Source organism: Ictidomys tridecemlineatus, unplaced genomic scaffold (genome assembly GCF_052094955.1).
Source record: "Ictidomys tridecemlineatus isolate mIctTri1 unplaced genomic scaffold, mIctTri1.hap1 Scaffold_4685, whole genome shotgun sequence".
Lineage (NCBI taxonomy): Eukaryota > Metazoa > Chordata > Mammalia > Rodentia > Sciuridae > Ictidomys > Ictidomys tridecemlineatus.
In genome coordinates, this window is record NW_027523042.1 from 1 (window position 1) to 63,386 (window position 63,386).

The following is a 63,386-nucleotide window of genomic DNA, read 5'->3' on the forward strand; positions in this document are numbered from 1 at the left end:
GTGTGTGATAACACCTTTACGGAATTGGCTGGCGTTTTCATTGTGGTCTAGGGCATGGTAAATTTTGGTGGCTGTAGCCTGTGTGTTTGAACATGATATGTAGTTTTGTGTGCATGGTACAACTTCTTGGTATAGCTACTCAGGCTTCTTAAGTGCATTACACAGCTCTTCTCTATCCCCTCCCTGCTTGTTGGTGGTTCCTTGTTTGGGTTCTGAGAGAGGGATGTTCAGTTTATGCCTTTTATTCTGCAGGGTTTCCCATGTTTTTACTCTATATACCCCACGGTGTGGTACCCCAGATAACTATCTTATTGTTGTCCTGTGCTCTGTGATCCCTGGTATGTAATACTGAAAGCATGAAGCAGCCTGTTACCTCTCAGCTTCTGCAAGTGAACTGTTTTCTTGCACGTTGTATATTTGCTTTTGTCTTTTCAACTTGATCTACTCTTTCATAATCTATTTTTGTGTTCATTTTTTGAAATTCTCATTCTTATTTTGGATCACTCAGCATTTTCAAATGTCCTCTTCTAATTTCTATGAAGATTTGGTGGTAGAAGGAGAAAGAGAGGTGAAACATGCTCATTTTCAGCCTTTAAGATTGAACTTCAAATCTTAGTGTAGTTTTGATTTTCACTTCTCTAAGTGCTAGTGATGATGAGCATATTTGCATCTATTTGTTGATTAATTTTATATCATCTTGGGAGAAGTGTCTGTTCAGGTCCGTGGCCCATTTATTGAATGGGTCATTTTATTTATTTATTTATTTGTATTTATGTATGTATGTATGTGTGTGTGTGTGTGTGTGTGTGTGTGTGTGTGTGTGTGTGTGTATTTAGGTTTGTGAGTTCTTTCTATACCCTAGAGATTAGTGCTCTATCTGATGTGTGATGGGGCAAAACTTTTCTCCCAAGATGTAGGATCTCTATTCACCTCCCAGATTGTTTGTTTTGTGGAGAAGAAACTTTTTTAGTTTGCATCTATCTCATTTATTGATACTGGATTTTAATTCTTGTGCTATAGGAGTCTTATTAAGGAATTTTGGGACTAATCCCATATGATTGGAATTAGGGCCTACTTTTTCTTCTGTTACATGCAAGGTCTCTGGTTTTATTCCTAGGTCCTTGAATCATTTGAGTGGAGTTTTGTGCATGGTGAGAGATAGGGGTTTAATTGCACCTCCCTCCAGTTAGAATGTCAGCGATTTTTGAAAATGGCAGCTATTATGAAGACAACAACAATAAGTGTTGGTGAGGATTTCAGGAAACATGTACACCCCTACACTGTCGGTGGGACTGTAGATTGGTGCAGCCAATATGGAAAGCAGTTTGGAGATTCCCTGGAAATTTGGGAGTAGAACCACCATTTGACCTAGCTATCCCTCTTTTTGGTCTATACCCAAAGGACTTAACAACTGCAAACTACAGGGACACAGCCACATCAATGTTTATAGCAGCAAAATTCACATTAGCTAAATTGTGGAAACAACTTAGTAGATGAATGCATAAAAAATGTGGCATTTATACACAATTAATATTACTCAGATACTTACCCTCTCGCTCAGTCCAGGAGACGCTAGCGACCTTCACTACCTCTGTCAGAGCCTGGTTGGGACAGCTGGTGCCTCGGAGAGGACAGGCTGATCCTGCCTGCCTCCCATGTACCCTTTGTCACAGGGAGCGACATTAATGTGAGACCAAATAAAATCCAGTCATAGACATTAATAGAATATCTCAAAAAAGTATTTAATAAAAAGGCTAGCAAATACAGGGTCTTTAATGAAACTTTAATAAAATTTATGAGACAAGGAAACTGAAAGCACAATATTTTCTTAGGAACTTTTCTGTTTGGTGTTATTCTTTACAATATAGAAGCTTTTCCTAAGAATGCAGGGAGTATGAAATTTCTAAGGCTATCTTGCTGTTTTCTCCATTAAACCCCTTGTCTTTAAAAAAAAAAAAAAAATCTTGAATCTATATTAATCTTTGTGATTTTCTGAGTACCTGTATAACATATTTTTCTCAAGAATGCAGTGAGGTCGCCGTTTCCAAGAGCTCTTAAATTCAGAAATATAAGAAGTGTGTTTCCAGGCATTGAAACCCAAAGGCTCACCTAGACACAATGGAGTGAGCAGAATATATAAAAATCTCTCATGACAAATCTGAACTCTGCTTTTCCCAACCATGTGAAGTCTACTGGAATCAGATTCCAAGTAATTTGGCAAGTGGAAGCCAAATATATAGTTTGATATTCTTCTCGGGAGTAAGCCGTGTGATGTTACAGGAAGGCAGATTTTAGTGCTGCATTTCTGATTGTATCCCCCCAAAAGTTGTTCCATGCATATCATGCAAGAATGTAACCTCCAAAAAATGAATAAATAAAAAAGAGGAAATTTGACGTAAGAAGGCTGGATAATATTTGCATGTTCGTGTGTTTTTACCACACATCATACCTTCTTATTTCTTCCTTGCTCTGATTTGAAGCATATGCTTTCATTTTTCATTTTGGCTTACTATGTTATCACTTAATAATAATTCAGTAAATTTACTTAGAACAAGAAAGTCACGTAATGACTCATGTCTTAGAGATGCTTTCAAATAAAAGTAATTGTGCATTTTGTACCATAGAGTATTCCCAGTGTTTCCTAGAATTGTTGCAACTGACGCTGGAAGCTTTGAAATAGAGCAGGAGGCATAAGGGCTGTGGCTTGTGACCCTTCCCAAAGTATGTAAGATTGATAGACATTGAATGCAGATAAAGAACTATGCATCATTGAATTTTTTCCTGTCACTAAAATGCTAGTAGAGCTCAAGGAATTGTGAGTCTCTTTGTCTACAGTACAGGAAAAATAAGAAATTTAAAGACTTGAGTTCCATACAATTTCTGATAACATACCTTAGGTTCTCAGCTTAAAAACACAAAAAGAGAAATGTCATCATTTTCCATAGCATTTGGAAACTTTACTATCAGAGCTCATCAGTTCTCAGACATTTATATGTTTTGAATACTTGGCCAATGTGACTTTGGGATGCGTCCTCCAGTTGTTGTTTCAGTGATTTTGTTCATGCCTAACAACTGGTGGCATCTTAATTTTGGTCAAATAATGTAAATGTTAAGGTCAAATTTAGAAATAAGAAAGGAAAAGCTGATATGTGTGTAGCTACTAGGTGTTTTTCTTCCTTTTTTTTTTTTTTTTTTTTTTTATTTTTGTAAAGTAAAACAAAAGATAAACCAAAAGGTTCTAGCTTAAGTTAGGTAAAATCAAAGAGGAGAAAAAAGAAGATAATGTTGCTAATACTTCACTGCCACCTGTAATTTCCAAAACAACTAAGAGCATTTTTATTAAAATTAACTTTATTGACGTTTATATTAAGTTATATAGTCGATATTAAATAATTCAATCTATATTATGTTAAATTTACTTTGTTAAATTGTATTAATTTAAATAAAATTTAATGAATTTTTAAATATAAATCATACTATAATTTAATATAAATGGAATTTATATTAAATTATCAATAAATTTAATATTTATTGATAATTTAATATAAACAAAATCAATTAATAAAATAAATTTAGATCAAACCATAGTATTAATAAAAGAAATTTAAATAATACTACTAATAAGATTAATTTAAATTAGATTAATTTATATTAAATGATAGTGTAATTTGTATTTCAAAATATATTAAATTTTGTTTAAATTAATTTTAATAAAAAGGTTCTGAATGGTTTTAGAAACTACAGGTGTCGGAGAAGTATGTGCTATGCAATCTGCTTTTTCTCTTCTCTGATTTCACCTACTTAAGCTAGAAACTTTTGATTCATCTTTTACCTTAATTTATCAAAAGGTTGTAACTACTCCTATTTTAAAGCTTTTCATCTTTCAAAAACTGTTGTTAGCTTATTTCTCTCCCCAACTTGTTTTGATCCAATGTTTTATAGAATGTGTTTATAAGAATTATTGTAGAGCCCCCAATAGTATGTAGATAAGCAGTCCAGATATTTAATGATACATTCCTACTAATTAACTTTTCCATTGGCAATGGATCACGTGATCCCACTTTGGGGTTGACTCATAGAAATACTCTTCCTTCTGGACATGTTTATCATCTGGAAAACTGAATTAATGTGGAGTGACTTTCGTAGAGAAATGGAAATCGGCAAAATGGATAGGGGTCATAGAATTTGGATTCAAGGCATCTTAGAATTTATCCACTAAGCTTCCTGTTTAGGTCCTCCCTATTGGAATTTTCGCTTGGTAGTTGTACAATGTTATCTTGGATAAACTAAATATTCTCAACGTTTTGCAACACTATATTTGGTTTTCATGTACTCTAAATCGGAGACATCCTTCTTCTGGGTTGGGTTTTTCTTGTTTCCTGTAATTACATGTATCGTTTTTATCTTAATGCCATTAAGTGAGGTTGGAACTAGTGGTTCAAGAAGGCTGCTCTGTACAGTTGCTCGCTAAAGTACATCAGAATTGATAACTGGTGATGATTATCTGCTACATTGGAACAAAATTCTATAAACAAAAAGTGCTACAAAAAACAAAACAAATTTTTTTTTTTAAAAGTACTATAGCAAAAAATCACAACAACAACAACAACTAAAGAAATAAAATAAAATACCCAGTAGCTATCCACTTACATATACCAGCTGTTTTGCTTTCTCTTTTTGTCTACAAACACATGAGTACTTTTTCAAAAGGCCATGCTGTAAAACATAAAAAAAAAAAAAGGGGTTATGGCTTCTTTAGAATAATGCTAAATATTTAGAAGATCCTGGAGTACAGCTCTGGCCCTATTGTCCGGGGACACTGGCAACGGTGTAAAGGTGGGTTTAAAAAGAGGATGCCCTGGTCCACCAAGTCCAACTCCAGCTAGGTTACTAAGAGGCACAGCTGCAGAACGTGGAACCAAGAGTGGATTCCCGTTGGTGCTTCTGCCAGCTCTTAATTTGGCTCCATCTTTAACATTTCCTGGTAAAGAGTTCTGGGAAAGAACTCTGAAGCACAGGTTGTTGATTTGGTTTCAGAGGTATGTCGGGGACACTTTTTGAAGCCCCTCCAAGCCAACTCCTCATCCACTTACCGACACCACCATAAGAATCTTTATTCAGCAAGTGCTGCATTTGGTCCTTTGGAATGTCCAGGATGCTCCCCATCAACTGCAATGCTTCAGGACGTTTGCCTTTTGGTGTCTGGAGATGAGCGATAAAAAGGTTTTGCATGAGGACTTTGTCCACTTTTCCTTCTGCGCTGTTGCCCAAAGTGGACGATTTCTGTTGTGCGTGGTCCAACATTTCTTTTCGGGGCTCCTTTTGTTTTTTCAGTTCTTCCATCTGTTCTTCCTCGAGATCTAAGTCTTCTCTCGGTCTGGAAGCAGAATCCAACAGAGCATTCGCTTGATCCAAACGTTCCCGCAGTGATGCTACTTCTCCTTCTAGCTTTTCGGCCTTGTTCTTCCATTCAGCTATTGACTGTTTTTCTTTGGCTAATTCGGCAGAATGCAGAGCTTTCTCTTCTTCTTGGAAGTGCTCTAGAACCCTTTTCAGGTTACTTGATGACAGGGCACACTGTACTTCTTGGTCCCGTAAGTGTTGAACCTCGTTTTCTCTTAGGATTTTTACTTTGGTCTCTTGAAAAATATCAGAATTCAATGTTTGAGCATCTCCTCTCTCTCCAGGCAACTGGGCTTTTAGTTCTTCAATAGTTTTCTGCAAGTTCTTAATTTCCTCCTCTAAAATTAACTGGCTATACGCAGCATTCATCTGCTCATATTGGTACTTAAATTCATCCATTTCCTCCTCCTGCTCCTGTAAAGACTGAAGTAGTTGCATTTTACGCTGGTTTTGATTTTCAGTTATATTCAGATGGTCTTGAATTTCATCTTCCAGATGATTTTTGACTATATTCAGTTGAGATACCTCCAATTCTAGTTCTGTGATAGCATCAAGAGCTTCAGGCTCAGCCACTGGTACAGCTTGATTGTGCTGTTCCCGAAGTATTTCCAGTTCTACTCGCAGATAGTTGTTTTCTGCTTTCACGTAGGTAAGACTTCTGTCCTTTCTTTCAACGGATTGCCTTAAAGTTTCATTTTCTCTTAAGGCCTGAGAACACTTATCTAAATCCTTTTGTAGTTGTGAACTTTTTTCTTCGAGTTTTTCAATAAAAACTTCTTTCTCATTTATGACTTGTGTCAATCGCTCCTCTTCTTCTATGTAAGATGCCAAAATTTCCTCAGTTTCTTTTTCATCAGCAGTCATTTGCTCAATATTCTTTTTGAGTCCTGCTATTTCAAAGTCCTTCTCTTGATTGAGTTGAAGTGCACATTCGTGTTTCAGCTTTAAGTAAGAGGTCTTCAAATTGTGTGCATTGGAGAGTTCCTCAATAGTCTGCCTGTGATTATTTGCTTCTTCCAACAGTCTTTTTTCTGCCTGGTGCAGTTTGGCTTCAGTCTCTTCTTTGTCTCTTTGGAGAGTCTCCGTGATAGTGTCTCTTTCTTGAGAGATCTGATTGTAAGCAGCAATAGATTCTTCCAACTTACGCCTTACATCGTCACGTGCTAAAATCAACATTTCATTTTCCGTCTTGAGTTCAACAGCAACTTTCGTTAAGTCTTCATTGAGCTGTTCCTCTTCAGAAAGATTTTGCCTTAGGTTGCTCACTTCAGCTTCTCGTTCTTTAAGCATGTCATCCTTCCAGTGACTGTTCGAGTCTTCGTTCAGAGAAGTTGGATACTTACTCTTAAATCCAGACAGCTCCTCTTCAAGTTGTCTAATGTGATCCTTAAGCCCCAGGTTTTCCTGCTGGAGGTTTAAACTATTTTTTTGTGACTGATTTAGCTGATCTACTAAATCTTCTACTTTACCTTCAAGCTTCTGCTTAGTTAAATGCAAATCACTGAGGCTCTGCGCATTCTCAGTTAACTTCTCCTTCTGCACATGCAACTCTTGGGATATGTTCATTTGCTCATCCTCAAGTTGACGAACTCTCTTTTTTCCGTCATCTCGATCTTGTTCCAACTTCTTGATGACAAGGTCTCCTTCATTTTGTTGTTTGGATAGCTCATCTTGTATCAAAATCATGTGCTTTGTAGCTTCCTGATTCTGATGATCCAGTTCTTCTAACTCAGCTATCAGCATTTTCTTCTCATTGATAGTCTGATTCAGTTCTTCCTCCTTTGCCTTCAAGTGAAGTTTTAAGTCTAGTAATTGTACATTCAAATTCACGTCTGTTGAAGCTCTGCTTTTCATGACTTGATAGTCACAGCTCAATTTTGACAGTGACATCTGAAGTTCCTCTTTTTCTTGACTCAATGATGACTTCTCTTTTTCTAAAGCTTCAACATGCATTTTAAGTTTCAGATTGTCTTCAGCAAGGCGGTTATCCTGGTTTAAACCACTTAGTCTCACGATTTCCTTCTCCGCATCAGCCAGGGCTCGTTGAAGCCTGAGCACTTCTTCCACTGCTGAATGCTGAGGAAGGGTTCTTCCCTTTTCTGCCACAGTAGAACTCTGCTCCCAAACTGAAATTTCATGCTGATGATCATCTATGTCTGGACTGTGGTTTGGTTGAAGAGTCTTGATAGTATTTAGTACTTTGCAGATTTCACTCGAGTCAGAATGGTGTGTTCCCTGAGCCTCAGCAATCTGCCTCGAGTGGCCAACTTCAGATTCCTGTTTTGCAACTTCAGTTGATAATCTGTTTGTTTCTTGTTGTGATACAATTATGTCACTAAAGTCCGTGTCATCATCACGAAAGGCTGAAGAATGACTACCGATCAGGGAACCGAACGGAGCCGGTGCGGTTGTTGTTGGCACACCACAAGCTCCCGAGCGTACTGATTGAGCAGCTGCCCGTAGTTGGAACATTTGATCTTGCAGTACAGTCTGTCCTGCTTTAAGATGGCTGACCTCTACCTCTTTCTGTTGCAGTTGATCTTGGCAACTTACAGACTGATGGTTTCTTTGTAGCTCTGGCGCTTCATGCTTTTCTTCCAGGTCAGTACAATACTTTTTCGGTCTTTCATTCTCACATCTTAGTGTGGAATCAGTAGTTTCCATTTCCTTTCTCCGACAATGATGTAAAGCTGCTTCTGGGTCTCCTAAGTCATCCAGAAGCATGTCCCTGGTGAGGGTGGAGCTATGGCCGGTGAGGAAAGCCAAGCTGCTCCCCACCTGAGCCAAGAAGTGGCCCAAGCCTGAGCCCAGGCCTCCAAACCAGGCCGACATCGTGGCCACTTCAGCGAGCCATCGGACCAGCTCTGAGAAGCGCGTCCATCACCATCCACTTCTCTGCCCCGAACGTCCTCCGGCGTTGCCGGGGTCAATTATGACCCAAGCGCTCAGAATTCCTCAGAGCGCGGGGTTCCTGGGGCTCCACCAACCACCAATCATCCCTCCCTGCCTGTAAACTCAGAAGCCTGTCCTGCGCTTTGACCAGGGACCTGCAGCCAGTAGCACACTCACCCCCTGCAGGGCCTCTGCTTCTTCCCTGCACTTGCCTGTCAGCTATTGGCTCACGGGATTGGGCAGGGTTGGCTGGGAGGAGCTAGAGATCCAGGAAAGTGTCCTAGTTTGAGTCCCAAGGCAGTGTGCTGTGGAGCCAGGAAGAATCAATGTTGTAGATGAAATCCAAAGGTAGTTCACTGGACAGTTCCCTCTTGTCTGGGAGAGGTGGGCTTTTTGTCCCATTCAGTTGCATTCAGTTGACGAGGTGAGGTCTCGCTCCACATTAGAGAATGGAATCTATGTAACTAAAAGTCCCCGATTCAAAAGTAAATGTCACCCCATAACACCAGCACAGACACACCCAGAATAAAAGTTGGCCAAGTATCTGGGCATCGTAGCCCAGGCGAGTTAACATATAAAATTAACCATCACAAAGTCTTAATCAGTCTCAGAATTCAAAGTATAATATGGATTAGATTTCACTAAAGAACCATCTTTACCCTTTCCAAAAGTAAAGTTTTGCTGTTAATCTATACATTTTCGAGTTCATTTGAACATTATTTGGTCCTTGTTAATTCTGATTGAAGTTTATTTAGGTGCTCAAAAATTCCGCTTAAATTTCACTTAAGAAAATTTGTTTTAGAGCCAATGGGTTGATGTCCACTTAACCTATTGTTGTTTATCAGTGCCAGATATAATCCAGGTTTCAAGAGTACAGAGTGAAATAAAAAGTTGAGAAATTTTCTACTATGGAGTAACAATCCTAAATGTAATTCCCATACCTCTGAGGATCAGAAGGAGTTAAGATAAGGCCCTGCTTTCCAAGGTGTTTAAATTCCAACAAGTTAATGAGGAGGCAGTTTTGTAGAGTTGGGGACAAAGCAAAGAGATGAAGCACGTGGGCTGTAACAGACATACCCATTGGGACCAGAGCAATTTTGGAGCTAAACTGACAGAACGCATTTATAAGACCTCTCTCACAAGCATGAGTTGAACAGTAAATGACAACATAGTGTGTAGTTCTCACCTGATGGCTGGTGCAGAGAAAGTGGCCAACAAACAGAGCCTGCTGCCACTTTGTTCCTATTTGCTTTTTGTTTTGTTTAGGATCATTTTCCTTATTACCCTTTAGAAGGGGTTTGGGTTTGCTCCCATTACTCTCTTCCCAGAGCCCATTTTCAGGAGACTCTTTTCCTTGAGCTGTTCTTTCTCTATGTCTGTTCAGGAAACAAAACCTCAAGGTGGCAGAAATAAAATTTAAAAAAAGGAAGAATTTTTGGAAAGTTAATGGTTAAGTAGATCCTAAGGATTATATGAATCACCTCATAATGTCTCTTGCCTTCGAGATAGCGGAGCAAGTAGACATAATGACTCCGATTGCTATCAGAAACTAGTGACTGCATTTGTGTCCTGGGCTAGAAAAGGAAATCTTCTTGGTCCTTCTTATTCATCTCCAAATCTGAGAGAGAAGTCAGGCCTGTGTTAGTCAGTCTCTCCTCATAAAAGACTAATATAAAAATTTAAGCCCCTCTTAGCATCTGCTGAAGTGAGAATCCACGCTGTACCCCAGCTGTGTCTACTGTTGAAGAAGGCGTCAACAATACCAAGTGTCCTTTTCTCCCTTTAGACCATTCCTCCTGTGTGTGTGTGTGTTTGTGTGTGTGAGAAGACTTTTTCATCACTTTGACAACATACCTGAGAAAATTAAATGAGTAAATATTTATTTTGGTTCAATTTCAGGCTCCATTGCTGTGGCCTGAAGTGAGGCAGATTACCATGGCAGAGAGCCTGGCTTCAAAACAGAGCTTCTCAACTCATGGAGATCAGGGAAATGGTGAGGGGAAGAGAGGACTGAGGAATATGATGTACCCGTCCAGGGAATCAACTCCAATGGCCTACCCTCCAACTAGGCCCTACCGCCCCCACAGTTTTGACCAACTCCCAATAGTCCTGTCCAATCATGAACCCATCAGTGGATTGATCCACAGATGAGGTTAGAGCTCAGGATTCGATTCACCTTTCTGTAGAGTCCGTTCTGAATGCTGGTAGATTGGGGTCCAAGCTTTCAACACATGACCTTTGGGCAACATTCCAGATCCAAATTATAGCAGGGTGCCTCCTTCTCTTTAGGTGTTCTGTGTTTGTTTATTGTTTTCAATCACAAATAATGATCCTTTTTCAGTGTAAGACCTATCACATTTGGCTTGAATCTGGTTCCAGTGGTGGTTGCTCCTCCTGCTGAAAGGCATTTCTGATCACTCAAGATTCAGTCTTCTGGCATGGTTCGCTCTGACCACAGCTGTTTGTCATTTTATATTTCTATTATGAGAGAGAAACCTACCTACTGTATTCGAAACTGACCATCCAAATGAAAGCATTTCTCTTCTTCCAAAGAGAATGTTTGGAATGTTCCTGGAAGCTATGGGGGATATGGAGGGAAAACCCCGGCTCATTCGCGAGCACATGTGACAAAAAGCATCCAATAATCATAAGGGTATCCTTATACATATATTCAGTGCCCAAAAAGCACAAGGTATTGTGATAGATACTGTGAACAACATAAAGCTGTGTTATATACATTTCCTGCTGTGAAGTGCAATTGAATACAGTCAATCAGTGGAGAAGATGTTCCATAGAGTGATCCTTGAATTATAGTACGAGGTCAGCCATTGACGACTGTGGTGGTGAGGATCTCATATGGGGCAAAAGACTGAGTAAGAAAGAATAAGCCAGAAGTAGAGAGCCCTTAATAATGTGGCTTTGTTAAAACACCGTTGAAGGTTAAAATAATGAAAGCTTTTTGAGTCTATAAACATAGGGTGATAAATTCTATGCAAGACATTAAGTTTGTACTTCTTTTAATACCTCATAATTCATTCAAACATTTTCTTATAGATTTCAGTAGAATTTTTAAATCTCTTCAATGTGGGCCTCGTCTCTTCTTGTCTCTTTTTTTAAATTTTTATTGGTTGCTCAAAACATTACAATGATCTTGACATATCATATTTCATACATTCGATTCAAGTGGGGTATGAATTCTTACTTTTACCACGTGTACAGTTTGCAGGATCACATTGGTTATACGTCCAAGTTGATACATACTGCCATACTAGTGTCTGTTATATTCTGCTGCCTTTTCTATTTATTCCCTCCCTATCCCCCCTTCTGTCCCCTCCCCTCCCATAATCTCTCTCTACCCCAGCTACTGTAATTCATTTCTCTCCTTTTTTCCCCTTTCCCCTCACATCGTCTTATATGTAATTTTGTATAACAATGAGGGTATCCTTCCATTTCCATGAAATTCCCCTTCTCTCTCCCATTCCCTCCCACCTCTTGTCCCTTCCAATTGGTAATCTTCTTTTCATGCTCTTCCAGCCTGCTCTGTTTTGAGTCCCCCTCCTTATATGAAAGAAGACATTCAGCATTTCTTTTCTAGGGATTGGCTAACTTCACTTAGCATAATCTCCTCTAATGCCATCCATTTCCCTGCAAATGCCGTGGTTTTGTTATTTTTTAGTGCTGAGTAATATTCCACCGTGTACAAATGCCACATTTTTTTAATCCATTCATCTGTTGACTGGCATCTAGGTTGGTTCCACATTCTAGCTATTGTGCATTGTGCTGCTATGAGCCTTGATGTAGCTGTATCCCTATAGTATGCTCTTTTTAGGTCTTTGGGAATAGTCCGAGAAGGGGAATAGCTGGGTCGAATGGTGGTTCCATTCCCAGCTTTCCCAGGAATCTCCATAATGCTTTCCAAATTGGCTGCACCAATTTGCAGTCGCACCAGCAATGTACAAGTGTACCTTTTCCCCCACATCCTTGCCAGCACTTGTTGTTGTTTGACTTCCTAATGGCTGCCATTCTTACTGGACTGATTTGGTGTCTTAGAGTGGTTTGAATTTGCATTTCTCTGATTGCTAGAGAGGGTGGGCATTTTTTCCGTGTATTTTTTGATTAATTGTATATCCTTCTCTGAGAAGTGTCTGTTCAGGTCCTTGGCCCATTTGTTGATTGGGTTGTTTGTTTTCTTAATGTTTAATTTTTGAGTTGTTTGTATACTCTGGATATTAGGGCTCGGCACATTTGTATTTTTAAGAATTGGCATAATCAATGAAATGTTCCGCACACGTTTGTAGGAAGATTAACATAACACTCCAGTGACAATACAGTAGTAGAAGGATTGATTTGGACTGACAAGTTGTTCAGTGAATGATATATTACCCATAAATTTGAATTCTCATTATCATAAGGAAGCAAGGTGAAAATAAGAATTTAAGAGAGTGTTGGGGATGTGGCTCAAGTAGTAGCTCCTTCACCTAGCATGCGTGAGGCATGGGGTTTGATCCTCAGCACTACCTAAAAAAATAAATAAAATAAAGATGTTGTGTCCACTAAAGGCTAAATAATCAATATTTTTAAAATAGAATGTAAAATAGTCCATAAATGTTATATACAAACTGTGAAAGTAGATTCTTCAACAGATTAATTGTCTACCTCGAACTAGAATCAGTTGCCTACTGATTTGCCTGGATGATGTTCTCAATTCTGGTTTTTTTTTTTTTTTTTTTTTTTTTTTTTTTTTTTTTTCATTCCACTGGGCAAACATCTGCAGGGCTTTCTTGATGGCAACATAGTGATTACTGAGCTCTACCCTATTAGAAATACAACTAGTTTTCAACTCATGAAAGTCTATAAAAGCCACTTTTTTAGAAGTCTCTAAACTTTGGAACTATTCAATGATACTCTATTTTTGCCAGCAATACACAATATATATATATATTTTAATGTAAAGGGCAAGGTATTGAACAGACACTTCACAGAAGAAGCAATACAATCAATCAATAAATACATGAAAAAAATGTTCAACTTCACTAGTAATGAGAGAAATGCAAATCAAAACTACTCTAAGATTTCATCTCACTTCAATCAGAATGGCAATCATCAAGAATATCAGCAACAATAAGTGTTGGCGAGGATGAGGGGGGAAAAGGTACACGTATACATTGCTGGTGGCACTGCAAATTGATGCAGCCAGTCTGAAAAGCAGTATGAAAACTCCTCGGAAAACTGGGATCGGAAGCACCCTTTGACCCAGCTATCCCACTCATTGGTTTATAACTAGAGGACTTAAAATCAGTATACTAAAAATTCATTAAATTTCATTTAAATTAATACAATTTAACAAAGTGAATTTAAATAACATTTAATATAGATTAAGTCATTGAATATTAACGATATAATAAAAATATTAATAAAATTAATTTTAATAAAAATCCTCTTAGTGGTTTTAGAAACTACAGGTATCAGAGAAATATTAGCTATATATTCTACTTTTGTCTGCTGTCTCATTTTGCCTAACGTAAGCTAGAAACTTTTGTTTATCTTTTATCTTAATTTACCAAGATGAAAATGGGAAGACAAAACACCCAGTAGCTACACACATCAGCTTTTCCTTTGTTTTTTCTAAATTTTGCCTTAACATTGACATTATTTTATCCAGTATCCAGGTATTATGTTTTTATGTTAAAAGCATATGCCGTTTGATTTCAATCTCTTTTCAAATACATATATCTAAATCCCTGTTGCTTCTGTCATACTCACCAGATGACTATTATAGTCTTTTAATTTAATCCCATCTTGATTTTTGCTTTAATCTAACAATTATTTGGAATTGTTTCTATGGCCCTAATTTCATTGTATATGGAATTTTTTTTTTTTTTTTGAGGATTCAAAATTCTTCTAATTTTAGATGCACAAGGAATTGCAGCGTGTGTGATAACACCTTTACGGAATTGGCTGGCGTTTTCATTGTGGTCTAGGGCATGGTAAATTTTGGTGGCTGTAGCCTGTGTGTTTGAACATGATATGTAGTTTTGTGTGCATGGTACAACTTCTTGGTATAGCTACTCAGGCTTCTTAAGTGCATTACACAGCTCTTCTCTATCCCCTCCCTGCTTGTTGGTGGTTCCTTGTTTGGGTTCTGAGAGAGGGATGTTCAGTTTATGCCTTTTATTCTGCAGGGTTTCCCATGTTTTTACTCTATATACCCCACGGTGTGGTACCCCAGATAACTATCTTATTGTTGTCCTGTGCTCTGTGATCCCTGGTATGTAATACTGAAAGCATGAAGCAGCCTGTTACCTCTCAGCTTCTGCAAGTGAACTGTTTTCTTGCACGTTGTATATTTGCTTTTGTCTTTTCAACTTGATCTACTCTTTCATAATCTATTTTTGTGTTCATTTTTTGAAATTCTCATTCTTATTTTGGATCACTCAGCATTTTCAAATGTCCTCTTCTAATTTCTATGAAGATTTGGTGGTAGAAGGAGAAAGAGAGGTGAAACATGCTCATTTTCAGCCTTTAAGATTGAACTTCAAATCTTAGTGTAGTTTTGATTTTCACTTCTCTAAGTGCTAGTGATGATGAGCATATTTGCATCTATTTGTTGATTAATTTTATATCATCTTGGGAGAAGTGTCTGTTCAGGTCCGTGGCCCATTTATTGAATGGGTCATTTTATTTATTTATTTATTTGTATTTATGTATGTATGTATGTGTGTGTGTGTGTGTGTGTGTGTGTGTGTGTGTGTGTGTGTGTATTTAGGTTTGTGAGTTCTTTCTATACCCTAGAGATTAGTGCTCTATCTGATGTGTGATGGGGCAAAACTTTTCTCCCAAGATGTAGGATCTCTATTCACCTCCCAGATTGTTTGTTTTGTGGAGAAGAAACTTTTTTAGTTTGCATCTATCTCATTTATTGATACTGGATTTTAATTCTTGTGCTATAGGAGTCTTATTAAGGAATTTTGGGACTAATCCCATATGATTGGAATTAGGGCCTACTTTTTCTTCTGTTACATGCAAGGTCTCTGGTTTTATTCCTAGGTCCTTGAATCATTTGAGTGGAGTTTTGTGCATGGTGAGAGATAGGGGTTTAATTGCACCTCCCTCCAGTTAGAATGTCAGCGATTTTTGAAAATGGCAGCTATTATGAAGACAACAACAATAAGTGTTGGTGAGGATTTCAGGAAACATGTACACCCCTACACTGTCGGTGGGACTGTAGATTGGTGCAGCCAATATGGAAAGCAGTTTGGAGATTCCCTGGAAATTTGGGAGTAGAACCACCATTTGACCTAGCTATCCCTCTTTTTGGTCTATACCCAAAGGACTTAACAACTGCAAACTACAGGGACACAGCCACATCAATGTTTATAGCAGCAAAATTCACATTAGCTAAATTGTGGAAACAACTTAGTAGATGAATGCATAAAAAATGTGGCATTTATACACAATTAATATTACTCAGATACTTACCCTCTCGCTCAGTCCAGGAGACGCTAGCGACCTTCACTACCTCTGTCAGAGCCTGGTTGGGACAGCTGGTGCCTCGGAGAGGACAGGCTGATCCTGCCTGCCTCCCATGTACCCTTTGTCACAGGGAGCGACATTAATGTGAGACCAAATAAAATCCAGTCATAGACATTAATAGAATATCTCAAAAAAGTATTTAATAAAAAGGCTAGCAAATACAGGGTCTTTAATGAAACTTTAATAAAATTTATGAGACAAGGAAACTGAAAGCACAATATTTTCTTAGGAACTTTTCTGTTTGGTGTTATTCTTTACAATATAGAAGCTTTTCCTAAGAATGCAGGGAGTATGAAATTTCTAAGGCTATCTTGCTGTTTTCTCCATTAAACCCCTTGTCTTTAAAAAAAAAAAAAAAATCTTGAATCTATATTAATCTTTGTGATTTTCTGAGTACCTGTATAACATATTTTTCTCAAGAATGCAGTGAGGTCGCCGTTTCCAAGAGCTCTTAAATTCAGAAATATAAGAAGTGTGTTTCCAGGCATTGAAACCCAAAGGCTCACCTAGACACAATGGAGTGAGCAGAATATATAAAAATCTCTCATGACAAATCTGAACTCTGCTTTTCCCAACCATGTGAAGTCTACTGGAATCAGATTCCAAGTAATTTGGCAAGTGGAAGCCAAATATATAGTTTGATATTCTTCTCGGGAGTAAGCCGTGTGATGTTACAGGAAGGCAGATTTTAGTGCTGCATTTCTGATTGTATCCCCCCAAAAGTTGTTCCATGCATATCATGCAAGAATGTAACCTCCAAAAAATGAATAAATAAAAAAGAGGAAATTTGACGTAAGAAGGCTGGATAATATTTGCATGTTCGTGTGTTTTTACCACACATCATACCTTCTTATTTCTTCCTTGCTCTGATTTGAAGCATATGCTTTCATTTTTCATTTTGGCTTACTATGTTATCACTTAATAATAATTCAGTAAATTTACTTAGAACAAGAAAGTCACGTAATGACTCATGTCTTAGAGATGCTTTCAAATAAAAGTAATTGTGCATTTTGTACCATAGAGTATTCCCAGTGTTTCCTAGAATTGTTGCAACTGACGCTGGAAGCTTTGAAATAGAGCAGGAGGCATAAGGGCTGTGGCTTGTGACCCTTCCCAAAGTATGTAAGATTGATAGACATTGAATGCAGATAAAGAACTATGCATCATTGAATTTTTTCCTGTCACTAAAATGCTAGTAGAGCTCAAGGAATTGTGAGTCTCTTTGTCTACAGTACAGGAAAAATAAGAAATTTAAAGACTTGAGTTCCATACAATTTCTGATAACATACCTTAGGTTCTCAGCTTAAAAACACAAAAAGAGAAATGTCATCATTTTCCATAGCATTTGGAAACTTTACTATCAGAGCTCATCAGTTCTCAGACATTTATATGTTTTGAATACTTGGCCAATGTGACTTTGGGATGCGTCCTCCAGTTGTTGTTTCAGTGATTTTGTTCATGCCTAACAACTGGTGGCATCTTAATTTTGGTCAAATAATGTAAATGTTAAGGTCAAATTTAGAAATAAGAAAGGAAAAGCTGATATGTGTGTAGCTACTAGGTGTTTTTCTTCCTTTTTTTTTTTTTTTTTTTTTTTATTTTTGTAAAGTAAAACAAAAGATAAACCAAAAGGTTCTAGCTTAAGTTAGGTAAAATCAAAGAGGAGAAAAAAGAAGATAATGTTGCTAATACTTCACTGCCACCTGTAATTTCCAAAACAACTAAGAGCATTTTTATTAAAATTAACTTTATTGACGTTTATATTAAGTTATATAGTCGATATTAAATAATTCAATCTATATTATGTTAAATTTACTTTGTTAAATTGTATTAATTTAAATAAAATTTAATGAATTTTTAAATATAAATCATACTATAATTTAATATAAATGGAATTTATATTAAATTATCAATAAATTTAATATTTATTGATAATTTAATATAAACAAAATCAATTAATAAAATAAATTTAGATCAAACCATAGTATTAATAAAAGAAATTTAAATAATACTACTAATAAGATTAATTTAAATTAGATTAATTTATATTAAATGATAGTGTAATTTGTATTTCAAAATATATTAAATTTTGTTTAAATTAATTTTAATAAAAAGGTTCTGAATGGTTTTAGAAACTACAGGTGTCGGAGAAGTATGTGCTATGCAATCTGCTTTTTCTCTTCTCTGATTTCACCTACTTAAGCTAGAAACTTTTGATTCATCTTTTACCTTAATTTATCAAAAGGTTGTAACTACTCCTATTTTAAAGCTTTTCATCTTTCAAAAACTGTTGTTAGCTTATTTCTCTCCCCAACTTGTTTTGATCCAATGTTTTATAGAATGTGTTTATAAGAATTATTGTAGAGCCCCCAATAGTATGTAGATAAGCAGTCCAGATATTTAATGATACATTCCTACTAATTAACTTTTCCATTGGCAATGGATCACGTGATCCCACTTTGGGGTTGACTCATAGAAATACTCTTCCTTCTGGACATGTTTATCATCTGGAAAACTGAATTAATGTGGAGTGACTTTCGTAGAGAAATGGAAATCGGCAAAATGGATAGGGGTCATAGAATTTGGATTCAAGGCATCTTAGAATTTATCCACTAAGCTTCCTGTTTAGGTCCTCCCTATTGGAATTTTCGCTTGGTAGTTGTACAATGTTATCTTGGATAAACTAAATATTCTCAACGTTTTGCAACACTATATTTGGTTTTCATGTACTCTAAATCGGAGACATCCTTCTTCTGGGTTGGGTTTTTCTTGTTTCCTGTAATTACATGTATCGTTTTTATCTTAATGCCATTAAGTGAGGTTGGAACTAGTGGTTCAAGAAGGCTGCTCTGTACAGTTGCTCGCTAAAGTACATCAGAATTGATAACTGGTGATGATTATCTGCTACATTGGAACAAAATTCTATAAACAAAAAGTGCTACAAAAAACAAAACAAATTTTTTTTTTTAAAAGTACTATAGCAAAAAATCACAACAACAACAACAACTAAAGAAATAAAATAAAATACCCAGTAGCTATCCACTTACATATACCAGCTGTTTTGCTTTCTCTTTTTGTCTACAAACACATGAGTACTTTTTCAAAAGGCCATGCTGTAAAACATAAAAAAAAAAAAAGGGGTTATGGCTTCTTTAGAATAATGCTAAATATTTAGAAGATCCTGGAGTACAGCTCTGGCCCTATTGTCCGGGGACACTGGCAACGGTGTAAAGGTGGGTTTAAAAAGAGGATGCCCTGGTCCACCAAGTCCAACTCCAGCTAGGTTACTAAGAGGCACAGCTGCAGAACGTGGAACCAAGAGTGGATTCCCGTTGGTGCTTCTGCCAGCTCTTAATTTGGCTCCATCTTTAACATTTCCTGGTAAAGAGTTCTGGGAAAGAACTCTGAAGCACAGGTTGTTGATTTGGTTTCAGAGGTATGTCGGGGACACTTTTTGAAGCCCCTCCAAGCCAACTCCTCATCCACTTACCGACACCACCATAAGAATCTTTATTCAGCAAGTGCTGCATTTGGTCCTTTGGAATGTCCAGGATGCTCCCCATCAACTGCAATGCTTCAGGACGTTTGCCTTTTGGTGTCTGGAGATGAGCGATAAAAAGGTTTTGCATGAGGACTTTGTCCACTTTTCCTTCTGCGCTGTTGCCCAAAGTGGACGATTTCTGTTGTGCGTGGTCCAACATTTCTTTTCGGGGCTCCTTTTGTTTTTTCAGTTCTTCCATCTGTTCTTCCTCGAGATCTAAGTCTTCTCTCGGTCTGGAAGCAGAATCCAACAGAGCATTCGCTTGATCCAAACGTTCCCGCAGTGATGCTACTTCTCCTTCTAGCTTTTCGGCCTTGTTCTTCCATTCAGCTATTGACTGTTTTTCTTTGGCTAATTCGGCAGAATGCAGAGCTTTCTCTTCTTCTTGGAAGTGCTCTAGAACCCTTTTCAGGTTACTTGATGACAGGGCACACTGTACTTCTTGGTCCCGTAAGTGTTGAACCTCGTTTTCTCTTAGGATTTTTACTTTGGTCTCTTGAAAAATATCAGAATTCAATGTTTGAGCATCTCCTCTCTCTCCAGGCAACTGGGCTTTTAGTTCTTCAATAGTTTTCTGCAAGTTCTTAATTTCCTCCTCTAAAATTAACTGGCTATACGCAGCATTCATCTGCTCATATTGGTACTTAAATTCATCCATTTCCTCCTCCTGCTCCTGTAAAGACTGAAGTAGTTGCATTTTACGCTGGTTTTGATTTTCAGTTATATTCAGATGGTCTTGAATTTCATCTTCCAGATGATTTTTGACTATATTCAGTTGAGATACCTCCAATTCTAGTTCTGTGATAGCATCAAGAGCTTCAGGCTCAGCCACTGGTACAGCTTGATTGTGCTGTTCCCGAAGTATTTCCAGTTCTACTCGCAGATAGTTGTTTTCTGCTTTCACGTAGGTAAGACTTCTGTCCTTTCTTTCAACGGATTGCCTTAAAGTTTCATTTTCTCTTAAGGCCTGAGAACACTTATCTAAATCCTTTTGTAGTTGTGAACTTTTTTCTTCGAGTTTTTCAATAAAAACTTCTTTCTCATTTATGACTTGTGTCAATCGCTCCTCTTCTTCTATGTAAGATGCCAAAATTTCCTCAGTTTCTTTTTCATCAGCAGTCATTTGCTCAATATTCTTTTTGAGTCCTGCTATTTCAAAGTCCTTCTCTTGATTGAGTTGAAGTGCACATTCGTGTTTCAGCTTTAAGTAAGAGGTCTTCAAATTGTGTGCATTGGAGAGTTCCTCAATAGTCTGCCTGTGATTATTTGCTTCTTCCAACAGTCTTTTTTCTGCCTGGTGCAGTTTGGCTTCAGTCTCTTCTTTGTCTCTTTGGAGAGTCTCCGTGATAGTGTCTCTTTCTTGAGAGATCTGATTGTAAGCAGCAATAGATTCTTCCAACTTACGCCTTACATCGTCACGTGCTAAAATCAACATTTCATTTTCCGTCTTGAGTTCAACAGCAACTTTCGTTAAGTCTTCATTGAGCTGTTCCTCTTCAGAAAGATTTTGCCTTAGGTTGCTCACTTCAGCTTCTCGTTCTTTAAGCATGTCATCCTTCCAGTGACTGTTCGAGTCTTCGTTCAGAGAAGTTGGATACTTACTCTTAAATCCAGACAGCTCCTCTTCAAGTTGTCTAATGTGATCCTTAAGCCCCAGGTTTTCCTGCTGGAGGTTTAAACTATTTTTTTGTGACTGATTTAGCTGATCTACTAAATCTTCTACTTTACCTTCAAGCTTCTGCTTAGTTAAATGCAAATCACTGAGGCTCTGCGCATTCTCAGTTAACTTCTCCTTCTGCACATGCAACTCTTGGGATATGTTCATTTGCTCATCCTCAAGTTGACGAACTCTCTTTTTTCCGTCATCTCGATCTTGTTCCAACTTCTTGATGACAAGGTCTCCTTCATTTTGTTGTTTGGATAGCTCATCTTGTATCAAAATCATGTGCTTTGTAGCTTCCTGATTCTGATGATCCAGTTCTTCTAACTCAGCTATCAGCATTTTCTTCTCATTGATAGTCTGATTCAGTTCTTCCTCCTTTGCCTTCAAGTGAAGTTTTAAGTCTAGTAATTGTACATTCAAATTCACGTCTGTTGAAGCTCTGCTTTTCATGACTTGATAGTCACAGCTCAATTTTGACAGTGACATCTGAAGTTCCTCTTTTTCTTGACTCAATGATGACTTCTCTTTTTCTAAAGCTTCAACATGCATTTTAAGTTTCAGATTGTCTTCAGCAAGGCGGTTATCCTGGTTTAAACCACTTAGTCTCACGATTTCCTTCTCCGCATCAGCCAGGGCTCGTTGAAGCCTGAGCACTTCTTCCACTGCTGAATGCTGAGGAAGGGTTCTTCCCTTTTCTGCCACAGTAGAACTCTGCTCCCAAACTGAAATTTCATGCTGATGATCATCTATGTCTGGACTGTGGTTTGGTTGAAGAGTCTTGATAGTATTTAGTACTTTGCAGATTTCACTCGAGTCAGAATGGTGTGTTCCCTGAGCCTCAGCAATCTGCCTCGAGTGGCCAACTTCAGATTCCTGTTTTGCAACTTCAGTTGATAATCTGTTTGTTTCTTGTTGTGATACAATTATGTCACTAAAGTCCGTGTCATCATCACGAAAGGCTGAAGAATGACTACCGATCAGGGAACCGAACGGAGCCGGTGCGGTTGTTGTTGGCACACCACAAGCTCCCGAGCGTACTGATTGAGCAGCTGCCCGTAGTTGGAACATTTGATCTTGCAGTACAGTCTGTCCTGCTTTAAGATGGCTGACCTCTACCTCTTTCTGTTGCAGTTGATCTTGGCAACTTACAGACTGATGGTTTCTTTGTAGCTCTGGCGCTTCATGCTTTTCTTCCAGGTCAGTACAATACTTTTTCGGTCTTTCATTCTCACATCTTAGTGTGGAATCAGTAGTTTCCATTTCCTTTCTCCGACAATGATGTAAAGCTGCTTCTGGGTCTCCTAAGTCATCCAGAAGCATGTCCCTGGTGAGGGTGGAGCTATGGCCGGTGAGGAAAGCCAAGCTGCTCCCCACCTGAGCCAAGAAGTGGCCCAAGCCTGAGCCCAGGCCTCCAAACCAGGCCGACATCGTGGCCACTTCAGCGAGCCATCGGACCAGCTCTGAGAAGCGCGTCCATCACCATCCACTTCTCTGCCCCGAACGTCCTCCGGCGTTGCCGGGGTCAATTATGACCCAAGCGCTCAGAATTCCTCAGAGCGCGGGGTTCCTGGGGCTCCACCAACCACCAATCATCCCTCCCTGCCTGTAAACTCAGAAGCCTGTCCTGCGCTTTGACCAGGGACCTGCAGCCAGTAGCACACTCACCCCCTGCAGGGCCTCTGCTTCTTCCCTGCACTTGCCTGTCAGCTATTGGCTCACGGGATTGGGCAGGGTTGGCTGGGAGGAGCTAGAGATCCAGGAAAGTGTCCTAGTTTGAGTCCCAAGGCAGTGTGCTGTGGAGCCAGGAAGAATCAATGTTGTAGATGAAATCCAAAGGTAGTTCACTGGACAGTTCCCTCTTGTCTGGGAGAGGTGGGCTTTTTGTCCCATTCAGTTGCATTCAGTTGACGAGGTGAGGTCTCGCTCCACATTAGAGAATGGAATCTATGTAACTAAAAGTCCCCGATTCAAAAGTAAATGTCACCCCATAACACCAGCACAGACACACCCAGAATAAAAGTTGGCCAAGTATCTGGGCATCGTAGCCCAGGCGAGTTAACATATAAAATTAACCATCACAAAGTCTTAATCAGTCTCAGAATTCAAAGTATAATATGGATTAGATTTCACTAAAGAACCATCTTTACCCTTTCCAAAAGTAAAGTTTTGCTGTTAATCTATACATTTTCGAGTTCATTTGAACATTATTTGGTCCTTGTTAATTCTGATTGAAGTTTATTTAGGTGCTCAAAAATTCCGCTTAAATTTCACTTAAGAAAATTTGTTTTAGAGCCAATGGGTTGATGTCCACTTAACCTATTGTTGTTTATCAGTGCCAGATATAATCCAGGTTTCAAGAGTACAGAGTGAAATAAAAAGTTGAGAAATTTTCTACTATGGAGTAACAATCCTAAATGTAATTCCCATACCTCTGAGGATCAGAAGGAGTTAAGATAAGGCCCTGCTTTCCAAGGTGTTTAAATTCCAACAAGTTAATGAGGAGGCAGTTTTGTAGAGTTGGGGACAAAGCAAAGAGATGAAGCACGTGGGCTGTAACAGACATACCCATTGGGACCAGAGCAATTTTGGAGCTAAACTGACAGAACGCATTTATAAGACCTCTCTCACAAGCATGAGTTGAACAGTAAATGACAACATAGTGTGTAGTTCTCACCTGATGGCTGGTGCAGAGAAAGTGGCCAACAAACAGAGCCTGCTGCCACTTTGTTCCTATTTGCTTTTTGTTTTGTTTAGGATCATTTTCCTTATTACCCTTTAGAAGGGGTTTGGGTTTGCTCCCATTACTCTCTTCCCAGAGCCCATTTTCAGGAGACTCTTTTCCTTGAGCTGTTCTTTCTCTATGTCTGTTCAGGAAACAAAACCTCAAGGTGGCAGAAATAAAATTTAAAAAAAGGAAGAATTTTTGGAAAGTTAATGGTTAAGTAGATCCTAAGGATTATATGAATCACCTCATAATGTCTCTTGCCTTCGAGATAGCGGAGCAAGTAGACATAATGACTCCGATTGCTATCAGAAACTAGTGACTGCATTTGTGTCCTGGGCTAGAAAAGGAAATCTTCTTGGTCCTTCTTATTCATCTCCAAATCTGAGAGAGAAGTCAGGCCTGTGTTAGTCAGTCTCTCCTCATAAAAGACTAATATAAAAATTTAAGCCCCTCTTAGCATCTGCTGAAGTGAGAATCCACGCTGTACCCCAGCTGTGTCTACTGTTGAAGAAGGCGTCAACAATACCAAGTGTCCTTTTCTCCCTTTAGACCATTCCTCCTGTGTGTGTGTGTGTTTGTGTGTGTGAGAAGACTTTTTCATCACTTTGACAACATACCTGAGAAAATTAAATGAGTAAATATTTATTTTGGTTCAATTTCAGGCTCCATTGCTGTGGCCTGAAGTGAGGCAGATTACCATGGCAGAGAGCCTGGCTTCAAAACAGAGCTTCTCAACTCATGGAGATCAGGGAAATGGTGAGGGGAAGAGAGGACTGAGGAATATGATGTACCCGTCCAGGGAATCAACTCCAATGGCCTACCCTCCAACTAGGCCCTACCGCCCCCACAGTTTTGACCAACTCCCAATAGTCCTGTCCAATCATGAACCCATCAGTGGATTGATCCACAGATGAGGTTAGAGCTCAGGATTCGATTCACCTTTCTGTAGAGTCCGTTCTGAATGCTGGTAGATTGGGGTCCAAGCTTTCAACACATGACCTTTGGGCAACATTCCAGATCCAAATTATAGCAGGGTGCCTCCTTCTCTTTAGGTGTTCTGTGTTTGTTTATTGTTTTCAATCACAAATAATGATCCTTTTTCAGTGTAAGACCTATCACATTTGGCTTGAATCTGGTTCCAGTGGTGGTTGCTCCTCCTGCTGAAAGGCATTTCTGATCACTCAAGATTCAGTCTTCTGGCATGGTTCGCTCTGACCACAGCTGTTTGTCATTTTATATTTCTATTATGAGAGAGAAACCTACCTACTGTATTCGAAACTGACCATCCAAATGAAAGCATTTCTCTTCTTCCAAAGAGAATGTTTGGAATGTTCCTGGAAGCTATGGGGGATATGGAGGGAAAACCCCGGCTCATTCGCGAGCACATGTGACAAAAAGCATCCAATAATCATAAGGGTATCCTTATACATATATTCAGTGCCCAAAAAGCACAAGGTATTGTGATAGATACTGTGAACAACATAAAGCTGTGTTATATACATTTCCTGCTGTGAAGTGCAATTGAATACAGTCAATCAGTGGAGAAGATGTTCCATAGAGTGATCCTTGAATTATAGTACGAGGTCAGCCATTGACGACTGTGGTGGTGAGGATCTCATATGGGGCAAAAGACTGAGTAAGAAAGAATAAGCCAGAAGTAGAGAGCCCTTAATAATGTGGCTTTGTTAAAACACCGTTGAAGGTTAAAATAATGAAAGCTTTTTGAGTCTATAAACATAGGGTGATAAATTCTATGCAAGACATTAAGTTTGTACTTCTTTTAATACCTCATAATTCATTCAAACATTTTCTTATAGATTTCAGTAGAATTTTTAAATCTCTTCAATGTGGGCCTCGTCTCTTCTTGTCTCTTTTTTTAAATTTTTATTGGTTGCTCAAAACATTACAATGATCTTGACATATCATATTTCATACATTCGATTCAAGTGGGGTATGAATTCTTACTTTTACCACGTGTACAGTTTGCAGGATCACATTGGTTATACGTCCAAGTTGATACATACTGCCATACTAGTGTCTGTTATATTCTGCTGCCTTTTCTATTTATTCCCTCCCTATCCCCCCTTCTGTCCCCTCCCCTCCCATAATCTCTCTCTACCCCAGCTACTGTAATTCATTTCTCTCCTTTTTTCCCCTTTCCCCTCACATCGTCTTATATGTAATTTTGTATAACAATGAGGGTATCCTTCCATTTCCATGAAATTCCCCTTCTCTCTCCCATTCCCTCCCACCTCTTGTCCCTTCCAATTGGTAATCTTCTTTTCATGCTCTTCCAGCCTGCTCTGTTTTGAGTCCCCCTCCTTATATGAAAGAAGACATTCAGCATTTCTTTTCTAGGGATTGGCTAACTTCACTTAGCATAATCTCCTCTAATGCCATCCATTTCCCTGCAAATGCCGTGGTTTTGTTATTTTTTAGTGCTGAGTAATATTCCACCGTGTACAAATGCCACATTTTTTTAATCCATTCATCTGTTGACTGGCATCTAGGTTGGTTCCACATTCTAGCTATTGTGCATTGTGCTGCTATGAGCCTTGATGTAGCTGTATCCCTATAGTATGCTCTTTTTAGGTCTTTGGGAATAGTCCGAGAAGGGGAATAGCTGGGTCGAATGGTGGTTCCATTCCCAGCTTTCCCAGGAATCTCCATAATGCTTTCCAAATTGGCTGCACCAATTTGCAGTCGCACCAGCAATGTACAAGTGTACCTTTTCCCCCACATCCTTGCCAGCACTTGTTGTTGTTTGACTTCCTAATGGCTGCCATTCTTACTGGACTGATTTGGTGTCTTAGAGTGGTTTGAATTTGCATTTCTCTGATTGCTAGAGAGGGTGGGCATTTTTTCCGTGTATTTTTTGATTAATTGTATATCCTTCTCTGAGAAGTGTCTGTTCAGGTCCTTGGCCCATTTGTTGATTGGGTTGTTTGTTTTCTTAATGTTTAATTTTTGAGTTGTTTGTATACTCTGGATATTAGGGCTCGGCACATTTGTATTTTTAAGAATTGGCATAATCAATGAAATGTTCCGCACACGTTTGTAGGAAGATTAACATAACACTCCAGTGACAATACAGTAGTAGAAGGATTGATTTGGACTGACAAGTTGTTCAGTGAATGATATATTACCCATAAATTTGAATTCTCATTATCATAAGGAAGCAAGGTGAAAATAAGAATTTAAGAGAGTGTTGGGGATGTGGCTCAAGTAGTAGCTCCTTCACCTAGCATGCGTGAGGCATGGGGTTTGATCCTCAGCACTACCTAAAAAAATAAATAAAATAAAGATGTTGTGTCCACTAAAGGCTAAATAATCAATATTTTTAAAATAGAATGTAAAATAGTCCATAAATGTTATATACAAACTGTGAAAGTAGATTCTTCAACAGATTAATTGTCTACCTCGAACTAGAATCAGTTGCCTACTGATTTGCCTGGATGATGTTCTCAATTCTGGTTTTTTTTTTTTTTTTTTTTTTTTTTTTTTTTTTTTTTCATTCCACTGGGCAAACATCTGCAGGGCTTTCTTGATGGCAACATAGTGATTACTGAGCTCTACCCTATTAGAAATACAACTAGTTTTCAACTCATGAAAGTCTATAAAAGCCACTTTTTTAGAAGTCTCTAAACTTTGGAACTATTCAATGATACTCTATTTTTGCCAGCAATACACAATATATATATATATTTTAATGTAAAGGGCAAGGTATTGAACAGACACTTCACAGAAGAAGCAATACAATCAATCAATAAATACATGAAAAAAATGTTCAACTTCACTAGTAATGAGAGAAATGCAAATCAAAACTACTCTAAGATTTCATCTCACTTCAATCAGAATGGCAATCATCAAGAATATCAGCAACAATAAGTGTTGGCGAGGATGAGGGGGGAAAAGGTACACGTATACATTGCTGGTGGCACTGCAAATTGATGCAGCCAGTCTGAAAAGCAGTATGAAAACTCCTCGGAAAACTGGGATCGGAAGCACCCTTTGACCCAGCTATCCCACTCATTGGTTTATAACTAGAGGACTTAAAATCAGTATACTAAAAATTCATTAAATTTCATTTAAATTAATACAATTTAACAAAGTGAATTTAAATAACATTTAATATAGATTAAGTCATTGAATATTAACGATATAATAAAAATATTAATAAAATTAATTTTAATAAAAATCCTCTTAGTGGTTTTAGAAACTACAGGTATCAGAGAAATATTAGCTATATATTCTACTTTTGTCTGCTGTCTCATTTTGCCTAACGTAAGCTAGAAACTTTTGTTTATCTTTTATCTTAATTTACCAAGATGAAAATGGGAAGACAAAACACCCAGTAGCTACACACATCAGCTTTTCCTTTGTTTTTTCTAAATTTTGCCTTAACATTGACATTATTTTATCCAGTATCCAGGTATTATGTTTTTATGTTAAAAGCATATGCCGTTTGATTTCAATCTCTTTTCAAATACATATATCTAAATCCCTGTTGCTTCTGTCATACTCACCAGATGACTATTATAGTCTTTTAATTTAATCCCATCTTGATTTTTGCTTTAATCTAACAATTATTTGGAATTGTTTCTATGGCCCTAATTTCATTGTATATGGAATTTTTTTTTTTTTTTTGAGGATTCAAAATTCTTCTAATTTTAGATGCACAAGGAATTGCAGCGTGTGTGATAACACCTTTACGGAATTGGCTGGCGTTTTCATTGTGGTCTAGGGCATGGTAAATTTTGGTGGCTGTAGCCTGTGTGTTTGAACATGATATGTAGTTTTGTGTGCATGGTACAACTTCTTGGTATAGCTACTCAGGCTTCTTAAGTGCATTACACAGCTCTTCTCTATCCCCTCCCTGCTTGTTGGTGGTTCCTTGTTTGGGTTCTGAGAGAGGGATGTTCAGTTTATGCCTTTTATTCTGCAGGGTTTCCCATGTTTTTACTCTATATACCCCACGGTGTGGTACCCCAGATAACTATCTTATTGTTGTCCTGTGCTCTGTGATCCCTGGTATGTAATACTGAAAGCATGAAGCAGCCTGTTACCTCTCAGCTTCTGCAAGTGAACTGTTTTCTTGCACGTTGTATATTTGCTTTTGTCTTTTCAACTTGATCTACTCTTTCATAATCTATTTTTGTGTTCATTTTTTGAAATTCTCATTCTTATTTTGGATCACTCAGCATTTTCAAATGTCCTCTTCTAATTTCTATGAAGATTTGGTGGTAGAAGGAGAAAGAGAGGTGAAACATGCTCATTTTCAGCCTTTAAGATTGAACTTCAAATCTTAGTGTAGTTTTGATTTTCACTTCTCTAAGTGCTAGTGATGATGAGCATATTTGCATCTATTTGTTGATTAATTTTATATCATCTTGGGAGAAGTGTCTGTTCAGGTCCGTGGCCCATTTATTGAATGGGTCATTTTATTTATTTATTTATTTGTATTTATGTATGTATGTATGTGTGTGTGTGTGTGTGTGTGTGTGTGTGTGTGTGTGTGTGTGTATTTAGGTTTGTGAGTTCTTTCTATACCCTAGAGATTAGTGCTCTATCTGATGTGTGATGGGGCAAAACTTTTCTCCCAAGATGTAGGATCTCTATTCACCTCCCAGATTGTTTGTTTTGTGGAGAAGAAACTTTTTTAGTTTGCATCTATCTCATTTATTGATACTGGATTTTAATTCTTGTGCTATAGGAGTCTTATTAAGGAATTTTGGGACTAATCCCATATGATTGGAATTAGGGCCTACTTTTTCTTCTGTTACATGCAAGGTCTCTGGTTTTATTCCTAGGTCCTTGAATCATTTGAGTGGAGTTTTGTGCATGGTGAGAGATAGGGGTTTAATTGCACCTCCCTCCAGTTAGAATGTCAGCGATTTTTGAAAATGGCAGCTATTATGAAGACAACAACAATAAGTGTTGGTGAGGATTTCAGGAAACATGTACACCCCTACACTGTCGGTGGGACTGTAGATTGGTGCAGCCAATATGGAAAGCAGTTTGGAGATTCCCTGGAAATTTGGGAGTAGAACCACCATTTGACCTAGCTATCCCTCTTTTTGGTCTATACCCAAAGGACTTAACAACTGCAAACTACAGGGACACAGCCACATCAATGTTTATAGCAGCAAAATTCACATTAGCTAAATTGTGGAAACAACTTAGTAGATGAATGCATAAAAAATGTGGCATTTATACACAATTAATATTACTCAGATACTTACCCTCTCGCTCAGTCCAGGAGACGCTAGCGACCTTCACTACCTCTGTCAGAGCCTGGTTGGGACAGCTGGTGCCTCGGAGAGGACAGGCTGATCCTGCCTGCCTCCCATGTACCCTTTGTCACAGGGAGCGACATTAATGTGAGACCAAATAAAATCCAGTCATAGACATTAATAGAATATCTCAAAAAAGTATTTAATAAAAAGGCTAGCAAATACAGGGTCTTTAATGAAACTTTAATAAAATTTATGAGACAAGGAAACTGAAAGCACAATATTTTCTTAGGAACTTTTCTGTTTGGTGTTATTCTTTACAATATAGAAGCTTTTCCTAAGAATGCAGGGAGTATGAAATTTCTAAGGCTATCTTGCTGTTTTCTCCATTAAACCCCTTGTCTTTAAAAAAAAAAAAAAAATCTTGAATCTATATTAATCTTTGTGATTTTCTGAGTACCTGTATAACATATTTTTCTCAAGAATGCAGTGAGGTCGCCGTTTCCAAGAGCTCTTAAATTCAGAAATATAAGAAGTGTGTTTCCAGGCATTGAAACCCAAAGGCTCACCTAGACACAATGGAGTGAGCAGAATATATAAAAATCTCTCATGACAAATCTGAACTCTGCTTTTCCCAACCATGTGAAGTCTACTGGAATCAGATTCCAAGTAATTTGGCAAGTGGAAGCCAAATATATAGTTTGATATTCTTCTCGGGAGTAAGCCGTGTGATGTTACAGGAAGGCAGATTTTAGTGCTGCATTTCTGATTGTATCCCCCCAAAAGTTGTTCCATGCATATCATGCAAGAATGTAACCTCCAAAAAATGAATAAATAAAAAAGAGGAAATTTGACGTAAGAAGGCTGGATAATATTTGCATGTTCGTGTGTTTTTACCACACATCATACCTTCTTATTTCTTCCTTGCTCTGATTTGAAGCATATGCTTTCATTTTTCATTTTGGCTTACTATGTTATCACTTAATAATAATTCAGTAAATTTACTTAGAACAAGAAAGTCACGTAATGACTCATGTCTTAGAGATGCTTTCAAATAAAAGTAATTGTGCATTTTGTACCATAGAGTATTCCCAGTGTTTCCTAGAATTGTTGCAACTGACGCTGGAAGCTTTGAAATAGAGCAGGAGGCATAAGGGCTGTGGCTTGTGACCCTTCCCAAAGTATGTAAGATTGATAGACATTGAATGCAGATAAAGAACTATGCATCATTGAATTTTTTCCTGTCACTAAAATGCTAGTAGAGCTCAAGGAATTGTGAGTCTCTTTGTCTACAGTACAGGAAAAATAAGAAATTTAAAGACTTGAGTTCCATACAATTTCTGATAACATACCTTAGGTTCTCAGCTTAAAAACACAAAAAGAGAAATGTCATCATTTTCCATAGCATTTGGAAACTTTACTATCAGAGCTCATCAGTTCTCAGACATTTATATGTTTTGAATACTTGGCCAATGTGACTTTGGGATGCGTCCTCCAGTTGTTGTTTCAGTGATTTTGTTCATGCCTAACAACTGGTGGCATCTTAATTTTGGTCAAATAATGTAAATGTTAAGGTCAAATTTAGAAATAAGAAAGGAAAAGCTGATATGTGTGTAGCTACTAGGTGTTTTTCTTCCTTTTTTTTTTTTTTTTTTTTTTTATTTTTGTAAAGTAAAACAAAAGATAAACCAAAAGGTTCTAGCTTAAGTTAGGTAAAATCAAAGAGGAGAAAAAAGAAGATAATGTTGCTAATACTTCACTGCCACCTGTAATTTCCAAAACAACTAAGAGCATTTTTATTAAAATTAACTTTATTGACGTTTATATTAAGTTATATAGTCGATATTAAATAATTCAATCTATATTATGTTAAATTTACTTTGTTAAATTGTATTAATTTAAATAAAATTTAATGAATTTTTAAATATAAATCATACTATAATTTAATATAAATGGAATTTATATTAAATTATCAATAAATTTAATATTTATTGATAATTTAATATAAACAATATCAATTAATAAAATAAATTTAGATCAAACCATAGTATTAATAAAAGAAATTTAAATAATACTACTAATAAGATTAATTTAAATTAGATTAATTTATATTAAATGATAGTGTAATTTGTATTTCAAAATATATTAAATTTTGTTTAAATTAATTTTAATAAAAAGGTTCTGAATGGTTTTAGAAACTACAGGTGTCGGAGAAGTATGTGCTATGCAATCTGCTTTTTCTCTTCTCTGATTTCACCTACTTAAGCTAGAAACTTTTGATTCATCTTTTACCTTAATTTATCAAAAGGTTGTAACTACTCCTATTTTAAAGCTTTTCATCTTTCAAAAACTGTTGTTAGCTTATTTCTCTCCCCAACTTGTTTTGATCCAATGTTTTATAGAATGTGTTTATAAGAATTATTGTAGAGCCCCCAATAGTATGTAGATAAGCAGTCCAGATATTTAATGATACATTCCTACTAATTAACTTTTCCATTGGCAATGGATCACGTGATCCCACTTTGGGGTTGACTCATAGAAATACTCTTCCTTCTGGACATGTTTATCATCTGGAAAACTGAATTAATGTGGAGTGACTTTCGTAGAGAAATGGAAATCGGCAAAATGGATAGGGGTCATAGAATTTGGATTCAAGGCATCTTAGAATTTATCCACTAAGCTTCCTGTTTAGGTCCTCCCTATTGGAATTTTCGCTTGGTAGTTGTACAATGTTATCTTGGATAAACTAAATATTCTCAACGTTTTGCAACACTATATTTGGTTTTCATGTACTCTAAATCGGAGACATCCTTCTTCTGGGTTGGGTTTTTCTTGTTTCCTGTAATTACATGTATCGTTTTTATCTTAATGCCATTAAGTGAGGTTGGAACTAGTGGTTCAAGAAGGCTGCTCTGTACAGTTGCTCGCTAAAGTACATCAGAATTGATAACTGGTGATGATTATCTGCTACATTGGAACAAAATTCTATAAACAAAAAGTGCTACAAAAAACAAAACAAATTTTTTTTTTTAAAAGTACTATAGCAAAAAATCACAACAACAACAACAACTAAAGAAATAAAATAAAATACCCAGTAGCTATCCACTTACATATACCAGCTGTTTTGCTTTCTCTTTTTGTCTACAAACACATGAGTACTTTTTCAAAAGGCCATGCTGTAAAACATAAAAAAAAAAAAAGGGGTTATGGCTTCTTTAGAATAATGCTAAATATTTAGAAGATCCTGGAGTACAGCTCTGGCCCTATTGTCCGGGGACACTGGCAACGGTGTAAAGGTGGGTTTAAAAAGAGGATGCCCTGGTCCACCAAGTCCAACTCCAGCTAGGTTACTAAGAGGCACAGCTGCAGAACGTGGAACCAAGAGTGGATTCCCGTTGGTGCTTCTGCCAGCTCTTAATTTGGCTCCATCTTTAACATTTCCTGGTAAAGAGTTCTGGGAAAGAACTCTGAAGCACAGGTTGTTGATTTGGTTTCAGAGGTATGTCGGGGACACTTTTTGAAGCCCCTCCAAGCCAACTCCTCATCCACTTACCGACACCACCATAAGAATCTTTATTCAGCAAGTGCTGCATTTGGTCCTTTGGAATGTCCAGGATGCTCCCCATCAACTGCAATGCTTCAGGACGTTTGCCTTTTGGTGTCTGGAGATGAGCGATAAAAAGGTTTTGCATGAGGACTTTGTCCACTTTTCCTTCTGCGCTGTTGCCCAAAGTGGACGATTTCTGTTGTGCGTGGTCCAACATTTCTTTTCGGGGCTCCTTTTGTTTTTTCAGTTCTTCCATCTGTTCTTCCTCGAGATCTAAGTCTTCTCTCGGTCTGGAAGCAGAATCCAACAGAGCATTCGCTTGATCCAAACGTTCCCGCAGTGATGCTACTTCTCCTTCTAGCTTTTCGGCCTTGTTCTTCCATTCAGCTATTGACTGTTTTTCTTTGGCTAATTCGGCAGAATGCAGAGCTTTCTCTTCTTCTTGGAAGTGCTCTAGAACCCTTTTCAGGTTACTTGATGACAGGGCACACTGTACTTCTTGGTCCCGTAAGTGTTGAACCTCGTTTTCTCTTAGGATTTTTACTTTGGTCTCTTGAAAAATATCAGAATTCAATGTTTGAGCATCTCCTCTCTCTCCAGGCAACTGGGCTTTTAGTTCTTCAATAGTTTTCTGCAAGTTCTTAATTTCCTCCTCTAAAATTAACTGGCTATACGCAGCATTCATCTGCTCATATTGGTACTTAAATTCATCCATTTCCTCCTCCTGCTCCTGTAAAGACTGAAGTAGTTGCATTTTACGCTGGTTTTGATTTTCAGTTATATTCAGATGGTCTTGAATTTCATCTTCCAGATGATTTTTGACTATATTCAGTTGAGATACCTCCAATTCTAGTTCTGTGATAGCATCAAGAGCTTCAGGCTCAGCCACTGGTACAGCTTGATTGTGCTGTTCCCGAAGTATTTCCAGTTCTACTCGCAGATAGTTGTTTTCTGCTTTCACGTAGGTAAGACTTCTGTCCTTTCTTTCAACGGATTGCCTTAAAGTTTCATTTTCTCTTAAGGCCTGAGAACACTTATCTAAATCCTTTTGTAGTTGTGAACTTTTTTCTTCGAGTTTTTCAATAAAAACTTCTTTCTCATTTATGACTTGTGTCAATCGCTCCTCTTCTTCTATGTAAGATGCCAAAATTTCCTCAGTTTCTTTTTCATCAGCAGTCATTTGCTCAATATTCTTTTTGAGTCCTGCTATTTCAAAGTCCTTCTCTTGATTGAGTTGAAGTGCACATTCGTGTTTCAGCTTTAAGTAAGAGGTCTTCAAATTGTGTGCATTGGAGAGTTCCTCAATAGTCTGCCTGTGATTATTTGCTTCTTCCAACAGTCTTTTTTCTGCCTGGTGCAGTTTGGCTTCAGTCTCTTCTTTGTCTCTTTGGAGAGTCTCCGTGATAGTGTCTCTTTCTTGAGAGATCTGATTGTAAGCAGCAATAGATTCTTCCAACTTACGCCTTACATCGTCACGTGCTAAAATCAACATTTCATTTTCCGTCTTGAGTTCAACAGCAACTTTCGTTAAGTCTTCATTGAGCTGTTCCTCTTCAGAAAGATTTTGCCTTAGGTTGCTCACTTCAGCTTCTCGTTCTTTAAGCATGTCATCCTTCCAGTGACTGTTCGAGTCTTCGTTCAGAGAAGTTGGATACTTACTCTTAAATCCAGACAGCTCCTCTTCAAGTTGTCTAATGTGATCCTTAAGCCCCAGGTTTTCCTGCTGGAGGTTTAAACTATTTTTTTGTGACTGATTTAGCTGATCTACTAAATCTTCTACTTTACCTTCAAGCTTCTGCTTAGTTAAATGCAAATCACTGAGGCTCTGCGCATTCTCAGTTAACTTCTCCTTCTGCACATGCAACTCTTGGGATATGTTCATTTGCTCATCCTCAAGTTGACGAACTCTCTTTTTTCCGTCATCTCGATCTTGTTCCAACTTCTTGATGACAAGGTCTCCTTCATTTTGTTGTTTGGATAGCTCATCTTGTATCAAAATCATGTGCTTTGTAGCTTCCTGATTCTGATGATCCAGTTCTTCTAACTCAGCTATCAGCATTTTCTTCTCATTGATAGTCTGATTCAGTTCTTCCTCCTTTGCCTTCAAGTGAAGTTTTAAGTCTAGTAATTGTACATTCAAATTCACGTCTGTTGAAGCTCTGCTTTTCATGACTTGATAGTCACAGCTCAATTTTGACAGTGACATCTGAAGTTCCTCTTTTTCTTGACTCAATGATGACTTCTCTTTTTCTAAAGCTTCAACATGCATTTTAAGTTTCAGATTGTCTTCAGCAAGGCGGTTATCCTGGTTTAAACCACTTAGTCTCACGATTTCCTTCTCCGCATCAGCCAGGGCTCGTTGAAGCCTGAGCACTTCTTCCACTGCTGAATGCTGAGGAAGGGTTCTTCCCTTTTCTGCCACAGTAGAACTCTGCTCCCAAACTGAAATTTCATGCTGATGATCATCTATGTCTGGACTGTGGTTTGGTTGAAGAGTCTTGATAGTATTTAGTACTTTGCAGATTTCACTCGAGTCAGAATGGTGTGTTCCCTGAGCCTCAGCAATCTGCCTCGAGTGGCCAACTTCAGATTCCTGTTTTGCAACTTCAGTTGATAATCTGTTTGTTTCTTGTTGTGATACAATTATGTCACTAAAGTCCGTGTCATCATCACGAAAGGCTGAAGAATGACTACCGATCAGGGAACCGAACGGAGCCGGTGCGGTTGTTGTTGGCACACCACAAGCTCCCGAGCGTACTGATTGAGCAGCTGCCCGTAGTTGGAACATTTGATCTTGCAGTACAGTCTGTCCTGCTTTAAGATGGCTGACCTCTACCTCTTTCTGTTGCAGTTGATCTTGGCAACTTACAGACTGATGGTTTCTTTGTAGCTCTGGCGCTTCATGCTTTTCTTCCAGGTCAGTACAATACTTTTTCGGTCTTTCATTCTCACATCTTAGTGTGGAATCAGTAGTTTCCATTTCCTTTCTCCGACAATGATGTAAAGCTGCTTCTGGGTCTCCTAAGTCATCCAGAAGCATGTCCCTGGTGAGGGTGGAGCTATGGCCGGTGAGGAAAGCCAAGCTGCTCCCCACCTGAGCCAAGAAGTGGCCCAAGCCTGAGCCCAGGCCTCCAAACCAGGCCGACATCGTGGCCACTTCAGCGAGCCATCGGACCAGCTCTGAGAAGCGCGTCCATCACCATCCACTTCTCTGCCCCGAACGTCCTCCGGCGTTGCCGGGGTCAATTATGACCCAAGCGCTCAGAATTCCTCAGAGCGCGGGGTTCCTGGGGCTCCACCAACCACCAATCATCCCTCCCTGCCTGTAAACTCAGAAGCCTGTCCTGCGCTTTGACCAGGGACCTGCAGCCAGTAGCACACTCACCCCCTGCAGGGCCTCTGCTTCTTCCCTGCACTTGCCTGTCAGCTATTGGCTCACGGGATTGGGCAGGGTTGGCTGGGAGGAGCTAGAGATCCAGGAAAGTGTCCTAGTTTGAGTCCCAAGGCAGTGTGCTGTGGAGCCAGGAAGAATCAATGTTGTAGATGAAATCCAAAGGTAGTTCACTGGACAGTTCCCTCTTGTCTGGGAGAGGTGGGCTTTTTGTCCCATTCAGTTGCATTCAGTTGACGAGGTGAGGTCTCGCTCCACATTAGAGAATGGAATCTATGTAACTAAAAGTCCCCGATTCAAAAGTAAATGTCACCCCATAACACCAGCACAGACACACCCAGAATAAAAGTTGGCCAAGTATCTGGGCATCGTAGCCCAGGCGAGTTAACATATAAAATTAACCATCACAAAGTCTTAATCAGTCTCAGAATTCAAAGTATAATATGGATTAGATTTCACTAAAGAACCATCTTTACCCTTTCCAAAAGTAAAGTTTTGCTGTTAATCTATACATTTTCGAGTTCATTTGAACATTATTTGGTCCTTGTTAATTCTGATTGAAGTTTATTTAGGTGCTCAAAAATTCCGCTTAAATTTCACTTAAGAAAATTTGTTTTAGAGCCAATGGGTTGATGTCCACTTAACCTATTGTTGTTTATCAGTGCCAGATATAATCCAGGTTTCAAGAGTACAGAGTGAAATAAAAAGTTGAGAAATTTTCTACTATGGAGTAACAATCCTAAATGTAATTCCCATACCTCTGAGGATCAGAAGGAGTTAAGATAAGGCCCTGCTTTCCAAGGTGTTTAAATTCCAACAAGTTAATGAGGAGGCAGTTTTGTAGAGTTGGGGACAAAGCAAAGAGATGAAGCACGTGGGCTGTAACAGACATACCCATTGGGACCAGAGCAATTTTGGAGCTAAACTGACAGAACGCATTTATAAGACCTCTCTCACAAGCATGAGTTGAACAGTAAATGACAACATAGTGTGTAGTTCTCACCTGATGGCTGGTGCAGAGAAAGTGGCCAACAAACAGAGCCTGCTGCCACTTTGTTCCTATTTGCTTTTTGTTTTGTTTAGGATCATTTTCCTTATTACCCTTTAGAAGGGGTTTGGGTTTGCTCCCATTACTCTCTTCCCAGAGCCCATTTTCAGGAGACTCTTTTCCTTGAGCTGTTCTTTCTCTATGTCTGTTCAGGAAACAAAACCTCAAGGTGGCAGAAATAAAATTTAAAAAAAGGAAGAATTTTTGGAAAGTTAATGGTTAAGTAGATCCTAAGGATTATATGAATCACCTCATAATGTCTCTTGCCTTCGAGATAGCGGAGCAAGTAGACATAATGACTCCGATTGCTATCAGAAACTAGTGACTGCATTTGTGTCCTGGGCTAGAAAAGGAAATCTTCTTGGTCCTTCTTATTCATCTCCAAATCTGAGAGAGAAGTCAGGCCTGTGTTAGTCAGTCTCTCCTCATAAAAGACTAATATAAAAATTTAAGCCCCTCTTAGCATCTGCTGAAGTGAGAATCCACGCTGTACCCCAGCTGTGTCTACTGTTGAAGAAGGCGTCAACAATACCAAGTGTCCTTTTCTCCCTTTAGACCATTCCTCCTGTGTGTGTGTGTGTTTGTGTGTGTGAGAAGACTTTTTCATCACTTTGACAACATACCTGAGAAAATTAAATGAGTAAATATTTATTTTGGTTCAATTTCAGGCTCCATTGCTGTGGCCTGAAGTGAGGCAGATTACCATGGCAGAGAGCCTGGCTTCAAAACAGAGCTTCTCAACTCATGGAGATCAGGGAAATGGTGAGGGGAAGAGAGGACTGAGGAATATGATGTACCCGTCCAGGGAATCAACTCCAATGGCCTACCCTCCAACTAGGCCCTACCGCCCCCACAGTTTTGACCAACTCCCAATAGTCCTGTCCAATCATGAACCCATCAGTGGATTGATCCACAGATGACGTTAGAGCTCAGGATTCGATTCACCTTTCTGTAGAGTCCGTTCTGAATGCTGGTAGATTGGGGTCCAAGCTTTCAACACATGACCTTTGGGCAACATTCCAGATCCAAATTATAGCAGGGTGCCTCCTTCTCTTTAGGTGTTCTGTGTTTGTTTATTGTTTTCAATCACAAATAATGATCCTTTTTCAGTGTAAGACCTATCACATTTGGCTTGAATCTGGTTCCAGTGGTGGTTGCTCCTCCTGCTGAAAGGCATTTCTGATCACTCAAGATTCAGTCTTCTGGCATGGTTCGCTCTGACCACAGCTGTTTGTCATTTTATATTTCTATTATGAGAGAGAAACCTACCTACTGTATTCGAAACTGACCATCCAAATGAAAGCATTTCTCTTCTTCCAAAGAGAATGTTTGGAATGTTCCTGGAAGCTATGGGGGATATGGAGGGAAAACCCCGGCTCATTCGCGAGCACATGTGACAAAAAGCATCCAATAATCATAAGGGTATCCTTATACATATATTCAGTGCCCAAAAAGCACAAGGTATTGTGATAGATACTGTGAACAACATAAAGCTGTGTTATATACATTTCCTGCTGTGAAGTGCAATTGAATACAGTCAATCAGTGGAGAAGATGTTCCATAGAGTGATCCTTGAATTATAGTACGAGGTCAGCCATTGACGACTGTGGTGGTGAGGATCTCATATGGGGCAAAAGACTGAGTAAGAAAGAATAAGCCAGAAGTAGAGAGCCCTTAATAATGTGGCTTTGTTAAAACACCGTTGAAGGTTAAAATAATGAAAGCTTTTTGAGTCTATAAACATAGGGTGATAAATTCTATGCAAGACATTAAGTTTGTACTTCTTTTAATACCTCATAATTCATTCAAACATTTTCTTATAGATTTCAGTAGAATTTTTAAATCTCTTCAATGTGGGCCTCGTCTCTTCTTGTCTCTTTTTTTAAATTTTTATTGGTTGCTCAAAACATTACAATGATCTTGACATATCATATTTCATACATTCGATTCAAGTGGGGTATGAATTCTTACTTTTACCACGTGTACAGTTTGCAGGATCACATTGGTTATACGTCCAAGTTGATACATACTGCCATACTAGTGTCTGTTATATTCTGCTGCCTTTTCTATTTATTCCCTCCCTATCCCCCCTTCTGTCCCCTCCCCTCCCATAATCTCTCTCTACCCCAGCTACTGTAATTCATTTCTCTCCTTTTTTCCCCTTTCCCCTCACATCGTCTTATATGTAATTTTGTATAACAATGAGGGTATCCTTCCATTTCCATGAAATTCCCCTTCTCTCTCCCATTCCCTCCCACCTCTTGTCCCTTCCAATTGGTAATCTTCTTTTCATGCTCTTCCAGCCTGCTCTGTTTTGAGTCCCCCTCCTTATATGAAAGAAGACATTCAGCATTTCTTTTCTAGGGATTGGCTAACTTCACTTAGCATAATCTCCTCTAATGCCATCCATTTCCCTGCAAATGCCGTGGTTTTGTTATTTTTTAGTGCTGAGTAATATTCCACCGTGTACAAATGCCACATTTTTTTAATCCATTCATCTGTTGACTGGCATCTAGGTTGGTTCCACATTCTAGCTATTGTGCATTGTGCTGCTATGAGCCTTGATGTAGCTGTATCCCTATAGTATGCTCTTTTTAGGTCTTTGGGAATAGTCCGAGAAGGGGAATAGCTGGGTCGAATGGTGGTTCCATTCCCAGCTTTCCCAGGAATCTCCATAATGCTTTCCAAATTGGCTGCACCAATTTGCAGTCGCACCAGCAATGTACAAGTGTACCTTTTCCCCCACATCCTTGCCAGCACTTGTTGTTGTTTGACTTCCTAATGGCTGCCATTCTTACTGGACTGATTTGGTGTCTTAGAGTGGTTTGAATTTGCATTTCTCTGATTGCTAGAGAGGGTGGGCATTTTTTCCGTGTATTTTTTGATTAATTGTATATCCTTCTCTGAGAAGTGTCTGTTCAGGTCCTTGGCCCATTTGTTGATTGGGTTGTTTGTTTTCTTAATGTTTAATTTTTGAGTTGTTTGTATACTCTGGATATTAGGGCTCGGCACATTTGTATTTTTAAGAATTGGCATAATCAATGAAATGTTCCGCACACGTTTGTAGGAAGATTAACATAACACTCCAGTGACAATACAGTAGTAGAAGGATTGATTTGGACTGACAAGTTGTTCAGTGAATGATATATTACCCATAAATTTGAATTCTCATTATCATAAGGAAGCAAGGTGAAAATAAGAATTTAAGAGAGTGTTGGGGATGTGGCTCAAGTAGTAGCTCCTTCACCTAGCATGCGTGAGGCATGGGGTTTGATCCTCAGCACTACCTAAAAAAATAAATAAAATAAAGATGTTGTGTCCACTAAAGGCTAAATAATCAATATTTTTAAAATAGAATGTAAAATAGTCCATAAATGTTATATACAAACTGTGAAAGTAGATTCTTCAACAGATTAATTGTCTACCTCGAACTAGAATCAGTTGCCTACTGATTTGCCTGGATGATGTTCTCAATTCTGGTTTTTTTTTTTTTTTTTTTTTTTTTCATTCCACTGGGCAAACATCTGCAGGGCTTTCTTGATGGCAACATAGTGATTACTGAGCTCTACCCTATTAGAAATACAACTAGTTTTCAACTCATGAAAGTCTATAAAAGCCACTTTTTTAGAAGTCTCTAAACTTTGGAACTATTCAATGATACTCTATTTTTGCCAGCAATACACAATATATATATATATTTTAATGTAAAGGGCAAGGTATTGAACAGACACTTCACAGAAGAAGCAATACAATCAATCAATAAATACATGAAAAAAATGTTCAACTTCACTAGTAATGAGAGAAATGCAAATCAAAACTACTCTAAGATTTCATCTCACTTCAATCAGAATGGCAATCATCAAGAATATCAGCAACAATAAGTGTTGGCGAGGATGAGGGGGGAAAAGGTACACGTATACATTGCTGGTGGCACTGCAAATTGATGCAGCCAGTCTGAAAAGCAGTATGAAAACTCCTCGGAAAACTGGGATCGGAAGCACCCTTTGACCCAGCTATCCCACTCATTGGTTTATAACTAGAGGACTTAAAATCAGTATACTAAAAATTCATTAAATTTCATTTTAATTAATACAATTTAACAAAGTGAATTTAAATAACATTTAATATAGATTAAGTCATTGAATATTAACGATATAATAAAAATATTAATAAAATTAATTTTAATAAAAATCCTCTTAGTGGTTTTAGAAACTACAGGTATCAGAGAAATATTAGCTATATATTCTACTTTTGTCTGCTGTCTCATTTTGCCTAACGTAAGCTAGAAACTTTTGTTTATCTTTTATCTTAATTTACCAAGATGAAAATGGGAAGACAAAACACCCAGTAGCTACACACATCAGCTTTTCCTTTGTTTTTTCTAAATTTTGCCTTAACATTGACATTATTTTATCCAGTATCCAGGTATTATGTTTTTATGTTAAAAGCATATGCCGTTTGATTTCAATCTCTTTTCAAATACATATATCTAAATCCCTGTTGCTTCTGTCATACTCACCAGATGACTATTATAGTCTTTTAATTTAATCCCATCTTGATTTTTGCTTTAATCTAACAATTATTTGGAATTGTTTCTATGGCCCTAATTTCATTGTATATGGAATTTTTTTTTTTTTTTTGAGGATTCAAAATTCTTCTAATTTTAGATGCACAAGGAATTGCAGCGTGTGTGATAACACCTTTACGGAATTGGCTGGCGTTTTCATTGTGGTCTAGGGCATGGTAAATTTTGGTGGCTGTAGCCTGTGTGTTTGAACATGATATGTAGTTTTGTGTGCATGGTACAACTTCTTGGTATAGCTACTCAGGCTTCTTAAGTGCATTACACAGCTCTTCTCTATCCCCTCCCTGCTTGTTGGTGGTTCCTTGTTTGGGTTCTGAGAGAGGGATGTTCAGTTTATGCCTTTTATTCTGCAGGGTTTCCCATGTTTTTACTCTATATACCCCACGGTGTGGTACCCCAGATAACTATCTTATTGTTGTCCTGTGCTCTGTGATCCCTGGTATGTAATACTGAAAGCATGAAGCAGCCTGTTACCTCTCAGCTTCTGCAAGTGAACTGTTTTCTTGCACGTTGTATATTTGCTTTTGTCTTTTCAACTTGATCTACTCTTTCATAATCTATTTTTGTGTTCATTTTTTGAAATTCTCATTCTTATTTTGGATCACTCAGCATTTTCAAATGTCCTCTTCTAATTTCTATGAAGATTTGGTGGTAGAAGGAGAAAGAGAGGTGAAACATGCTCATTTTCAGCCTTTAAGATTGAACTTCAAATCTTAGTGTAGTTTTGATTTTCACTTCTCTAAGTGCTAGTGATGATGAGCATATTTGCATCTATTTGTTGATTAATTTTATATCATCTTGGGAGAAGTGTCTGTTCAGGTCCGTGGCCCATTTATTGAATGGGTCATTTTATTTATTTATTTATTTGTATTTATGTATGTATGTATGTGTGTGTGTGTGTGTGTGTGTGTGTGTGTGTGTGTGTGTGTGTATTTAGGTTTGTGAGTTCTTTCTATACCCTAGAGATTAGTGCTCTATCTGATGTGTGATGGGGCAAAACTTTTCTCCCAAGATGTAGGATCTCTATTCACCTCCCAGATTGTTTGTTTTGTGGAGAAGAAACTTTTTTAGTTTGCATCTATCTCATTTATTGATACTGGATTTTAATTCTTGTGCTATAGGAGTCTTATTAAGGAATTTTGGGACTAATCCCATATGATTGGAATTAGGGCCTACTTTTTCTTCTGTTACATGCAAGGTCTCTGGTTTTATTCCTAGGTCCTTGAATCATTTGAGTGGAGTTTTGTGCATGGTGAGAGATAGGGGTTTAATTGCACCTCCCTCCAGTTAGAATGTCAGCGATTTTTGAAAATGGCAGCTATTATGAAGACAACAACAATAAGTGTTGGTGAGGATTTCAGGAAACATGTACACCCCTACACTGTCGGTGGGACTGTAGATTGGTGCAGCCAATATGGAAAGCAGTTTGGAGATTCCCTGGAAATTTGGGAGTAGAACCACCATTTGACCTAGCTATCCCTCTTTTTGGTCTATACCCAAAGGACTTAACAACTGCAAACTACAGGGACACAGCCACATCAATGTTTATAGCAGCAAAATTCACATTAGCTAAATTGTGGAAACAACTTAGTAGATGAATGCATAAAAAATGTGGCATTTATACACAATTAATATTACTCAGATACTTACCCTCTCGCTCAGTCCAGGAGACGCTAGCGACCTTCACTACCTCTGTCAGAGCCTGGTTGGGACAGCTGGTGCCTCGGAGAGGACAGGCTGATCCTGCCTGCCTCCCATGTACCCTTTGTCACAGGGAGCGACATTAATGTGAGACCAAATAAAATCCAGTCATAGACATTAATAGAATATCTCAAAAAAGTATTTAATAAAAAGGCTAGCAAATACAGGGTCTTTAATGAAACTTTAATAAAATTTATGAGACAAGGAAACTGAAAGCACAATATTTTCTTAGGAACTTTTCTGTTTGGTGTTATTCTTTACAATATAGAAGCTTTTCCTAAGAATGCAGGGAGTATGAAATTTCTAAGGCTATCTTGCTGTTTTCTCCATTAAACCCCTTGTCTTTAAAAAAAAAAAAAAAATCTTGAATCTATATTAATCTTTGTGATTTTCTGAGTACCTGTATAACATATTTTTCTCAAGAATGCAGTGAGGTCGCCGTTTCCAAGAGCTCTTAAATTCAGAAATATAAGAAGTGTGTTTCCAGGCATTGAAACCCAAAGGCTCACCTAGACACAATGGAGTGAGCAGAATATATAAAAATCTCTCATGACAAATCTGAACTCTGCTTTTCCCAACCATGTGAAGTCTACTGGAATCAGATTCCAAGTAATTTGGCAAGTGGAAGCCAAATATATAGTTTGATATTCTTCTCGGGAGTAAGCCGTGTGATGTTACAGGAAGGCAGATTTTAGTGCTGCATTTCTGATTGTATCCCCCCAAAAGTTGTTCCATGCATATCATGCAAGAATGTAACCTCCAAAAAATGAATAAATAAAAAAGAGGAAATTTGACGTAAGAAGGCTGGATAATATTTGCATGTTCGTGTGTTTTTACCACACATCATACCTTCTTATTTCTTCCTTGCTCTGATTTGAAGCATATGCTTTCATTTTTCATTTTGGCTTACTATGTTATCACTTAATAATAATTCAGTAAATTTACTTAGAACAAGAAAGTCACGTAATGACTCATGTCTTAGAGATGCTTTCAAATAAAAGTAATTGTGCATTTTGTACCATAGAGTATTCCCAGTGTTTCCTAGAATTGTTGCAACTGACGCTGGAAGCTTTGAAATAGAGCAGGAGGCATAAGGGCTGTGGCTTGTGACCCTTCCCAAAGTATGTAAGATTGATAGACATTGAATGCAGATAAAGAACTATGCATCATTGAATTTTTTCCTGTCACTAAAATGCTAGTAGAGCTCAAGGAATTGTGAGTCTCTTTGTCTACAGTACAGGAAAAATAAGAAATTTAAAGACTTGAGTTCCATACAATTTCTGATAACATACCTTAGGTTCTCAGCTTAAAAACACAAAAAGAGAAATGTCATCATTTTCCATAGCATTTGGAAACTTTACTATCAGAGCTCATCAGTTCTCAGACATTTATATGTTTTGAATACTTGGCCAATGTGACTTTGGGATGCGTCCTCCAGTTGTTGTTTCAGTGATTTTGTTCATGCCTAACAACTGGTGGCATCTTAATTTTGGTCAAATAATGTAAATGTTAAGGTCAAATTTAGAAATAAGAAAGGAAAAGCTGATATGTGTGTAGCTACTAGGTGTTTTTCTTCCTTTTTTTTTTTTTTTTTTTTTTTATTTTTGTAAAGTAAAACAAAAGATAAACCAAAAGGTTCTAGCTTAAGTTAGGTAAAATCAAAGAGGAGAAAAAAGAAGATAATGTTGCTAATACTTCACTGCCACCTGTAATTTCCAAAACAACTAAGAGCATTTTTATTAAAATTAACTTTATTGACGTTTATATTAAGTTATATAGTCGATATTAAATAATTCAATCTATATTATGTTAAATTTACTTTGTTAAATTGTATTAATTTAAATAAAATTTAATGAATTTTTAAATATAAATCATACTATAATTTAATATAAATGGAATTTATATTAAATTATCAATAAATTTAATATTTATTGATAATTTAATATAAACAAAATCAATTAATAAAATAAATTTAGATCAAACCATAGTATTAATAAAAGAAATTTAAATAATACTACTAATAAGATTAATTTAAATTAGATTAATTTATATTAAATGATAGTGTAATTTGTATTTCAAAATATATTAAATTTTGTTTAAATTAATTTTAATAAAAAGGTTCTGAATGGTTTTAGAAACTACAGGTGTCGGAGAAGTATGTGCTATGCAATCTGCTTTTTCTCTTCTCTGATTTCACCTACTTAAGCTAGAAACTTTTGATTCATCTTTTACCTTAATTTATCAAAAGGTTGTAACTACTCCTATTTTAAAGCTTTTCATCTTTCAAAAACTGTTGTTAGCTTATTTCTCTCCCCAACTTGTTTTGATCCAATGTTTTATAGAATGTGTTTATAAGAATTATTGTAGAGCCCCCAATAGTATGTAGATAAGCAGTCCAGATATTTAATGATACATTCCTACTAATTAACTTTTCCATTGGCAATGGATCACGTGATCCCACTTTGGGGTTGACTCATAGAAATACTCTTCCTTCTGGACATGTTTATCATCTGGAAAACTGAATTAATGTGGAGTGACTTTCGTAGAGAAATGGAAATCGGCAAAATGGATAGGGGTCATAGAATTTGGATTCAAGGCATCTTAGAATTTATCCACTAAGCTTCCTGTTTAGGTCCTCCCTATTGGAATTTTCGCTTGGTAGTTGTACAATGTTATCTTGGATAAACTAAATATTCTCAACGTTTTGCAACACTATATTTGGTTTTCATGTACTCTAAATCGGAGACATCCTTCTTCTGGGTTGGGTTTTTCTTGTTTCCTGTAATTACATGTATCGTTTTTATCTTAATGCCATTAAGTGAGGTTGGAACTAGTGGTTCAAGAAGGCTGCTCTGTACAGTTGCTCGCTAAAGTACATCAGAATTGATAACTGGTGATGATTATCTGCTACATTGGAACAAAATTCTATAAACAAAAAGTGCTACAAAAAACAAAACAAATTTTTTTTTTTAAAAGTACTATAGCAAAAAATCACAACAACAACAACAACTAAAGAAATAAAATAAAATACCCAGTAGCTATCCACTTACATATACCAGCTGTTTTGCTTTCTCTTTTTGTCTACAAACACATGAGTACTTTTTCAAAAGGCCATGCTGTAAAACATAAAAAAAAAAAAAGGGGTTATGGCTTCTTTAGAATAATGCTAAATATTTAGAAGATCCTGGAGTACAGCTCTGGCCCTATTGTCCGGGGACACTGGCAACGGTGTAAAGGTGGGTTTAAAAAGAGGATGCCCTGGTCCACCAAGTCCAACTCCAGCTAGGTTACTAAGAGGCACAGCTGCAGAACGTGGAACCAAGAGTGGATTCCCGTTGGTGCTTCTGCCAGCTCTTAATTTGGCTCCATCTTTAACATTTCCTGGTAAAGAGTTCTGGGAAAGAACTCTGAAGCACAGGTTGTTGATTTGGTTTCAGAGGTATGTCGGGGACACTTTTTGAAGCCCCTCCAAGCCAACTCCTCATCCACTTACCGACACCACCATAAGAATCTTTATTCAGCAAGTGCTGCATTTGGTCCTTTGGAATGTCCAGGATGCTCCCCATCAACTGCAATGCTTCAGGACGTTTGCCTTTTGGTGTCTGGAGATGAGCGATAAAAAGGTTTTGCATGAGGACTTTGTCCACTTTTCCTTCTGCGCTGTTGCCCAAAGTGGACGATTTCTGTTGTGCGTGGTCCAACATTTCTTTTCGGGGCTCCTTTTGTTTTTTCAGTTCTTCCATCTGTTCTTCCTCGAGATCTAAGTCTTCTCTCGGTCTGGAAGCAGAATCCAACAGAGCATTCGCTTGATCCAAACGTTCCCGCAGTGATGCTACTTCTCCTTCTAGCTTTTCGGCCTTGTTCTTCCATTCAGCTATTGACTGTTTTTCTTTGGCTAATTCGGCAGAATGCAGAGCTTTCTCTTCTTCTTGGAAGTGCTCTAGAACCCTTTTCAGGTTACTTGATGACAGGGCACACTGTACTTCTTGGTCCCGTAAGTGTTGAACCTCGTTTTCTCTTAGGATTTTTACTTTGGTCTCTTGAAAAATATCAGAATTCAATGTTTGAGCATCTCCTCTCTCTCCAGGCAACTGGGCTTTTAGTTCTTCAATAGTTTTCTGCAAGTTCTTAATTTCCTCCTCTAAAATTAACTGGCTATACGCAGCATTCATCTGCTCATATTGGTACTTAAATTCATCCATTTCCTCCTCCTGCTCCTGTAAAGACTGAAGTAGTTGCATTTTACGCTGGTTTTGATTTTCAGTTATATTCAGATGGTCTTGAATTTCATCTTCCAGATGATTTTTGACTATATTCAGTTGAGATACCTCCAATTCTAGTTCTGTGATAGCATCAAGAGCTTCAGGCTCAGCCACTGGTACAGCTTGATTGTGCTGTTCCCGAAGTATTTCCAGTTCTACTCGCAGATAGTTGTTTTCTGCTTTCACGTAGGTAAGACTTCTGTCCTTTCTTTCAACGGATTGCCTTAAAGTTTCATTTTCTCTTAAGGCCTGAGAACACTTATCTAAATCCTTTTGTAGTTGTGAACTTTTTTCTTCGAGTTTTTCAATAAAAACTTCTTTCTCATTTATGACTTGTGTCAATCGCTCCTCTTCTTCTATGTAAGATGCCAAAATTTCCTCAGTTTCTTTTTCATCAGCAGTCATTTGCTCAATATTCTTTTTGAGTCCTGCTATTTCAAAGTCCTTCTCTTGATTGAGTTGAAGTGCACATTCGTGTTTCAGCTTTAAGTAAGAGGTCTTCAAATTGTGTGCATTGGAGAGTTCCTCAATAGTCTGCCTGTGATTATTTGCTTCTTCCAACAGTCTTTTTTCTGCCTGGTGCAGTTTGGCTTCAGTCTCTTCTTTGTCTCTTTGGAGAGTCTCCGTGATAGTGTCTCTTTCTTGAGAGATCTGATTGTAAGCAGCAATAGATTCTTCCAACTTACGCCTTACATCGTCACGTGCTAAAATCAACATTTCATTTTCCGTCTTGAGTTCAACAGCAACTTTCGTTAAGTCTTCATTGAGCTGTTCCTCTTCAGAAAGATTTTGCCTTAGGTTGCTCACTTCAGCTTCTCGTTCTTTAAGCATGTCATCCTTCCAGTGACTGTTCGAGTCTTCGTTCAGAGAAGTTGGATACTTACTCTTAAATCCAGACAGCTCCTCTTCAAGTTGTCTAATGTGATCCTTAAGCCCCAGGTTTTCCTGCTGGAGGTTTAAACTATTTTTTTGTGACTGATTTAGCTGATCTACTAAATCTTCTACTTTACCTTCAAGCTTCTGCTTAGTTAAATGCAAATCACTGAGGCTCTGCGCATTCTCAGTTAACTTCTCCTTCTGCACATGCAACTCTTGGGATATGTTCATTTGCTCATCCTCAAGTTGACGAACTCTCTTTTTTCCGTCATCTCGATCTTGTTCCAACTTCTTGATGACAAGGTCTCCTTCATTTTGTTGTTTGGATAGCTCATCTTGTATCAAAATCATGTGCTTTGTAGCTTCCTGATTCTGATGATCCAGTTCTTCTAACTCAGCTATCAGCATTTTCTTCTCATTGATAGTCTGATTCAGTTCTTCCTCCTTTGCCTTCAAGTGAAGTTTTAAGTCTAGTAATTGTACATTCAAATTCACGTCTGTTGAAGCTCTGCTTTTCATGACTTGATAGTCACAGCTCAATTTTGACAGTGACATCTGAAGTTCCTCTTTTTCTTGACTCAATGATGACTTCTCTTTTTCTAAAGCTTCAACATGCATTTTAAGTTTCAGATTGTCTTCAGCAAGGCGGTTATCCTGGTTTAAACCACTTAGTCTCACGATTTCCTTCTCCGCATCAGCCAGGGCTCGTTGAAGCCTGAGCACTTCTTCCACTGCTGAATGCTGAGGAAGGGTTCTTCCCTTTTCTGCCACAGTAGAACTCTGCTCCCAAACTGAAATTTCATGCTGATGATCATCTATGTCTGGACTGTGGTTTGGTTGAAGAGTCTTGATAGTATTTAGTACTTTGCAGATTTCACTCGAGTCAGAATGGTGTGTTCCCTGAGCCTCAGCAATCTGCCTCGAGTGGCCAACTTCAGATTCCTGTTTTGCAACTTCAGTTGATAATCTGTTTGTTTCTTGTTGTGATACAATTATGTCACTAAAGTCCGTGTCATCATCACGAAAGGCTGAAGAATGACTACCGATCAGGGAACCGAACGGAGCCGGTGCGGTTGTTGTTGGCACACCACAAGCTCCCGAGCGTACTGATTGAGCAGCTGCCCGTAGTTGGAACATTTGATCTTGCAGTACAGTCTGTCCTGCTTTAAGATGGCTGACCTCTACCTCTTTCTGTTGCAGTTGATCTTGGCAACTTACAGACTGATGGTTTCTTTGTAGCTCTGGCGCTTCATGCTTTTCTTCCAGGTCAGTACAATACTTTTTCGGTCTTTCATTCTCACATCTTAGTGTGGAATCAGTAGTTTCCATTTCCTTTCTCCGACAATGATGTAAAGCTGCTTCTGGGTCTCCTAAGTCATCCAGAAGCATGTCCCTGGTGAGGGTGGAGCTATGGCCGGTGAGGAAAGCCAAGCTGCTCCCCACCTGAGCCAAGAAGTGGCCCAAGCCTGAGCCCAGGCCTCCAAACCAGGCCGACATCGTGGCCACTTCAGCGAGCCATCGGACCAGCTCTGAGAAGCGCGTCCATCACCATCCACTTCTCTGCCCCGAACGTCCTCCGGCGTTGCCGGGGTCAATTATGACCCAAGCGCTCAGAATTCCTCAGAGCGCGGGGTTCCTGGGGCTCCACCAACCACCAATCATCCCTCCCTGCCTGTAAACTCAGAAGCCTGTCCTGCGCTTTGACCAGGGACCTGCAGCCAGTAGCACACTCACCCCCTGCAGGGCCTCTGCTTCTTCCCTGCACTTGCCTGTCAGCTATTGGCTCACGGGATTGGGCAGGGTTGGCTGGGAGGAGCTAGAGATCCAGGAAAGTGTCCTAGTTTGAGTCCCAAGGCAGTGTGCTGTGGAGCCAGGAAGAATCAATGTTGTAGATGAAATCCAAAGGTAGTTCACTGGACAGTTCCCTCTTGTCTGGGAGAGGTGGGCTTTTTGTCCCATTCAGTTGCATTCAGTTGACGAGGTGAGGTCTCGCTCCACATTAGAGAATGGAATCTATGTAACTAAAAGTCCCCGATTCAAAAGTAAATGTCACCCCATAACACCAGCACAGACACACCCAGAATAAAAGTTGGCCAAGTATCTGGGCATCGTAGCCCAGGCGAGTTAACATATAAAATTAACCATCACAAAGTCTTAATCAGTCTCAGAATTCAAAGTATAATATGGATTAGATTTCACTAAAGAACCATCTTTACCCTTTCCAAAAGTAAAGTTTTGCTGTTAATCTATACATTTTCGAGTTCATTTGAACATTATTTGGTCCTTGTTAATTCTGATTGAAGTTTATTTAGGTGCTCAAAAATTCCGCTTAAATTTCACTTAAGAAAATTTGTTTTAGAGCCAATGGGTTGATGTCCACTTAACCTATTGTTGTTTATCAGTGCCAGATATAATCCAGGTTTCAAGAGTACAGAGTGAAATAAAAAGTTGAGAAATTTTCTACTATGGAGTAACAATCCTAAATGTAATTCCCATACCTCTGAGGATCAGAAGGAGTTAAGATAAGGCCCTGCTTTCCAAGGTGTTTAAATTCCAACAAGTTAATGAGGAGGCAGTTTTGTAGAGTTGGGGACAAAGCAAAGAGATGAAGCACGTGGGCTGTAACAGACATACCCATTGGGACCAGAGCAATTTTGGAGCTAAACTGACAGAACGCATTTATAAGACCTCTCTCACAAGCATGAGTTGAACAGTAAATGACAACATAGTGTGTAGTTCTCACCTGATGGCTGGTGCAGAGAAAGTGGCCAACAAACAGAGCCTGCTGCCACTTTGTTCCTATTTGCTTTTTGTTTTGTTTAGGATCATTTTCCTTATTACCCTTTAGAAGGGGTTTGGGTTTGCTCCCATTACTCTCTTCCCAGAGCCCATTTTCAGGAGACTCTTTTCCTTGAGCTGTTCTTTCTCTATGTCTGTTCAGGAAACAAAACCTCAAGGTGGCAGAAATAAAATTTAAAAAAAGGAAGAATTTTTGGAAAGTTAATGGTTAAGTAGATCCTAAGGATTATATGAATCACCTCATAATGTCTCTTGCCTTCGAGATAGCGGAGCAAGTAGACATAATGACTCCGATTGCTATCAGAAACTAGTGACTGCATTTGTGTCCTGGGCTAGAAAAGGAAATCTTCTTGGTCCTTCTTATTCATCTCCAAATCTGAGAGAGAAGTCAGGCCTGTGTTAGTCAGTCTCTCCTCATAAAAGACTAATATAAAAATTTAAGCCCCTCTTAGCATCTGCTGAAGTGAGAATCCACGCTGTACCCCAGCTGTGTCTACTGTTGAAGAAGGCGTCAACAATACCAAGTGTCCTTTTCTCCCTTTAGACCATTCCTCCTGTGTGTGTGTGTGTTTGTGTGTGTGAGAAGACTTTTTCATCACTTTGACAACATACCTGAGAAAATTAAATGAGTAAATATTTATTTTGGTTCAATTTCAGGCTCCATTGCTGTGGCCTGAAGTGAGGCAGATTACCATGGCAGAGAGCCTGGCTTCAAAACAGAGCTTCTCAACTCATGGAGATCAGGGAAATGGTGAGGGGAAGAGAGGACTGAGGAATATGATGTACCCGTCCAGGGAATCAACTCCAATGGCCTACCCTCCAACTAGGCCCTACCGCCCCCACAGTTTTGACCAACTCCCAATAGTCCTGTCCAATCATGAACCCATCAGTGGATTGATCCACAGATGAGGTTAGAGCTCAGGATTCGATTCACCTTTCTGTAGAGTCCGTTCTGAATGCTGGTAGATTGGGGTCCAAGCTTTCAACACATGACCTTTGGGCAACATTCCAGATCCAAATTATAGCAGGGTGCCTCCTTCTCTTTAGGTGTTCTGTGTTTGTTTATTGTTTTCAATCACAAATAATGATCCTTTTTCAGTGTAAGACCTATCACATTTGGCTTGAATCTGGTTCCAGTGGTGGTTGCTCCTCCTGCTGAAAGGCATTTCTGATCACTCAAGATTCAGTCTTCTGGCATGGTTCGCTCTGACCACAGCTGTTTGTCATTTTATATTTCTATTATGAGAGAGAAACCTACCTACTGTATTCGAAACTGACCATCCAAATGAAAGCATTTCTCTTCTTCCAAAGAGAATGTTTGGAATGTTCCTGGAAGCTATGGGGGATATGGAGGGAAAACCCCGGCTCATTCGCGAGCACATGTGACAAAAAGCATCCAATAATCATAAGGGTATCCTTATACATATATTCAGTGCCCAAAAAGCACAAGGTATTGTGATAGATACTGTGAACAACATAAAGCTGTGTTATATACATTTCCTGCTGTGAAGTGCAATTGAATACAGTCAATCAGTGGAGAAGATGTTCCATAGAGTGATCCTTGAATTATAGTACGAGGTCAGCCATTGACGACTGTGGTGGTGAGGATCTCATATGGGGCAAAAGACTGAGTAAGAAAGAATAAGCCAGAAGTAGAGAGCCCTTAATAATGTGGCTTTGTTAAAACACCGTTGAAGGTTAAAATAATGAAAGCTTTTTGAGTCTATAAACATAGGGTGATAAATTCTATGCAAGACATTAAGTTTGTACTTCTTTTAATACCTCATAATTCATTCAAACATTTTCTTATAGATTTCAGTAGAATTTTTAAATCTCTTCAATGTGGGCCTCGTCTCTTCTTGTCTCTTTTTTTAAATTTTTATTGGTTGCTCAAAACATTACAATGATCTTGACATATCATATTTCATACATTCGATTCAAGTGGGGTATGAATTCTTACTTTTACCACGTGTACAGTTTGCAGGATCACATTGGTTATACGTCCAAGTTGATACATACTGCCATACTAGTGTCTGTTATATTCTGCTGCCTTTTCTATTTATTCCCTCCCTATCCCCCCTTCTGTCCCCTCCCCTCCCATAATCTCTCTCTACCCCAGCTACTGTAATTCATTTCTCTCCTTTTTTCCCCTTTCCCCTCACATCGTCTTATATGTAATTTTGTATAACAATGAGGGTATCCTTCCATTTCCATGAAATTCCCCTTCTCTCTCCCATTCCCTCCCACCTCTTGTCCCTTCCAATTGGTAATCTTCTTTTCATGCTCTTCCAGCCTGCTCTGTTTTGAGTCCCCCTCCTTATATGAAAGAAGACATTCAGCATTTCTTTTCTAGGGATTGGCTAACTTCACTTAGCATAATCTCCTCTAATGCCATCCATTTCCCTGCAAATGCCGTGGTTTTGTTATTTTTTAGTGCTGAGTAATATTCCACCGTGTACAAATGCCACATTTTTTTAATCCATTCATCTGTTGACTGGCATCTAGGTTGGTTCCACATTCTAGCTATTGTGCATTGTGCTGCTATGAGCCTTGATGTAGCTGTATCCCTATAGTATGCTCTTTTTAGGTCTTTGGGAATAGTCCGAGAAGGGGAATAGCTGGGTCGAATGGTGGTTCCATTCCCAGCTTTCCCAGGAATCTCCATAATGCTTTCCAAATTGGCTGCACCAATTTGCAGTCGCACCAGCAATGTACAAGTGTACCTTTTCCCCCACATCCTTGCCAGCACTTGTTGTTGTTTGACTTCCTAATGGCTGCCATTCTTACTGGACTGATTTGGTGTCTTAGAGTGGTTTGAATTTGCATTTCTCTGATTGCTAGAGAGGGTGGGCATTTTTTCCGTGTATTTTTTGATTAATTGTATATCCTTCTCTGAGAAGTGTCTGTTCAGGTCCTTGGCCCATTTGTTGATTGGGTTGTTTGTTTTCTTAATGTTTAATTTTTGAGTTGTTTGTATACTCTGGATATTAGGGCTCGGCACATTTGTATTTTTAAGAATTGGCATAATCAATGAAATGTTCCGCACACGTTTGTAGGAAGATTAACATAACACTCCAGTGACAATACAGTAGTAGAAGGATTGATTTGGACTGACAAGTTGTTCAGTGAATGATATATTACCCATAAATTTGAATTCTCATTATCATAAGGAAGCAAGGTGAAAATAAGAATTTAAGAGAGTGTTGGGGATGTGGCTCAAGTAGTAGCTCCTTCACCTAGCATGCGTGAGGCATGGGGTTTGATCCTCAGCACTACCTAAAAAAATAAATAAAATAAAGATGTTGTGTCCACTAAAGGCTAAATAATCAATATTTTTAAAATAGAATGTAAAATAGTCCATAAATGTTATATACAAACTGTGAAAGTAGATTCTTCAACAGATTAATTGTCTACCTCGAACTAGAATCAGTTGCCTACTGATTTGCCTGGATGATGTTCTCAATTCTGGTTTTTTTTTTTTTTTTTTTTTTTTTTTTTTTTTTTTTTCATTCCACTGGGCAAACATCTGCAGGGCTTTCTTGATGGCAACATAGTGATTACTGAGCTCTACCCTATTAGAAATACAACTAGTTTTCAACTCATGAAAGTCTATAAAAGCCACTTTTTTAGAAGTCTCTAAACTTTGGAACTATTCAATGATACTCTATTTTTGCCAGCAATACACAATATATATATATATTTTAATGTAAAGGGCAAGGTATTGAACAGACACTTCACAGAAGAAGCAATACAATCAATCAATAAATACATGAAAAAAATGTTCAACTTCACTAGTAATGAGAGAAATGCAAATCAAAACTACTCTAAGATTTCATCTCACTTCAATCAGAATGGCAATCATCAAGAATATCAGCAACAATAAGTGTTGGCGAGGATGAGGGGGGAAAAGGTACACGTATACATTGCTGGTGGCACTGCAAATTGATGCAGCCAGTCTGAAAAGCAGTATGAAAACTCCTCGGAAAACTGGGATCGGAAGCACCCTTTGACCCAGCTATCCCACTCATTGGTTTATAACTAGAGGACTTAAAATCAGTATACTAAAAATTCATTAAATTTCATTTTAATTAATACAATTTAACAAAGTGAATTTAAATAACATTTAATATAGATTAAGTCATTGAATATTAACGATATAATAAAAATATTAATAAAATTAATTTTAATAAAAATCCTCTTAGTGGTTTTAGAAACTACAGGTATCAGAGAAATATTAGCTATATATTCTACTTTTGTCTGCTGTCTCATTTTGCCTAACGTAAGCTAGAAACTTTTGTTTATCTTTTATCTTAATTTACCAAGATGAAAATGGGAAGACAAAACACCCAGTAGCTACACACATCAGCTTTTCCTTTGTTTTTTCTAAATTTTGCCTTAACATTGACATTATTTTATCCAGTATCCAGGTATTATGTTTTTATGTTAAAAGCATATGCCGTTTGATTTCAATCTCTTTTCAAATACATATATCTAAATCCCTGTTGCTTCTGTCATACTCACCAGATGACTATTATAGTCTTTTAATTTAATCCCATCTTGATTTTTGCTTTAATCTAACAATTATTTGGAATTGTTTCTATGGCCCTAATTTCATTGTATATGGAATTTTTTTTTTTTTTTGAGGATTCAAAATTCTTCTAATTTTAGATGCACAAGGAATTGCAGCGTGTGTGATAACACCTTTACGGAATTGGCTGGCGTTTTCATTGTGGTCTAGGGCATGGTAAATTTTGGTGGCTGTAGCCTGTGTGTTTGAACATGATATGTAGTTTTGTGTGCATGGTACAACTTCTTGGTATAGCTACTCAGGCTTCTTAAGTGCATTACACAGCTCTTCTCTATCCCCTCCCTGCTTGTTGGTGGTTCCTTGTTTGGGTTCTGAGAGAGGGATGTTCAGTTTATGCCTTTTATTCTGCAGGGTTTCCCATGTTTTTACTCTATATACCCCACGGTGTGGTACCCCAGATAACTATCTTATTGTTGTCCTGTGCTCTGTGATCCCTGGTATGTAATACTGAAAGCATGAAGCAGCCTGTTACCTCTCAGCTTCTGCAAGTGAACTGTTTTCTTGCACGTTGTATATTTGCTTTTGTCTTTTCAACTTGATCTACTCTTTCATAATCTATTTTTGTGTTCATTTTTTGAAATTCTCATTCTTATTTTGGATCACTCAGCATTTTCAAATGTCCTCTTCTAATTTCTATGAAGATTTGGTGGTAGAAGGAGAAAGAGAGGTGAAACATGCTCATTTTCAGCCTTTAAGATTGAACTTCAAATCTTAGTGTAGTTTTGATTTTCACTTCTCTAAGTGCTAGTGATGATGAGCATATTTGCATCTATTTGTTGATTAATTTTATATCATCTTGGGAGAAGTGTCTGTTCAGGTCCGTGGCCCATTTATTGAATGGGTCATTTTATTTATTTATTTATTTGTATTTATGTATGTATGTATGTGTGTGTGTGTGTGTGTGTGTGTGTGTGTGTGTGTGTGTGTGTATTTAGGTTTGTGAGTTCTTTCTATACCCTAGAGATTAGTGCTCTATCTGATGTGTGATGGGGCAAAACTTTTCTCCCAAGATGTAGGATCTCTATTCACCTCCCAGATTGTTTGTTTTGTGGAGAAGAAACTTTTTTAGTTTGCATCTATCTCATTTATTGATACTGGATTTTAATTCTTGTGCTATAGGAGTCTTATTAAGGAATTTTGGGACTAATCCCATATGATTGGAATTAGGGCCTACTTTTTCTTCTGTTACATGCAAGGTCTCTGGTTTTATTCCTAGGTCCTTGAATCATTTGAGTGGAGTTTTGTGCATGGTGAGAGATAGGGGTTTAATTGCACCTCCCTCCAGTTAGAATGTCAGCGATTTTTGAAAATGGCAGCTATTATGAAGACAACAACAATAAGTGTTGGTGAGGATTTCAGGAAACATGTACACCCCTACACTGTCGGTGGGACTGTAGATTGGTGCAGCCAATATGGAAAGCAGTTTGGAGATTCCCTGGAAATTTGGGAGTAGAACCACCATTTGACCTAGCTATCCCTCTTTTTGGTCTATACCCAAAGGACTTAACAACTGCAAACTACAGGGACACAGCCACATCAATGTTTATAGCAGCAAAATTCACATTAGCTAAATTGTGGAAACAACTTAGTAGATGAATGCATAAAAAATGTGGCATTTATACACAATTAATATTACTCAGATACTTACCCTCTCGCTCAGTCCAGGAGACGCTAGCGACCTTCACTACCTCTGTCAGAGCCTGGTTGGGACAGCTGGTGCCTCGGAGAGGACAGGCTGATCCTGCCTGCCTCCCATGTACCCTTTGTCACAGGGAGCGACATTAATGTGAGACCAAATAAAATCCAGTCATAGACATTAATAGAATATCTCAAAAAAGTATTTAATAAAAAGGCTAGCAAATACAGGGTCTTTAATGAAACTTTAATAAAATTTATGAGACAAGGAAACTGAAAGCACAATATTTTCTTAGGAACTTTTCTGTTTGGTGTTATTCTTTACAATATAGAAGCTTTTCCTAAGAATGCAGGGAGTATGAAATTTCTAAGGCTATCTTGCTGTTTTCTCCATTAAACCCCTTGTCTTTAAAAAAAAAAAAAAAATCTTGAATCTATATTAATCTTTGTGATTTTCTGAGTACCTGTATAACATATTTTTCTCAAGAATGCAGTGAGGTCGCCGTTTCCAAGAGCTCTTAAATTCAGAAATATAAGAAGTGTGTTTCCAGGCATTGAAACCCAAAGGCTCACCTAGACACAATGGAGTGAGCAGAATATATAAAAATCTCTCATGACAAATCTGAACTCTGCTTTTCCCAACCATGTGAAGTCTACTGGAATCAGATTCCAAGTAATTTGGCAAGTGGAAGCCAAATATATAGTTTGATATTCTTCTCGGGAGTAAGCCGTGTGATGTTACAGGAAGGCAGATTTTAGTGCTGCATTTCTGATTGTATCCCCCCAAAAGTTGTTCCATGCATATCATGCAAGAATGTAACCTCCAAAAAATGAATAAATAAAAAAGAGGAAATTTGACGTAAGAAGGCTGGATAATATTTGCATGTTCGTGTGTTTTTACCACACATCATACCTTCTTATTTCTTCCTTGCTCTGATTTGAAGCATATGCTTTCATTTTTCATTTTGGCTTACTATGTTATCACTTAATAATAATTCAGTAAATTTACTTAGAACAAGAAAGTCACGTAATGACTCATGTCTTAGAGATGCTTTCAAATAAAAGTAATTGTGCATTTTGTACCATAGAGTATTCCCAGTGTTTCCTAGAATTGTTGCAACTGACGCTGGAAGCTTTGAAATAGAGCAGGAGGCATAAGGGCTGTGGCTTGTGACCCTTCCCAAAGTATGTAAGATTGATAGACATTGAATGCAGATAAAGAACTATGCATCATTGAATTTTTTCCTGTCACTAAAATGCTAGTAGAGCTCAAGGAATTGTGAGTCTCTTTGTCTACAGTACAGGAAAAATAAGAAATTTAAAGACTTGAGTTCCATACAATTTCTGATAACATACCTTAGGTTCTCAGCTTAAAAACACAAAAAGAGAAATGTCATCATTTTCCATAGCATTTGGAAACTTTACTATCAGAGCTCATCAGTTCTCAGACATTTATATGTTTTGAATACTTGGCCAATGTGACTTTGGGATGCGTCCTCCAGTTGTTGTTTCAGTGATTTTGTTCATGCCTAACAACTGGTGGCATCTTAATTTTGGTCAAATAATGTAAATGTTAAGGTCAAATTTAGAAATAAGAAAGGAAAAGCTGATATGTGTGTAGCTACTAGGTGTTTTTCTTCCTTTTTTTTTTTTTTTTTTTTTTTATTTTTGTAAAGTAAAACAAAAGATAAACCAAAAGGTTCTAGCTTAAGTTAGGTAAAATCAAAGAGGAGAAAAAAGAAGATAATGTTGCTAATACTTCACTGCCACCTGTAATTTCCAAAACAACTAAGAGCATTTTTATTAAAATTAACTTTATTGACGTTTATATTAAGTTATATAGTCGATATTAAATAATTCAATCTATATTATGTTAAATTTACTTTGTTAAATTGTATTAATTTAAATAAAATTTAATGAATTTTTAAATATAAATCATACTATAATTTAATATAAATGGAATTTATATTAAATTATCAATAAATTTAATATTTATTGATAATTTAATATAAACAAAATCAATTAATAAAATAAATTTAGATCAAACCATAGTATTAATAAAAGAAATTTAAATAATACTACTAATAAGATTAATTTAAATTAGATTAATTTATATTAAATGATAGTGTAATTTGTATTTCAAAATATATTAAATTTTGTTTAAATTAATTTTAATAAAAAGGTTCTGAATGGTTTTAGAAACTACAGGTGTCGGAGAAGTATGTGCTATGCAATCTGCTTTTTCTCTTCTCTGATTTCACCTACTTAAGCTAGAAACTTTTGATTCATCTTTTACCTTAATTTATCAAAAGGTTGTAACTACTCCTATTTTAAAGCTTTTCATCTTTCAAAAACTGTTGTTAGCTTATTTCTCTCCCCAACTTGTTTTGATCCAATGTTTTATAGAATGTGTTTATAAGAATTATTGTAGAGCCCCCAATAGTATGTAGATAAGCAGTCCAGATATTTAATGATACATTCCTACTAATTAACTTTTCCATTGGCAATGGATCACGTGATCCCACTTTGGGGTTGACTCATAGAAATACTCTTCCTTCTGGACATGTTTATCATCTGGAAAACTGAATTAATGTGGAGTGACTTTCGTAGAGAAATGGAAATCGGCAAAATGGATAGGGGTCATAGAATTTGGATTCAAGGCATCTTAGAATTTATCCACTAAGCTTCCTGTTTAGGTCCTCCCTATTGGAATTTTCGCTTGGTAGTTGTACAATGTTATCTTGGATAAACTAAATATTCTCAACGTTTTGCAACACTATATTTGGTTTTCATGTACTCTAAATCGGAGACATCCTTCTTCTGGGTTGGGTTTTTCTTGTTTCCTGTAATTACATGTATCGTTTTTATCTTAATGCCATTAAGTGAGGTTGGAACTAGTGGTTCAAGAAGGCTGCTCTGTACAGTTGCTCGCTAAAGTACATCAGAATTGATAACTGGTGATGATTATCTGCTACATTGGAACAAAATTCTATAAACAAAAAGTGCTACAAAAAACAAAACAAATTTTTTTTTTTAAAAGTACTATAGCAAAAAATCACAACAACAACAACAACTAAAGAAATAAAATAAAATACCCAGTAGCTATCCACTTACATATACCAGCTGTTTTGCTTTCTCTTTTTGTCTACAAACACATGAGTACTTTTTCAAAAGGCCATGCTGTAAAACATAAAAAAAAAAAAAGGGGTTATGGCTTCTTTAGAATAATGCTAAATATTTAGAAGATCCTGGAGTACAGCTCTGGCCCTATTGTCCGGGGACACTGGCAACGGTGTAAAGGTGGGTTTAAAAAGAGGATGCCCTGGTCCACCAAGTCCAACTCCAGCTAGGTTACTAAGAGGCACAGCTGCAGAACGTGGAACCAAGAGTGGATTCCCGTTGGTGCTTCTGCCAGCTCTTAATTTGGCTCCATCTTTAACATTTCCTGGTAAAGAGTTCTGGGAAAGAACTCTGAAGCACAGGTTGTTGATTTGGTTTCAGAGGTATGTCGGGGACACTTTTTGAAGCCCCTCCAAGCCAACTCCTCATCCACTTACCGACACCACCATAAGAATCTTTATTCAGCAAGTGCTGCATTTGGTCCTTTGGAATGTCCAGGATGCTCCCCATCAACTGCAATGCTTCAGGACGTTTGCCTTTTGGTGTCTGGAGATGAGCGATAAAAAGGTTTTGCATGAGGACTTTGTCCACTTTTCCTTCTGCGCTGTTGCCCAAAGTGGACGATTTCTGTTGTGCGTGGTCCAACATTTCTTTTCGGGGCTCCTTTTGTTTTTTCAGTTCTTCCATCTGTTCTTCCTCGAGATCTAAGTCTTCTCTCGGTCTGGAAGCAGAATCCAACAGAGCATTCGCTTGATCCAAACGTTCCCGCAGTGATGCTACTTCTCCTTCTAGCTTTTCGGCCTTGTTCTTCCATTCAGCTATTGACTGTTTTTCTTTGGCTAATTCGGCAGAATGCAGAGCTTTCTCTTCTTCTTGGAAGTGCTCTAGAACCCTTTTCAGGTTACTTGATGACAGGGCACACTGTACTTCTTGGTCCCGTAAGTGTTGAACCTCGTTTTCTCTTAGGATTTTTACTTTGGTCTCTTGAAAAATATCAGAATTCAATGTTTGAGCATCTCCTCTCTCTCCAGGCAACTGGGCTTTTAGTTCTTCAATAGTTTTCTGCAAGTTCTTAATTTCCTCCTCTAAAATTAACTGGCTATACGCAGCATTCATCTGCTCATATTGGTACTTAAATTCATCCATTTCCTCCTCCTGCTCCTGTAAAGACTGAAGTAGTTGCATTTTACGCTGGTTTTGATTTTCAGTTATATTCAGATGGTCTTGAATTTCATCTTCCAGATGATTTTTGACTATATTCAGTTGAGATACCTCCAATTCTAGTTCTGTGATAGCATCAAGAGCTTCAGGCTCAGCCACTGGTACAGCTTGATTGTGCTGTTCCCGAAGTATTTCCAGTTCTACTCGCAGATAGTTGTTTTCTGCTTTCACGTAGGTAAGACTTCTGTCCTTTCTTTCAACGGATTGCCTTAAAGTTTCATTTTCTCTTAAGGCCTGAGAACACTTATCTAAATCCTTTTGTAGTTGTGAACTTTTTTCTTCGAGTTTTTCAATAAAAACTTCTTTCTCATTTATGACTTGTGTCAATCGCTCCTCTTCTTCTATGTAAGATGCCAAAATTTCCTCAGTTTCTTTTTCATCAGCAGTCATTTGCTCAATATTCTTTTTGAGTCCTGCTATTTCAAAGTCCTTCTCTTGATTGAGTTGAAGTGCACATTCGTGTTTCAGCTTTAAGTAAGAGGTCTTCAAATTGTGTGCATTGGAGAGTTCCTCAATAGTCTGCCTGTGATTATTTGCTTCTTCCAACAGTCTTTTTTCTGCCTGGTGCAGTTTGGCTTCAGTCTCTTCTTTGTCTCTTTGGAGAGTCTCCGTGATAGTGTCTC

The 63,386-nt window shown here is 37.9% G+C and overlaps 2 pseudogenes; both read right to left on the reverse strand.

Annotated features, from left to right (window-relative positions):
• Positions 1–4,745: 4,745 nt before the first annotated feature.
• Positions 4,746–22,460, reverse strand: LOC144373738 (thyroid receptor-interacting protein 11 pseudogene; annotated as a pseudogene).
• A 10,735-nt stretch (positions 22,461–33,195) lies between these two features.
• LOC144373737 (thyroid receptor-interacting protein 11 pseudogene) lies at positions 33,196–50,897 on the reverse strand (annotated as a pseudogene).
• Positions 50,898–63,386: the final 12,489 nt, after the last annotated feature.